The sequence below is a fragment of the Nicotiana tabacum genome, chromosome 21 (assembly GCF_000715075.1).
Source record: "Nicotiana tabacum cultivar K326 chromosome 21, ASM71507v2, whole genome shotgun sequence".
NCBI classification, from domain to species: domain Eukaryota; kingdom Viridiplantae; phylum Streptophyta; class Magnoliopsida; order Solanales; family Solanaceae; genus Nicotiana; species Nicotiana tabacum.
This window is the reverse complement of record NC_134100.1, coordinates 92720193-92792281: the sequence shown is the minus strand read 5'-3', so window position 1 is coordinate 92792281 and position 72089 is coordinate 92720193. Positions and strand designations below refer to the sequence as shown.

The window sequence follows — 72089 nt, the reverse complement described above, 5'->3', positions numbered from 1 at the left end:
TCCAAAATTTCAACTTTCGCCATTTCGAGCCAAATTTAACCACGAACCTCCAAATCACAATCCGGATGCGCTCTTAAGTCCAAAATCACCCAACGGAGCTAACGGAACCATCAAAATTTCAATCCGAGGTCAAATGCTAAAAAGTCAAACTTGGTCAACTCTTTCAAATTTAAAGCTCCCTAGTTGAGAATCATTCTTCCAAATCAGTCCCGAATAACCTGAAAACCAAAACCGACGATTCACACAAATCAAAATACATCATACGGAGTTAGTCACGCCCGTAAACTACCGAGCGAAGTGCAAATGCTCAAAACAACCGGTTGGGTCATTACATTCTCCCCCACTTAAACATACGTTCGTCCTCGAACATGTCCATAGTTGTTCTCAAAGCTGTCAAACCGATGTAGAACTTTGCCATGCACATACACGGGGTGATCCCCACGTCATCCTATCTCATACAGGTCCGATAACACAACATAACTGATATTTCTCAATTCAACCTAGCGCACAAGCCTTAGAATCTAACTTCTAACATCCGGAATTTCTTATAAGATCTGAATCTCGCAACCTACACCCTGTATAAGTCTGAACAAGTTGTACCAAGCCGCAACCATAACCCAAGATACAATCGCATGATATATCACATAACACAGATACTCGAAGCAATGATTTCTAATCACAGTAGCTGCTCAAAATAATCCAATGCCGGTAATAAACCTCATATTAAACAAGACTTCATTCTGAAACCTTCGTACACTACTGATGATGAAAGAAACATGTAGAAACTCATAACCATTCATCAGATAAACCATTCATGGAACTCCCTCTCCTTCGACAAGAACTATAGCAAATTTCTAAGCCTACTTTCGATATTATCCTTCCAACCATGTTATAATCTATTCTGATAGTCTCCATTCTAGGTCCAATGACCTCATCTCATCTAACACGACCACTCTAGTGACATGACACATCAATACAATCTAAAGACATAACCCGTGCAATCCGTGCACCAATAAGCAACATTCCAATTATACTCAATCATGGGGAAAAAATAACTCAGACGAGAGAACTGTCCCGCAAGCTCAACAAGTACCACCACAACGTAATGCTAAGAACCTATCACACACCGTAAAATCAAAACACACGAATCTAACACAAGGGATCATATCTGAACATAGCTCCGCTGCAATGCGTGACCCCATCCAAACACTGGTCCATATGAAATACCTCATCCCCCATGCTCAAAATCAATAACCACGCGCAATCTGACATCAAGTACTCAAAGTGCATTACCATAACCATGAAGAAGCAGATGACACAATGCCACACAAAACCCTAAAGAACATAACCCATACGCCATCAACCATGCAATACCCAATTACTCATCTCGCTCAAACTCCGCTATAAAGCCCAAATAGAACTGCACCAGGTGTGCTTATAACCAACGAATCACAACTCCTCGTAGCATAGAAGAATAACTCATAGATCATTTCATAACACAAATAAGCTCAAGAACAACCAAATGGAACATCCCTCAACAATAGCAGTATGGAACCAACCAATCCGGCTCGGTGTAGAATACACATCCTAATTGGGCCTACCAATGGACTCCCAAATCGACTCTGGTCACCCACAAATAGATAAATAACACTCCAAAAGTCCACAATGACTGAATCATAACACATACTATCATCTGGCTAGCTTCGGCCACAACCTCATAGTCCACAACCATGAAACAATCTGCTCCTGAGAACTCCCAGCCTCCAAATCCATAAAACACACGAATCACCATATCTGATTCTATCTCTACCACCCGAATGTCTAACACATCTCTCATACACGATCATCCTACGAGGAATACCTAGCAAAATTTGAATATCTGTAGTCGATCAACCAGGAGAGTGTTGTAGTACCCGTGAAGTATCCATAAATCAAAACACATTGCCCCTTCTGAGATGTATACTCTCATCAAGCCATACCGATTAGTAATATCAGTTACCTAGTCATCTGAAACCATCCATGCTGCCTACGAATCTATGCCCTTCCCTTCCAAACTGACATGTGGCCTTGCACATGCAAATCTCAATCCCACACAACACCGCATCTACCATGCCATCCTGTGAAGAGTACAAGAATCTCATAATCAACTCTGAGTCCCAAGAAGAATACATACTCGATCAGTCAGAAACCTTCCATTTGATCTCATCCCGGAGAAAATCCCAATACGCAATATATTCCTCATGCCGGTAGGAAATATACTCCTCGAACCGTGGTAAAAACCATTGAGAGCTCTTTGAAATCCATTTGCACATAACCAAGATATCAGAACCGAATCTCTCTAACTCAACCCAGTCATGCAGGTCGCCAAAACCCAAGAGCATTGCCACGAAACACCCGTGGAGACCAGCCACATCATAGGTACCTAAAAACCGATTATATCCATTACTGTGTTGATCCAACCTACTACCACGCTGTCCTATTTCTCCAAGTCCCTTCCAAATTGCCTTCAAATTGATACTTCTCCTTGCTGGAACACCACGATCCTTAACCAAAATTCACCATACAAGAGACCCTAGTATAAAACCACAACGCCCTAAGGCCCATAAGCTGCTGACTTCCCTCTTAAGCACCCCCAAAGCACCACAACCGCGACACCCACTCTAAGGAGACCTTATGTGAACCTAAAACTGTTTCCTTCACCTTCTTAATACTTAAATGCATAATCCCCAATGATATAAAAATGCCATAAGTCTCGACACCGTCCAATGTAACTCTTAGTTTCTAGCCATATACCAATCTTGAAAATTCCAAATCGCTACATTTAAATCTTGAATCCATTAGAACCATTCTCGAGAGTCATCCACTCTTCTCAAATCTCAATTAAACCGACCAAACGGATCGAACGACCTGTGCCCCATTAGCACAACGACACCCAAGGGAGTAACCCACACTCCTAAATAACCGAGCAAATTCCTACTCCATGTACACTACATCCTTCGTGAATAACCACTCGATTATTCCATAATTCCCTTATACCCATAGAGTGTAATACAACCTGTATCCAGAAATTCCCTTACTCGAGTCATCCTCGATCTCTACCTCTGCAAGTCATAACTGATTCACCAGTATACCTCAAACCGAAACCAATACAACACATAATCGTGCAATCAACTCGTCGATAGCAGACTCCCTCACTTGGATCAAAGCCGTAGAACAAAATAATCGATAACATCACGATACCCATACCCTATTACTGCCAAAATCCCGCACTGAAATTCAATTAAATCCTTCGTAAGCTCATGTAACACAAACCATATAATACCTCAAATTGTCTGCAAATCTCACATTCATCCTCGTGATAGTCAGGTCAAATGTTACAACCGATCCAAACTCAAATCGCACAAATATACCCCGCTGGTAGAAAAGAAAGCCTCCACACAACATTATAAAAATCACACATCCGTAGATTACCTCGCATGTTATAACCCACCTGTCTAGCCTCAAACTGACATCTCTTGATACCCTTTCATAGCAACAAAGCAAACATTTAATCTCCCTGAGTCTGATCTCGACAATAAGACATGAAAACCTATTTAGTTCTAGCATTAAGCAACAGAAAGGATCCTTCAATGCACTCATACCCAAGACTGTATATCACAACAAAACGAAAATCAAGCTCCCAATGGCCCCTCCTTTACATTTCAAGGAAATACTTCTCGTCGCATTCAAACAATCTGAACATATCTCGCAGTCACATCATACTAACCACGTAGTCATCCAATCACACATTCCAATAATAGGGACACCAACGGACATATAAGTGTCAAAAGCATGTGCTCAGTCAGTCGAAATCTCTGTGCTCAGGCTACTGTCAAAACCCAGCCTCAAGTCCTCCAGACTGGCCCATCGTCAGCATGCCAAAATCACATCTCCCACCTCAACCATGGAATCACAAGCCGTCGTTGCACAGCTGATACCGAGCGCTCATGTGCGCATACGAATGCGTGGAAGGAATTCAAAGGTTTATGCTTCAAGCTGAATCAATGTCGCACGATAAGGAAAGAAAGATGGAAAGTATATCCTAAATGTCTTGTAGCCTCTCGAAGATAGGTATGAACGTCATCATACCGATCCGCAAGACTCTACTAGACACTTGCTCATGACTTGCAGAACCTATGAACCTAGAGCTCTGATACCAACTTGTCATAACCCCAAATCCAATAGTCGTGATGACACCTAACCCAACCCGCTAGGTAAGCCAACTAGTAACTATCCAATTCTAATGATACTAACAAGACAAATAAACGATAGTAATTTACTAAATTTTATACATTTTCCAAGGACTGGTAGTACAAATCATGAGCTTCTAAGAATAGAGTTTACAAAGCTGAAATGAAATAAATACATCGTCTGTTTGAAAAAGACATTAACAGAGTTTTATAGATCTGAGGCTACCATGAACAAGAGGCAGCTACAACCGGAACGCAGGTACATCTTCAAATCCATCTCCCTTCGAACATAGCAACATCAACAGTCAGTATCTGCACACAAGGTGCAGAAGTATAGTATGAGTACAACTGACCCTATGTACTCAATAAGTACCAAACCTAACCTTAGGTTGAAAGTAGTGACGAGCGAACACAAAGCTCGGGTCCAACATCAATAGTCCACAACAGTTCATAATAGCATTGTACAAGTAACAAAAAAGGAATCTCAAAAATAAAATGCTCAGTTTGTTCACAGTTCCAGAAAAATAGGAATTTCTTTTCAAGTATCTCAGTGAAAACCCAAATCTTTTAGTGAAAGCCAAATACGAGTAAGTTTGAAAACTTTGATTTTTCCCAAAACTTCTTTCAACAATAAGTAAGATGTTTCGTTTTCCTTTCAGATAGCAAGTGTAAGATGTCTCTCTATGCCCATATGTCAAAATGTATGAGAGGTCATAAATAACGTGATACTGTACATCATGAGAAAAAATGCATCTCTATGCTTGTATTTCAAGTGCGCATGCCAAATGCGATGTAAATTAGTGATAAAGATCATATGCATACTCTCATAGTATCAATTCACTCCGTCCTCCCAGTCACTCAGCACTCGGCACTCAGCACTCAGCACTTGGAACTCGCACTCTGTAGGTACCTGCGCTCACTAGGGGTGTGCAGACTCCGGAAGGGCTCCTACAGCCCAAGCGCCATAATCTGCACGAATAACTCATGTGCCATAAGATCAATATCTGGAATCGCACGGACAACTTACGTGATGCACGGACAACTCACGTGCTATAGTAAGCCAATATGATCCGCTGCGGCGTGTAGCCCGATCCCATAATCATCCTCACAATCAGGCCCTCGGCCTCACTCAATCATCAATCTCTCCAGTCTCTCAGGCTCACAATGTCATGATACCAACCCGAAAATAATGATATGATGCATCAATAAATAACAACAGAGACTGAGATAGGATATGCATGTGAATGCGTATGACTGAGTATGTAATGAAATGATACAAGATTACTCAACAACAAAAATGACCTCAGTGAGTCCTAATACGATAATCATGTAGCCTAGACATGGTTTCTAACATAATCACAGCTCGATAACTCTAGTACGTAGAGATTTCATGATTTTAGACAAGTTCAGGTAACTACACAATACCACAGAAATAACAAAAATCACAGTTCACATGGTGCACGCCCACACGCCTGTCACCTAGCATGTGCGTCACCTCAAAATCAAACATATAACACGTATATTTAGGGTTCATATCCTCAACTCCAAGATTAGAAGAGTTACTTAACTCGAATAAGCCAATACCAATGCCGAGCAAGCCAAACGATGCTCCAAAGATGCCATTGCGCGCGTTTCGACCTCTGAACGACCCAAAACTAACCAAAAACAACTCAAGTATATTAAATAATGCTAAAGCAACCGATCCCGATCGAAAAAGATCAAATCTTGAATCAAAAGCCTAAAACTGGCGAAAAGCCCAACCATGGACCGCACCTCGGAACCCGATAAAATTTACAAAATCCAACAACCCATTCAATTACGAGTCCAACCATACTAGTTTCATTCAAATCCGACTCCAATTCGATATTCAAAACTCAAAAATTCACATTATAAAACTTTAGGCCAAAATCCCTAATTTCCACTTTAACATTCATCAACCAAACACTAAAATCGAAGACAGATTCATGAAATATATCCAATACCGAGTAGATAATATTTACCCCAATTCATAAGGTGAAAATTGCTTCAACAATCGCCTCAATCCGAGCTCCATTGCTCCCAAAATGCAAAAATAGTTGAAACCCTAGAATTAGAGTACTTTATAATCACTGAGCGAATCAATGAATCGCGATCGCGGAAATACCCTCGCGATCGTGAAGAAGAAAATGCATTGCCCCTGAAAATACTCTATGCGATCGCGTAATAAGCTATGTGATTGCGAAGCACCAACTGCTCAGTCTCGAAAAGAACCTACGCGAATGCGGCTGCAGGCTCACGAATGCGATGAAGAAGCCATGAAGACCAGCCCAGCTCTGCTCTACAATGCGAACGCGTGCACACCTACGCGAACGCGATGCTCGATCTGCAGTAACCTATGCGAATGCGGACCCATATTCGCGAATGCGATGAAGAAACACTCAGCCTCAATTTTTCCCTTACGCGATCACATCGCTCTGTCCGCGATCGCGAAGAACACTGGGTGCACCAGACATCAGCAGAACCAGTAGTGAAGAATGAAGTAAAAAAAAATAGCCCAAAACCCGACGAATCACACCTCATCTCGAAATCAATAAACTTTGAAACTTCAAACTTCCACAACCGATGCCGAAACCTATCAAATCACGTCCGATTGAATTCAAATTTTGCACACAAGTCACATTCGACGTTACAGATCTGCTCCAACTTTCAAAATCAAAATCCGACCTCGATATCAAAAAATCCACTCCCGGTCAAACTTTCCAAAATTTTAACTTTCGCCATTTCAAGCCAAATTCAACCACAGACCTCCAAATCACAATCCTTACATGCTCCTAATTCTAAAATCACCCAACCGAGCTAATAGAACTATCAAAATTCTAATCTGAAGTCAAATGCTAAAAAGTCAAACTTGATCAATTTTTTCAAATTTAAAGCTCCCTAATTGAGAATCATTCTTCAAAATCAGTCCCGAATAACCTGAAAATCAAAACCGACGATTCACACAAATCAAAATAATCATACGGAGCTACTCACATCCGTAAACTACCGAGCGAAGTGAAAATGCTCAAAACGACCGGTTGGGTCGTTACTGTCTAGAGCTAGAGTAATATCATCATCTCTATCTAGATCACAGAAATGGCAGGTCATTGATCTTTGTATGAAGGTTGAAGACACGATTGGTGGTTTAGGAATAACAAATTGACCATTACGTTGTTGAATCTCAAAAGATCCACTTCTGCAGCTTGATTTCATAATTTTCACTCACAAAAAAGGTAGTAATAGTATTTTCTAGGTAGAAGAAGCTAGCATACAAAGATGTTGCTATGAAATGGTATGTTATAAGATTAATGTATTTTGAGGAAAATTTATTCGTAGCCGGTGGTGAAAATAATTGCCATTCGCTAGCTATAAATTAAGCCATACAATTCATAGCCCCGATCAAATTATAATGGCTAGCCTTAATTGGTTTTTTCCGCATGCCGACAAACATTAGCACTTAAATAATTCAGAATAGCATATGTCCATTTATGTGGCTTAAATTTATCTTCTTTGTACTCCATATCCCATTTAGTATATGGAGTATAAGTAAAAAGAGACGGAAGAAGTAATATCTATTGCAAAGGTTACATGCTAAAGAGCGAAGTTTTTAAGTATAAATAGAAGAAAATAAAAATTATGAGTCTTTAGGAGTTTCGTACTTTTATAACAGATTAACAATATATAATTATGTGTTTTTAAAAAATATTTATATTGGTTAACAAAAAGAAGCACGTGAAACGCACGTGATCATGAGTAACCGTAGTGTTAATTGATATAAGATGCACATGTAGCAACTAGGAAACTAGTTATTTAATGGGAAGGGTAAAATTTAAAAATAATAATTAATTCTCTGCCGACTTGTTAAAATGGACAAGTAAACAAAAAAAATTCTTTTTTTCGTATATGAATTACGAATAAAAAGAAACGGAAAGAGTAATATCTATTACAAAGATTTACATGCTAAAAAGAGAAGTTTTCAACTATAAATAGAAGAAAATATAAATTATGAGTCTTTATGAGTTTCCTACTATTATAAAGGAATAAGAATATAGATTTATGTATTTTTTTTAAAAACGAATTGACACAAGATGCATGTAAAATTCACACGATTAGGCTAAGCATTGCCTTCCATTTGAATGAGACTAAGAATTGTCTCAAATCTTGCATGAGGCTAAGCCCTGCCTTTTCAACTGCATAAGGCTAAGCATTGCCTTCCCCTTGTATGAGACCAAGCATTGTCTCCATCTTACATGAGGCTAAGCCCTGCCTCCTCAACTGCACAAGGCTAAGCATTGCCTTCTCATTGCATGAGATTAAGCATTGTCTCTCCTTGCATAACCACAAATGTTGCTCTGCTCCAAACCTTGCATTATTCTCTTCTCTCGGGGCCAAGCTCTGCTCCCGACTCTACACAGGACTTAACTCTGTCTTGTTTCATCTCAAGCATCATATCTCTGCATCTCATGGGCTGATACATAGCCAATTTGTCCGAAGGCGTCATAGTCCGAAGGCATCATCCTCATAGTCGGGAGACACCATGCCATGCACTAGGGATCTGTTAATCTTGCACATCATTATTCAAAGGCATCATGGTTCAGAGGCACCATCTTCATAGCCCAAGAACATTATTTCATAGCCTGCGAATCCTTTACCGCACAATTCATGGTCCGGGACATCATGGTCTAAGGACATCATCCTCACCGTCCAAGGACGATCTCCATGGTCCAAAGGAAATTTTCATCATGTTTAAATTTATGCGCTAATCTACATGCATGCATTTTATTCTGAGTTTGCAGGTAATCCGGGAAGTAACTGTTCCCATAACGGGAGCAATCTTCGCTCCAATTTCCATTCAACGTTCATATCCTTCAATTATTTCAAACGCAAACGACCACCGTCCGTTACTTAATCTCACCTGATGCCCACTCAATTATCCGTAACCATTCTCAACCTGTCATATCCAGAATATTCAGTCCGTTCTTACAACAATTCCATCGGTTTATTCCACCGTCGGATCCAGAACTACACATGGCCTGATTCCTGTATAACCAGGGATATGTAGGAAGCTCAGAGACAAGGGTGTGGCCTATATTTTTCAAAATACTCCATTCGGTCAAAATTGGTCATCATTTCTTTACCTGACAACTCTTTCATCATTCCCGGGTAAAGAGGGGCAGCTGTTGATACCCAATATTTCCCTCATATTTTTCATATATATATATATATATATATATATATATATATATATATATATATATACACACATACTTTCAAAATAGTGCATATACATCATCATTTGATTTACAAGCATATAAAAGTATTTTCATAATTTTCCATAATTTTTAAAGGGCTTTAAATCAATTTATTTCCGCATTTTTATTATATAAATAACCATTAATTACCTTACAAATAATTTTTATGATGCTTTTATAATCTAAAATCATCATTTACACCCATATTAGGTTTTAAATATTTTTAGTACATTTGTTATAATTACATTTGCATTTTAAAGGCTAAAATTATATATTTTTGCAATAATAGCCTATATATACTTATAATTACTTTATATATGCAAATATAACCTTTTTATATTTTTATAATGTTGAAAATTTTTTTCAATCATTTTCATGCATAAATGATATTTTTATTATTTATCTATTATTTTTACAAATTATTTTATTGGTTAGATTTGGGTATTTAAAATCTGGCCCCATTTTTTAAATTAGTTTCAGACCTAAGACTACCCAAAACTACCCAAACCAGCCCAAGCCCAATACTCCTAACCCAAATATCCTTACCCATTCATTAAAATCCGACCCCAATCCGTTTAAATCTCGGTCGTTGATCAAAGATGATCAACTGCCCACAAATAACCACCCCCTTTCCTTATATCTCCTTCCTCTCCACCCTAACCTTCATTTCCCTAAACCCGCCGCCCTTATTTACCCTCTACTGGTGAACCCTAATTTCGCCGCCTCACCCAAATTCCCCCAAATCCCGTTCCTAATGGGATTCTTTCCTTATTCCCTTGCCATTTCGGTATTTTTCTCTTATTTGGTGCTATGTTACAGAGTGACTTAGGTACTTGCCTAAACATGGCAAGTATCCTGCTTTGATTCTGTCCAAATCTATGTTTGTCTCTTGAATCTGGATAACCTTGAGTGCAAGCACGTTATTTTGTAATGATTCTCTCATATCTCGTTGATTCGCACTAAACCCTAAAGGTTAGGTTTCCAGATTTTTCTTTGAATCAAACCTAAACTGGTTCAAACTCTGATTTCTAGCATTTTTCCGTCTATATTCATTCTATTAGTTGTGAATCTGCTTATTTTTGTCGATTCCCTTCACTTACCTAATTTAGGGTTTCAGACCCTTTTACTTGAACCAAATCTGGTTAGATTCTAGGTTTCCTTTTGAATAATTTCTTACCTATGTTTATTTTTATGTTAATATGTGATTCTTGCCTTTATTTTCTGCCAATTTTGTGATTTATCTAACTTAGGGTTTCAGACCCTTTTACTTGAACCAAATCTGGTTCGATTCAGTATTCCTTTTTTTTTTAATAATAATCTCTTGTCTGTTCATTAGATGCCTATGTGATTCTTTACCTTATTTCCTACTGATTTTGTATCTTTACCTAGAATTTGGGGTTTCAATCCCACTGAGTTGAGCACTTGCCTTTTAATATTTTAATTAGCTATTTCTATGCTCTAGTCTCAGCACTATTTAATCCCCTCCCTACTCCCCTTTGAAAAAAAAGAGAAGATTCAGAGTTCAAAAAATATTTTCACTACTATATACCAAAAGCTGTGTACTCTTGCTCTCTCTTGTACAATAATATTCTGTGTTTTGATTCTTGGTCGGTTGAAAGCCAAGGCCAGAAATTTTTTTGCTTCCGTTTGGTGCTATTTGCTATACTGTTGGATTCCTTTTCCCTTTTCATCTTAACTGGTGAGTTATTAAATCTTCTGCCCCTTTTATTATGATTATTTGCTCAATGTGTTACTGCCATTACGCCATGTTACCCTAAATGCTATTACTTGTAGTTAAGACATGTCAAACTTAGTTTGAATTGATTAATAAAATCTGCCTAATTCTGTGTTATTGAGGACTATCTTTTAGAGTTAAACATGCTTTCATACCTCTTTGGCCATGTATAGATGTGTGCCTTAACAGATTTATAATGTTTGTTTGTTGAACTTGTTAGGGCCTGTTTAGTTCTGTTCTCACTATGTTATGATACATCTACTAGATTTTCTTAATCAGTTCCTACTGCTAATCAATGTGTTTTCTTTCTATGACTTAGCCTGATCTGAAGTCTTTGGTATCACTGTGAACATGTTTATGAACTAGCCTTATTAGCATGTGACTTTGTTAATTCTTAAAAACTTGATTAAGTATGCTTAGGTTCAAATATGTTTGCTATTTGTTTGTACATGCTCTGTATGTGATTTTGTCCTTAAGTGTATCCCCTAATCCCATCTTACTCTCCCGAATCCTCATTTTGTGCTGGCTGAAAGCCAAAGCTATTTAGGTTCTGTCCTCTGGCCTCCCTAGTGTGAGCACTACTTAGGGTTCATGTGAGACCCTTGGGAACTCTGACATACTAGAGATTTGGGTTCTGTATGCTTATCCTTGAAATATGGGTGGATCATTCACTATTGGTTATTGCGTATCTATGAACATGGGATTTTAGAACTACTGTGAGTTGAAGGCCTGGCCTGTCCCGATATATTTGGGCCTGCTGTAGGTTCCCTATAGTTTTACTTACCTTGTAGTTCATTTATTAAATTCTGGTCTGTAATAATTATTTGTAATAACAATTCTGGGGTATTAGTAAAATGGGAAAGGGTTCTTATTTTATACTTGCTATAAAGTGGGGGTAGAAATCCTGCCTATAGGGTTAATGCTGTGATGTTGGATGTTATATGTTAGAAATCATGCTTCTAAGTGCCTTATTGTGTTCAGTCATTATGTGTTAGCAACCATGTCCATAGGCTCAATGTTTGGCTCAATTATGTTCCGTTACAAACCATGCCTATAGAAATGGTATGGTCCGATGTGTGTGTGAATTCCTGCTTGCATACTGTTTCATTCAGATTATAGAAATCATGTCTATAGGATTCAAAAAACTATTCAGATTGTAGAAATCATGTCTATAGGATTCAAAACTGTTCAGATTATAGAAATCATGCCTGTAGGATTCAAACTGGATCAAGTTATAGAATGCACGCCTGAATCTATTTAATTATTATTTATGCATGTTTACTGTGCTGCTATCCTTACTAGAAAACATGTCTTTATGATTAAAACGAATAATTTTAGGTTTGTTTCTGTGACTAGCTACTATTTACTATCGCAAAAACACCTAGATACCATGCTGGCAGGCTTAATCGTATCATGCTAAAATCAGTAGGCAAACTTTGTAGATCCTAATAATCGCATTAAGAAATTGACTTTGTATACGACTGTCTGCTCGTTCGTCAATATCACATAGATATCCTGCCTATAAGATTTTGTAATTAATAAAACTTGCTAATCAGTTTGCATGCATTTGCTGTTTAAATGCGGAGGCTAATTTGAGCCCATACTTGTTCCTATTTGAAAGTCCTAACTGTTTTGTATGTCGCCTAGTTTTCTCTTTTTGAGCAACCTAAGTTAAATTCTAGAACTACCCTGAAATAGAGGTCCAAATGCCTCCTAGACCATAGGCATGGGACGGGTAGTGCACGCATAGGGTACAACTTAGAATCAAATAGAGCGCTTCAGGTAAACTACTTAAAGATAGTAATTGGGTAGCAGGAGATGATAGTCTGTGCCCGCTGAATAATATGAGTAACACACCATCTTGAGGGAGTTACTAAGTATTATTTATGTTGCACGGGGTGATCCTTTAGGCTAGAAAACTTAGGACCCCCCATTTCTGTTTTAAAATAAATCGTTTATTTCATTTGTCAATTGTTTCTTTTCTCTTAGACTAATTCACATGATTTGAGTTCAGCCGGGACCCATCGTTGTTGAACTCGAGGAGTGCCTAACACCTTCTCCTCAAGGTAATCTGAGCTCTTACCCGATCTTCGGTGAAGCAAACTAGTTAAAATAGAGTTATTTACAAATAGGTGCCCTAACGCACCTTAAAAATCGTTAGGTGGCGACTCTCTCTTTTAACACCCTTCCTTAAAAGAGTTATCACGTGTCGAAACCCGATTTCGAGAGAAAGGGGCGCGACAAATAGTATTTTCTAGGTAGATGAAGCTAGCGGACAAAGATATTGCTATGAAATGGAATGTTATAAGATCAATGTATTTTGAGGAAAACTCATTTGTAGTCGGTCGATGAAAATAATTGCCATTCTCTAGCTATAAATTAAGCCATACAATTCATAGCCCCGATTAAATTATAATGGCTAGCCTAAATTGGTTTTCTGTAATGATCCGACTTGTCGTTTAAGAATTAGTGTCTCGTTCATCAGCTTAAGACCTCGAGCAACTTTGTAATATGTATTATGACTTACGCGCGCGGTTGAGTTCGATTTTTGGATGATTCGAAATTTAATTGAAAGAACAATATATTCTTGTTTTGGAAGCTTAAATGAAAAGAGTGGACCGGAGTTTGACTTTTGTGCAAACGATCCCAAAATGGAACTTTGATGGTTCCAATAGTTTCGTATGGTGATTTCGGACTTAGGCGTATGTCCGAAATTGGAGTTGGAAGTACGTAAAACAATTCAGCGCATTTTGGCGAAATTAGAAAGTTGATGTATGCTAATTATATTATTTTGAGTGCAGACGAGGACTATTAATATGATGGATATCAATTGAATATGATAATAAGTGTACGAGGCATATTATAAGTGATGTGGGGTTTAAGAAGAGGCCTAAGCCTAAGTCAAGTTGGAAATTTCATGATAAACTAAAGTTCTAAATGAGTACGCACAAGACCAAACTTTGGAATATATATATATATATATATATATATATATATATATATATATATATATATATATATATATATATATATATATATATATATATATATATATATATATATATATATATATATATATAAGAAGTTATGTTATGGAAAACCTATCAAATGAAATATCTTCGAGTCTAGTTTCTAACGCTTCAAACCGTTCATCATTTGGACACTCCTACAAGAAGTTATGACCAAATTACCAAAAGCTGATCGAATTTAACACTGTCGTACTGCCTCACGCGGCGCCCCATGCGCCGCGCCTGTGGAAAGTTCCAGAATGTTTTGAAATGTCATTTCCAGACACTTTTTGCACAGCCTCCCCGCGCCCCGCGACGCCCCATGCATCGCGGCTGTACAAATTGGGGTTTTCTTTTATAATTATATTATTTTGAGTGCAGACGAGGACTATTAATATGATGGATATCAATTGGATATGATAATAAGTGTACGAGACATATTATAAGTGATGTGGGGTCTAAGGAGAGGCCTAAGCCTAAGTCAAGTTGGAAATTTCATGATAAACTAAAGTTCTAAATGAGTACGCACAAGACCAAACTTTGAAAGAGAATATATATATATATATATATATATATATATATACGAGCATATATATATTTATATAAGGTATTATATGATGCAAAACCTATCAAATAAAATATCTTCGAGTCTAGTTTCTAACGCTTCAAACCGTTTATCATTTGGACACTCCTACCAGAAGTTATGACCAAATTACCAAAAGCTCGCAGAATTTTAGACGAGCATATATATATATATATATATATATATATATATATATAAGGAGTTATGTGATGAAAAACCTATCAAATGAAATATCCTCGAGTCTAGTTTCTAACGCTTCAAATTATTCATCATTTGGACACTCCTACAAGAAGTAATGACAAAACTACCAAAAGCTAGCAGAATTTTACACTACCGTGCCGCCCCATGCGGCGCCCCATGCGCCGCGCCTGTGAAAAATTTCAGAATGTTTTGAAATGTCATTTCCAGACACTTTTTGCACAGCCTCCCCGCGCTCCGCGGCGCCCCATGCGTCGCGGCTGTACAAATTCGGGTTTTTTTTTATAACCCAACCCTATTTTGATATAAGACCTTCGAGGGTTAGTTTCCCCACTTCATTTGGATGGATTTTGGAGCTCTTCTCCACTCTCTCAAGACCACCAACTCCTCTTTTCTTCAAGGTAATAAATCCTCATTATCTTGGTGTGAAATTCAATTATTTCTACACTAGTATTGATGAAATCTACACATAAAATACTTAAATTTTCAAGAAATTTCTTCAAGAACTCAAATGAGGGTTTTGCAAGATTTCTTCCGAAAAAGTAATCCTACACCCTTAGACTTACATGTACGGATTTATTATGGGAATATGAGTATGAATTAAGTATTGTAACTCATGGTATGGTGATTGGAAGCCATAAATTCTCAAGTTAAATAAATACCCATTGTAGAGATTGTAAAATGAATTAATTGATAAGATTTGTGGGTTGGGAGTGAATTGTTGGGCATGAATGTGCTAAAGGAAGTTGTGGATGGACTAGAGACGATTGTGAGGTGAATCATTTGTGTGGAAGGTGGTTGTTAGGTGAAGAAATTCCATTGAAGGAGGTTGTAGAGATTTATGCACTCTAGGTATTTGATAAAATGCCTAAATGGCCTAAACTATGGAAATCTTGCTAATATTGGTGCAATTGTGTTGCATTATTGTAGATTGAAGCTACTTAGTGTAGTGGATCGTTATAGTATCATTAAGGGGCGGATTTTGGATTTGAGTCGTCCGAAGGTCGTTTCGCGCAAGAATGCTATTTTGGAATATCGGCCTCACTCCGTTAAGGTAAGTATCTTGCCTAACCTTGAGTGGGGGAATTACCCCTTAGGCATTGAATCTTATATGTAAATTGTGTAATTGACAACCATGTACGCGAGGTGACGAGTACATACTTGATTTATATATGCAAATTATATCGGTTGAAATTCACAGACGCCCTTAAGTATTAAATTGGAAAATTGTTGGAACTTAGTAAATCCTTAAATTTGTCATGCCTCATTCCTTGTTTGTCGATTTTGTACTTTATATGATAATTTGGTATAATTGCCACTTGGACTTTATTATGAATTCTGTGGGTTTGTTGATTTTATATTTTCTTGGAATTAAATTCATTATGGATTTCTTATATGTAAGGAATCATTAAATAAGTCTAAAAGGAGGCATTAACATAATTATCAAAATTTTGGATTAAAGAAGGCGTTGTCCTATGCTGAGTTACTTTTCCATCTTGGTTGTTGTGTTGAAGTTTATATTCGTTGTGTAGAGCCTTCGGGTATTTGTTGAGAAATTTATTGATTTTGTTATATCTTTGGAATTGGTTGTGGCCTATGGGAAAATCGTGATATGAATTATTGTATTGTGTTGTCATGATAATATTATGTGTAAATTGTTGTGTGATTGGAGTTATTATTCTGAGAAAATAAGGGTGGCATTCCACTGATGACATTATATGGGTATAAGGGTGGCATTTCACTGTGCTTATGTGCCTTGGGATACTGTCTGGGCGGAGTGATAAGAGTGGCAATATGAGCGATAAGGGTGTCTATAGGAGCGATAAGGGTGCCTATAGTAGCGATAAGGGTGCCTATAGTAGCGATAAGGGTGGCTATATGAGCGATAAGGGTGGATATTAATATTGTCAGGGTGGAGGGATAAGAGTGGCTATTATTATGGAGTGATACGGGCGGCTATAGGAGAGATAAGGGTGGCTAGTGTCAGGGAAGATATGTGATGATGGGTGATTTTTATGTGATGTTGTAATTTTTCTTGTGTTTATCCTTATATCTTGTGCAACTTGTCTTGTTGTTTCGGTAAACTTGATAATAGCATGATCTATGTTGATATTGTGATCCTGTGGCTACTGCCGGGCAGATAATATTATATGGGATCGGGTTGCACGCCGCAACATAGTGAAATGTGGGCACGAGGTACCGGAAAAAATATGATGGTTTTTATTATTGGCACGTGAACTGTCCGTGCAGATGTGATATGAAATGTGGGTACGAGGTGCCGGAAAAAATATGATGATTTAATTATAGGCATGAAGTGCCGTGGAAATATGAAAGTGGGCTGAGACCCGTGTTACAAAAAATATGAAAGTGGGCTAAGACCCGTATTTTATGATTATGAAATGAGGTATCACAGGGTGACTTTTATTTGATAGAATTATATTTAAAATATTTATTAGGAAGGATTTTATTCAAAATATTATTTGAAAGAATTGTATTCGAAAGATATTGATTTGAAAGAATTATATTTGAAGGATATTTGTTTGAAAGAAGTATATTTGAAATATATTTATTGGAAAGGATGTTCTAGAGATTTCTATTGAAAAACTTATAGATGAAAGATGTATATTTTGAAGGACTTGATTATTGGTTGTACTTGGGTTCATTATTGTGATGACTCAAAATGTCATCTTTAAATTTTATAAATAATTCTGTATTCTAAGACCTCGAAAAGCACCATTTATTATTCCTCGACTTGTGTGCTGCAGTCTGTACAATTTTTCGGAAAGTTTTTATGAGAAAAATGAATTAAAATGTGAAATATAGCTTTAAAACTCAACTATGTTGACTTTGGTCAACATTTTAAATAAACAGACCCGGATCAGTGTTTTGACAATTTCGGTAGGTCTGTATCGTGATTTGGGACGTGGGCGTATGCCCGGAATCGAATTTTGAGGTCCCTAGCCCGAGATATAGAATTTTGATGAAAAATTAAAAGCTTGAAAGCTTAATGATTTCTAAGAAATTACTGATGTTGGATTTATTGGCCTCGGGTCAGTATTTTGGTTCCGGAGCCCGGTATAGATCCACTATAATATTTATGACTTGTCTGCCGAATTTGATGAGAATCGGAGTTGATTTGACGTGATTCGGACAACTGGTTGTAAAAATATAAGTTTTAAAGTTTTCTTGAAAACTTCCTTTGATTTGGTGTCCGATTCGTAGTTCTAAGTGTTATTTTGGCGATTCGATCGCGCGAGCAAGTTCGTATGATGTTTTAGAACCTGTGTGCATGTTTGGTTTGGAGCCCCGAGGGCTCGGGTGAGTTTCGGATAGGTTACAGGATGTTTTGGACTTTAAAAATCTGGTATTTTGCTGCAGCAGGTGTTCTGGCATGTTCTTCTTCGCGTTCGCGAAGGTACTGGAGTTTTCTTCTTCGCGAACGTGAAGGCTTGGTCGTGAACGCGAAGCAATGGGGGCATTACCCTTCGCAAACGCGACCATCTCCTCGCGAACGCGTAGTGTTAGGCACACCTGGGGGAGGGTTGATATTTACTTCATCGCGAACGCGAGCAATGCCTCGCAAACACGAAGGCCAGGGGGAAAAACCTTCGCGAACGCGAAGGAGGACTCGCGAACGCGAAAGCCACGGGCTGCTACTCATCGCGAACGTGATAGGCGCTTCGCGAACGTGAAGAAGGCCTAACCCCTGTGACTTAAAACAGAACCAAAACGGGATTTTTCCCCTTTTTCCACAAACACTCAATTATAACTCGGCTTAGGGGCGATTTCAAAGGAGTTTTTCACGATTTCGAACTGGGTAAGTGTTCTTTATCATATAGTGATTGTATTTCATAAATATAAGCCTATATTCATTATTTATTAGCGGGTTGCACGCTACAACAGAATTGAATGTGAATATATTGTGAGAGCGGGTTGCACGCTGCAACAGAATTGGTTGAAATAATAATGGATTATGACTGCTGAGTTGGCTTCAATTATTATAAATAAGTTACCTGATTTATTTCTATTATTTGTTGTTGTTATCAATATTGCGTACATGTTAATGTAAGTGAACCGCCTTAGCCTCGTCACTACTTCGTCGAGGTTAGGCTCAGCACTTATCAGTACATGGGGTCGGTTGTACTGATACTACACTCTGCACTTCTTGTGCAAATTTTGGAGTTGGTCCCAGCGGCGTACCATAGACTTGCTCGGATTTCAGCTACCAGAGGAGACTTGAGGTATAACTGCATGGCGTCCGCAGTTCTGAAGTCCCAGTTTATTTTACTTTAGCTGTGTGTTTATTTTCAGACAACTTTATTTTATTCAGACCTTTATTTATATTTATTCTAGAAGCTCGTGCATTTGTGACACTAATTCTGGGATGGTATTTAGACACCGTTATTTTTATGGATTATTTCACTATATTTCAAACTTTGCTTCCGCTTTTGTTTCCTTGATTATTAATAATTTAAAGATTGTTTAAAAATTGGTTAATATTATTCTAACATTGGCTTGCCTAGCAAGTGAAATGTTAGACGCCATCACGGTCCGAAGGTGGGAATTTCGGGTCGTGACAATTATCTGTTTGAGCAATATTTATGGAATTCTTGTTGCCTGGCTGTTTACATCACTAGTTGATTATTGTTGCTATCACTGCTATTTGTTTTCTATTATTTTTGTATACTATATTACGCAGGTTATTAGACTAGTGAGTATCTTGACTGTACCTCGTCACTACTCCACCGAGGTTAGTCTTGATGCTTACTGGGTACCGACTGTGGTGTACTCATACTACACTTTTGCACATTTTTGTGCAAAGCCAGGTATTAGAGATATCGGACCCGGACAGAGTTAGAGTGTGATCGCAAGGATTCAAGGTAGAGCTGATCGGTCGTCGCATTCTCGTGGAGTCTTTTCATTTTATTGTATTGTTAATTATTATTCAAACAGTATTGAGTATTCGACCCTTGAGATCATTTCATGTATTCAGTTAGAGTTCGTGACTCAGTATTACGGGAGGTTGTTTGAATATTTCTATTGTTGGTTTCGACACGTGTATTCGACTATCTATTTTTAAAAAAATGACTTGAATTGTTATTATAATCGGCTTACCTAGTCTTAGAGACTAAGTAACATCACGACGCCTGTGATGGAATTTTGGGTCGTGACATTTTCTCCGCATGCCGACAAACATTAGCACTTCTAATACATATAAAACCAATTTACACCTTGTTCTTTTAACACAACAAAGACCAGCAGACATCATTTGTCTGTCTAGCACTTTATAACCAGCTAAGAGGAAATGTGAACAGGAAAGGATCAAAGATTTTCGTTAAACAACATTAAGAAGTACAATTAAGAAACTCACCAAGTACTCCAGGACCGCCATGATCACTATACAAGATGAAGATATGATCATTTGGACCACTACGAGCAGTTTTGTTCCCAAGGAGAGCAGCAAAAAAATTATGAACAGTAACATCATGCCTAGTGTAATCTTGCCTCAAGAGACAGCATCTCAGAAACTGATGTGCGTTGATATGCGTGACATATATCAACCTGACTCAAGGATGGCAGGGCATATTAAAAATTCAAGTTTTATATACACGGTGTAACAAATATTTAGGCAAACTATTTATTAGGTGATTATAGGTAAACCTCTTAAATTAATATTAATTGGTAACTATAAAAATTGTAACTAATCTACTGTCACAAGTTAAAAAGTAACTGATAGTCTAAATAACTCTTTACAATGTCGGCAGTATGCAGAAAACCATGTAGATGAAGATACATTACATTCTTATAATGATCAATAGAAAGTAACTGATAGTGTAAATCCCCTACAATGACACATTTTATGAACTTTGAAACGTTCATCTCACGGCTTCTCTATATTTTAGATGATAGAAGAATACATATTTCACTCCCTTGGTGTTTCCCAAAGAAAACATTAAATAAACTAGTAAGGAAGAAAGATTAAGAGAGGTGTAGAGAGGAGTCAAAGGGTGTCTGTCACTTGGCTTTTAAAGCATCTAAATAAATATAAAAAAAGTTTAGATGATAGAATATTACTATTGGTTGAAGATAGGACCATGTTACTAACGGCTACTAACGACTTTTGTGGCGAGTTTGACGACTAACAAGGTGGATTCTATTTGGATAATTAATTCTCTTTTAATTTTTTAAAGTGGACAAATAAAAAAGAAAATATATAAAAAACAGAGAAATAGTATCTATTGTAAAGGTTACAGAGAGAATTTTTCAACTTATAATTAAAAAAAATGATTTATAAGTTTTGAGGTATAATTCAATAGGCCAATTATTTGAATGAGTTGTCCAAATATAGGTTGCAATGCAAAGAGAATTAATGAATTGCTTGTGCTAGTTACTGAAAACGAAGAAGGTAATTCCAATAAAAGAGCATAGACAAACTAGTTATCCAATGTATATGATTTTTAAATAATTTGTATTGATTGACACAAGATGCACATGTAAAGCACGTAATTAGGAAAATGGTTACTTAATGAGAAGGGTAAAATTTTAAAAATAAAGATTAATTCTCAACCGACTTGAAAAAAAAATAGTATATGGAGTACAAGTAAAACGAAACGGAAGGGATAATATTTATTGCAAAGATTACATATTAAAGAGAGAAGTTTTCAACTATAAATAGAAAAAAATACAGGATTGTATATGGAGTACAAGTAAAAAGAAACGGAAAGGGTAATATTTATTGCAGCGGATGAAGATATGCACAGAAGTGAAAGAATTACAAAAAGCAAAACCATTATTGATAGAGAAGGGGTGTCTCTGTCACTAAGCGTCAGGATTAAAGAATAAACGAGTCATACTTGAAGAAATTACGAAGCGATTATTAATCTCATCGAGTGGTCGGAGTAAGGAATAACCATAGTCTTGATCCGGATAGAAACTGTCACGACCCAATTTTTCTTCTGTTGGGTATCGTGATGACACCTAGTTTTAGGGATTAAGTAAGTCTAACATTTACTGAATAATAACAATAATTAAATAACACCTAACAATTTTTGAAATAGAAATCTCTATAAAATTTACAATTCCCAAAACCGGTAGTACAAGTCATAAGCTCTACAGAGTTTGTTACAATTTTCTAAATACAACTGTTTGAAATAAAGTAAATAGTGTGAATACAAATCAGAAGGTGACTCTGAAGCCTGCGAACGCAGCAGCAGGTTTATCTTGAATCTCCACAGCAATAATCCGCACAGCTAGCTAATGATCAACTGACTTCGAAAATACCTGGATCTGTACAAAAATATGCAGAAGTGCAGTATGAGTATATCACGACGATACCCAGCAAGTATCAAGACTAACCTCAGTGGAGTAGTGACGAGGTACAGTCAAGACACCACTGGACTAAATAACCTGAACAAGTATAAGTATAGGAACAACAGAGCATAATATCTACGTAAGGACTACGCAATATGGTAAATAATACGGTAATTTCAATAAGAAAGAAAAACAACAACTATCAGCAGAATACCATAATAATGACACAGTAGATGTACGAAAATGCGGTCTAAATCCGGTGATCATAAATAAACAAAAGGCAAATAATAACTCAACAAAACGATCGCTTTCACACTGGATTTTAGCCAATAACCTCCACGAGGTACCGAACCTCAGAATATTCACAACTCACGGGTCCCACTTCCTGAACCCTAACACTTAACATCCTGTGCTCTCATTATAATTTATAACCGCACTGACGACTCACGTGCCAAATAGAGTTATTCTCACATAGAGGCAAGTAAACAAGGGTGTACATCTATACTCAACAATATCACGAAAACCTCTTAACTGATAAGAGTGCTTAACTACGTGTATGCTTGTGCAAGTATCCTAACATAGTCCATGCCAGCTAGTAAGTATAGGAAAAGAAATAGACATCACGTAGAATATTTTTCCACAACTTTTCACAAGATAAAGCTCACACAGGTAAGTGTACCATTACACAAATATCAACAACAAGAATGCCCACAGTCCATCACAAGTTATCACAAATCAATCCCTGACACAGCCCACCTTGTCTCGCCAAGTGTGCAATAGTAAAGTGAATGCCCGCCTTGTCTCGCCACACGTGCATAATAATATTCCCACCTTGTCTCGCCACATGCGCAACCCATACACACACACACACACATATATATATATATATATATATATATATATATATATATATATATATATATATATATATATATATATACCGCATGTGCAAATATCAATATTAACAACAACACGGCAGAAACCTCGTGCAGCCCAATAACACTCGCACGGCAGAAACCTCGTGTATCACAACAACAAGTACAACAGCAAAAATGACAATAATACAAGGGTACGACAAATAAGTCAACTCAGAGATTCCAAAACTTAAATAAATGTAGGAACTAATTCACAAGAAGTAGCCACAATCGGGAATGCTAGTCATAATAAGAACATCTCAACAAGAAAGGAAATACTATGTAACAACGGTCCACAATATACAGTTCGACAACGTGGGAGCTAACACAAGTCGAATAATTCCAAATAAGACAAGTCAACTAAAATATAGGATATCTAACTTCTTTTAAGGTTGGGCAATTAGGAAAGAGACACAACAAATTCAACTAAGAAGAAATAGCGAAAAGATAACCATAACCTCAATTAAGGCTAAACAATTACAGAAGAGATAGTAATAATTTCAATTAAAGATAAGCTGTTAGGGAAAGGATAACATGGCAATAGAAAGGTAACAATTTCAGTTAAGGCGCATATGAATCAATTAAACAATAAGAGTGAATCATGAAGTAATTAATTATAATTAAGCAGGTAGAGGTGAAACTAGTAATTAAGAAGCGTAATCATAACAAGAACAACTGCATATTCAGTGATTACAAGGGCCTAAGAACCCTAAAAGACCAATTTTTCACAAATAAGTCCAAGCACGTGCTCGTCACTTTGCATACCCGGACTACAATTAGCATAGAAGACTCAAATCCTAAGGGGTAGTTCCCCCACACGAAGTTAGGTAAGATACTTACCTCAAAGAAGATAGACCAATACTCAAAAATGAACTTCTCGGGTGAAATAGCCTCCAGACGGCTCAAATCTAACCAAAATAACTTCAATGCACAAATAAAACTCATAAGAAACTATTCCGGATCATAAAGTCTCAATCTTTATCAAAATCTAAAAATCGACCCAAAAGTCGACCCCCGGGCCCGCACCTCGGAACCCGACAAATCTCACAAAACACGAGCACCCATTCCGATACGAGTTCAACCATACTAAAATTATCAAATTCTGATACCAATTCGTCCCTCAAATCATGATTTTTCATTTTGAAAATTTTCTTCAAAAACCTCCATTTTCCTCAACTCAAAACACAAATTAAATGATAAAAATAAAGATAAAATCATGGAATATAATAAATTCTAGGTGAAGAACACTTACCCAATCGATTTGCTTGAAAACCCACAAAGAATCGCTCAAAACCGAGCTCTAGAACCCCAAAAAATGGTGAAAATGGCAAACCCACAGAATAGAGTACTATTTATTCTGCCCATGTCAAAGCATAGCGAACGCGGAAGGGTGATCACGTTCGCGAAGAAGAAAAGTGAATGCTGTCAGAAGACCTTTCGCGAACACGAGCAAAGGTACGTGAAGAACAAGGGATAGGAACCTACGCGAACGCGTAAGGGGACACGCGAACGCGAAGTGTAAATGATCGCCAGTGCCCAGGGCATGGTTTCTACTACGCGAACGCGAGAAGGCAGCGTCGAACGCGAATAAAGGAAAAGCGAAACTTCGCAAATGCGAGAGGATGAATGCGAACACAAAGAAGAAATATTTTATCCTCTAAAATAACACTACGCGAACGCAAGGACACGGACGCGAACGCGATGAAGGAAACCAGATGACAGAAAACAGCGGTCCAAAAATAGAAGGAAATGGCCTGTAGCCCATCCGAAACTCACCCGAAGCCCCCAGGACCCTTGTCTAAACATACCAACAAGTTCCATAACCTAACACGGACTCGCTCGAGGTCTCAAATCACATCAAACAACGTCGAAACTACGAATCGCACCAAGAATCGAACGTATGAACTTTCAAATCTTTCAACATCTAAAACTCGTGCCGAAACCTATCAAATCAATCCGGAATGACGTCAAATTTTGCAGACAAGTCCCAAATGATATAACGGAGTTTTTCCAACTCTCAGAATCTCATTCCAAATACGATATCACCAAATTCAACTATTGGTCGAACCTATCCACCTTCCAAGCTTCACCTTTTCCAACTTTTGCCGAAATGCTTCAAATCACCCTACGGACCTCCAAATCCAAATCCGAACGCACGCTTATGTCCAAAATTACCATACGAAGCTGTTGAAATCATCCAAAACCCCATTCCAGAGCTGTTTACAAAAAAGTCAAATTCCGGTCAACTCTTACCGCTTAAGCTTCCAAAACTAGAATCCTTCTTCCGATTTGATTCTGAATTATTCGGTAACTGAACTCGAATACGCACGCAATTCAATACACATAATACGAAGCTTCTTATGCTGTCGAACGAGACTTAAATTCTCAAAATGACCGGCCAGATCATTACAGGAACCCAAGACCATCATAAACAATTCACTGCGAGCCAAATGATACTCACAGACTTACTTCACTTTGGCAGAGTGTCAAAGCAAGACTATTTCCAATAAAATATAGAGCAACTTTTTCTCTTGCGTATGGAAAAACCGTCGTTGCTAGGAAGATTTACCATTAGGGATTTATTGAAATCATTAATAACATCTGCTAGTGTAACGACCCGACCGGTCATTTTGAGCTCTAGCACGTCATTCGGTAGTTTGAGGCCATGAGTAGCTTCACTTAGGGTATTATGACTTGTATCTGTGGTCGGTATTGAAATTCAGAGTTGATTTGGAGAGAAAATTCTAATTTCAGAAGCTTTAAGTTGGAGGAGTAGGCTAAGGGTTGATTTTTGAGTAAACGACATTGGACTCGGGATTTGAAGGTTCCAACAGGTTCGTATGATAATTTTTGGACTTAGGCGTATGTCTAGATCGGGTTTTGGATAACCCGGGAGCGTTTCGGCGCCTATTGTGGAAAGTTGGCATTGGAGGAATTTCATAAATTTAGGTTGAAGTGCATTTCAATATTATCGATGTCCGTTTGGGATTCCGAGTCTGGAATAGCTCCGTATGATGATTCTGGCCTTAGGAGCGCGTCCGGAAGTGGATTTGGAGGTCCGTAGGTCATTTTGGGGTCATTTGGCGAAAGTTGGGAATTTAAAGATTATTGGGAAAGTTTGACCGGGGGTGGACTTTTTGATATCGGTGTCGGATTCCGATTCCAGAAGTTGGAGTAGGTCCGTAATGTCAATTATGACTTGTGTGCAAAATTTGAGGTCAATTAGACGTGATTTGATAGGTTTCGGCTTCGATTGTAGAAGTTTGAAGTTTTAAAATTCATTAAGTTTGAATTGGAGGGCGATTCGTTTTTAAGCATTGTTTGATGTGATTTAAAGGCTCGAGCAATTTCGTATGATTTTTTAGGACTTGTTGGTATGTTTGGTTGGGGTCCCAAGGGGCCTCGGGTGAGTTTCGGATACTTAACGAATCGATTTTTGAACTAAGGGAATGCTGAAATTTTCGGGTTGTTGGTGTAATCGCACCTGTAGAAAAAGGGCCGCAGGTGCGACGCCGCAAAAGAGGCAAGGCAAGCGCAGAAGCGGAGGCTGGCCAAAAGGCCTGGGGCCGTAGAAGCTGGCACAAACGCGCAGGTATGCGAGCGTAGATGCGCTTGAGGATCGCGGAAGCGCAGATGCGCTGCATGGGGCGCAGATGCAGGGACAGTTGGGCCGAGCTTAAACCGCACCTGCGATGGAATTTCCGCAGGAGCGGCTATTAGACCGCAGAAGTGGAAATCGTGGCTGAGCAGTGAGGTTTTTAATAAAACGGGGTTCGGTTATTTTCATTTCATTTCCTCCATGAGAGCCGACCTAAGAGCGATTTTGGAGAACCATTTTCATTGTCAATAATGAGGTAAGTGATTTCTACCACTTGTGAGTTAAATATACGAATTTAGGCTTGTAAATTCATGAAAATTTATATAAATTTGAGATTTTAAAGAAAACCCTAGAAATTAGTATTTTTAGATTTTTACTACGAAATTGGACATACAAATTGGAATAAATAATATAATCGAGTTCGTGGTGTTATGGGTAAAGATTATCTTCGAAAATATTCTGAATCCGGGCACATGGGCTCGAGGGTTGCTTTATCGATTCTTCAAGCGGAGTTGAAAATTGTTGTAAATTGAATTATAAAGAGTATTAGAGTATATGTTTATGGATTTGCACATTTATTGACTAGTTTGGGAGCGATGGGCATCAGTTTGAGTTGTTCGAAAGGCTTTGGAGCCGGTTATGGAATTTCGGAGCGAGGTAAGTCTCTTTTCTAACCTTGTAAGAGGGAAATTAACCCCATAGGTGAATTGAATTTATGTGTGCTCTTATTTACGGGGGCTACATACGCACGAGGTGACGAGAGTCCATGTGTAGCTACTAATTATGCATATTTTCAGGTAGTTTTAGGTTTACACCATACCTTGCCTTGTTGATACCATTATTTGATTATGTTTATTGTTTGCCTTGAAAAGAGTTAAAATTGAGGATTTTGATATTTGAAAGTTTTTATTTGAATTTCGTATCTTGAAAAGAATTGAGGAATATTATAATAACTTGAGAAATCTATGTTCAACCGCATCGCAACTATATTCCGCGAGCGGGTAAATTTCCACTACTCTCATGGGAGCGGGCCGTTTGCCTCGGTAGGTTAATAGATACATCTATAGTTCGCGTTGTTCAACCCTCGGCAGTGCACATTTTAAATATTGATGTTGGATCGGGTCGTACGACCTCGACATGACTTGCGCATGATAACTCTTTGGAACTAATAATACTTGACATTGCTTCATTGGCTTGAGATATAAATTATTAAATGATGAGAATAAAATTCGGGAATTTCTATTAGTAAGAGGATTGTTTATTATTTCCGGTTATTGCATTTTCAGCTATATTATGAAAATCCATGCTTAATTATAACATCGGCATTTTATTGTTAGCCCATAGTAAGTGTCGGAGTCAACCCCTCGTCACTATTTCTTCGAGGTTAGACTGGATACTTACTGGATATGCGTTGATTTATGTACTCATACTACACTTGTTGTACATTTTTGTACAGGTACATATATATCTAGTGGCCTTGTGGGTGCAGAGGCACGACTATTGCGAGGACTTAGGTGAGTTGCATCCCATGTTACGATTCGCAACCAGCAGAGTCTTCTTCAGAGTTACTTATATATTTTTCCTGTCTAATTTATATTCCAGACAGATATTGTATTTTATTTTACTTCCTAGTTGATGCTCATGCACTTGTGACACCGGGTTTTGGGGATACTTATGGGTTGTTCAGTATTGTAGTTGTGAAAATATTTCCATTTACTCTGTAAATCTTATCTCTTATTATTTAATTGAAGGAAATTATGATTTCAACAATACTAAAATGAGTAATTAAGTTAATCAATTATTGTTGGCTTGCCTGACTGCGGTGTTAGGGGCCATCACAACCTTTAATGAGTTTTGGGGCGTAACAACTTGGTACCAGAGCACTAAGTTCACTTAGGTCTCACGAGTCATGAGTGAGTCTAGTAGAGTCTTGAGGATCGGTATGGAGACGTCTGTACTTATCTTCGAGAGACTACAAGACTGTTAGGAGCACTTCCCTTTTTGATTCATCATCGTGCGATTTGATTCCTTTGAGGCTTATGCCTTCATTCCCTTCTTATTCATTCTTATGCGACGTGACACGCTTGTTATAAATTGGGAATCAAGGAATTCTAATGGCACTACAGATGTAGTGCAGGATGTTTCTCCCTGCATATTCGATTGATCTAATGTCGTCGCCTTGCAGAAGGATGACTTGTCATCTCAGCTCAATAGCTGTATTTCTGATGGTTTTGGGGCTATGCACCAATTGCTATGATGTAATGGCAGGATACTTGTCTATGTGTCGGGGCAGTGAATGATTTGAAAGGAGGTTTTTCTCAATGCATGATTCAGAGGTTCAGTGTTTTATTTCCAGCGGAGGAAAGGCAATCAGATTAAGAATGTTCAAGTTTGGGTTGATGGAGTAACGCGTTTTGGTATTATCGAGCGTGGTGGAATCTTTATCCGTGATGTGGTTTCGTCGTCCTTGATTGAATGTGTTAAGTTTGCCGGTGTTATGGCCTTCTTCAAAATCGCCTTTGGGGCAGAGTATTGTGAATGGTGCCGGGGAAGCGGCTGTCAGACGTCGCAGTGTGTTGTGGTTCAGAATCGAATCGGTGATCCTAATGTTGATGGCACAAGGAAGATGATCTTCGGGGAGGTTTAGAGTTGGCGACGATCTGTTGGCTCGGGTGCTACAAAGATGGATTTTTATTTAAGACAATAACTGGGCAGTGAAGGATGAGGAAGGACATGTGGGAGGTGTCGTGCGGTGGTTAAACTTCTAGAAGGCCAAGTGTAAGAAAACAGAAGTCGAGTAGTTGCTTAAAAGAGAGAGTTTGACCAAAGTGGGAGAGTGGCCGGGTAGCATATGGGTTCTACGGTAGGATAGCTACACGCGTTGAGGAAAGTTTAGAGTGATTTCGAACTCATGGTGGACAGTGACTAAGTCTACAAACTTAATTTGGAATATTGGCTTCTATACAGAGAAAGGTTGGATACGACGGAAAGGAGTTGCTTGATATGAAGAAGGATACAACATGACTTTGGATTGGAATGTATTATCGCACCTTTAGTTAATGTCCATGAGGAGTAAACAGACTTGTACAGCTGGTGAATGAGCATAGGCTCAGGATGGTTTATTGGTTTCGTGGTAATTGTACTCGGTGCAACGTTGTTGGAAGATGTCGGCATGGAATTTCCACAGGTGGGTTATCTCCGGTGAGTAGGTTAACGGTTGCATGGTGTTGACGAAGCTTCTGCGAAGAATTCTACTGGCTACCCGGTAAGAGGTCGAACATGTGAATGTGGCTAGTGATTCAGAGCGTTCATGAAATGGTTAACATAAAGATTTCGAGAAATTTAGCGAATCGATTGTGCAAGGTCATGTCAGTGAGGAAGAAGGAATCTTGGTAGGTTCCAGGGTTATGTAATGGTAGCTTCAAGTTAAGTGGGAGAGCCCACCATTTATGATTGGATTGCGTGGTTGTCTACTTGTGCGGCTGGTTATCGTTGTATTTGTGGGTTATTACGACTAAGGAAAGAAAACATCAGTGGTAATTTGAGCAAAGGATTTGAGGAATGTGTGCTATAATTGGCCTTATCGATTCATGTTCAGGCTTTGGGAAGTCTCAGAGTTTACGCTTTGTGTAGATGTGATGTACAAGGAAAGTGAGTCAGCCAGATGCTTCTTTGAGAAAGTATTCATGTGCTAGCAGGGCCTTGGAGTTTGATCATATTTGGGAACAAGTCAGATTGGGTGACTCTCAACAACAGTCCTAATGAATTCAAAAATTTGAAGTGCGGTGCCTAAGGATTTCGAGTCCGTAGTATGGTTAAGTATCGAGCATTGCAGCGGATTACGAAAAGGGGCTTGGAGTGATCTATGTTATCTTCAATCTGCAGTGTAGCATTGGAGGAAAGGGAGAAACTAACATCGGATTCATAGAGGAATTATCAGAATGGGTGTACTAGTTGAAGATGCAAATGTGCGCACAATGAGGGTATGCGATGGTCCGTGGGTTTTGAGACAATGTGGTCTCGTGAAATGGGGTCATTCGGGATGACTGCGGATTGAGTTCGATATATTTTGAATGGAACTATTGTTATTTCTAAGGAAAGTCTAAAGTAAATTAGAAGAAGTCAAGTCGATTAGCAATGGTTGAATTGGCATGATGGTGGTAATGGTCAGTTCTTTCAGCGTGTTAGTTGTACATGTTATTGTGGCGGTACGTGCGAGGCTTGACGGCCTCCGTAATTTGATTGAATTGGAGGTATTCGATTATTATGGTTATGTGTAGATGGATCCCGGAAGAGTTATGGTGATTTCCACCACTGCTTGGGGTTGTATTTTCTGCGGTTATGAGAATTTGGTCGCGTGTTGCAATGGTTCTCCTGAAATGAGCTAAGTAAAAGGTTTATATATGATGAAGTGTTTATCCTATTAGTGGTTCAGAAGTTATAGTGAAATTCTTGTACTCTCGCGTATTGGCATGTTAGGGGCAGTGAGCGGCATAGGAAATTGGAAGCTAAGGATCAAGGTTGCGGTTCGGTGTTGACAAGAATCTCAGGAGCTCGGATGAGCAAGAAAGGATTCAGATGTTTAGAGTATGCTGGTATAGTCTTTAGTGTCACCTGAGATCGGTGCCCTGTGTGAGAGGCTTTATGTATTGATTTGCGGATTTTTGAATTGCTCTACATCATTAGTATGGCTGATAGTATGGATGTGCAGACTGGTTACCTGGTGCGGAAGGTCGGGGGAGCGTATTCCGCGGGAAGATCGTATAAGTGTGTCATGTAGTCACTTGATTGATTAAAAATTGAAACCAAGTATGGAGATTATGGTACTATCGCTTATGGGGGGATTTGTTTCTGAAGCACGCTCGGTTCATTTGGTTGTGGACTGTGGAAGGTTGTTCCAAATTCGACGGTTGTTCTTGTGTGTCATGGGAAAGTGGGTTATTGTGGATCTTTGAAAGGTTATTAGCCCAGTGCGGTACGATCAGAATTGGCTTGAGATCTGTGGATGGATCTAAATGTGAACGTGGGCTCTATATCAGGCCGGATGTGTTCATCTCAGCATAGCGTTGTTTACGGAGGAGTCTTTGGGCCTTGGATGTTGTTTCCATTGTCAGCTATTCCGTGTAATCTCTACTGCGCCGTGTGGGTTGTGAGGCGGTTTGATTATTCGCACTCGTATTGACATTTCCGTGTAGTTTGGGGTGTTATATGAGCAGAATGGCTCTCGAGATGCATATCATATATCACACCTTAGTCGTGCTCAACTTTTGTAGCATATAGCGCTATCTGTCTCCCCAGAGATGGTATTATGCACTTGGCGTTCTTGTGGTCGATATTCGGTTATTTTAAAGTTATGAGCATTTTTGCTCGGTAAGTATTTCCTTATAGGTTTTTATGTGTGGATCGGATGGCATGCCGCCACGGGTATCATGGTTGGATCGGGTTGCACGCCGCAACGGTATCATGTGTGGATCGGGTTGCACGCCGCAACAGTGTGATGTTGAGTACAGTTCCTGATGTGTGGCTATAATTCCATAGTTTCGTACATTATTTGCCTTGCATTTTACATGTTTTAATGATAAATTACACTTTATTTACGCGTAATGGAGTCTATTTTATGTGTAGGTGAATTGGAGATGAAAGTAGAGCAAAAGGGATACTTAAACATTGAAAGTGTGCTCGAGAACAGTGAAAAGGAGAAAGCTAGCGACGCCAGGCTTGTATGCAGGTGTTAGACCTGGCGAGGCCAGGAAAAGGCCAGCTTAACCAGGCATTAAACCTAGCGAGGCCAAGCAAAGGCCAGCTTAACCAGGCGTTAGCCCGGCGACGCCAGACCTAGAGCGAGGTCCAGTCCAAGTTTCGAAGATTTATTTCGTCTCATGGTTTGACTGGGACTTGATCTACACGTTTAGGTCTTTTCCTACACATATAAATAGACCTAAAAATGCCACTTTGAGGGAGGAAATAGGAGTTTTTGCGACCGGAGGCAAGAACATCACGTGGAACCACTTTTGGAGGAGAAAATCATAGAGTTCTTCATCCCTTTATCTTTTCTATGTAATTTGTTTATGCAAAATACTTGGAAAATTATTACTACGAACATGAGTGGCTAAACACTCTACGTTCTAGGGTTGTGGTTGACATGATTGTTAACGTTTATTAATTATATCTTCGTTAATTCGGATTATCATCTTGTGGTTGTTTCTTTAATTCTAGTTTTCACTTGTGAATTGTTGTAGCTACCAATTCACCCTACTATATATGCTATGCTTGGGAAAGCCGTGTATAGATTAGAATAGAATTAGAGAGAACTTGTTTCTGAACCCGTGGCTCGAGGGAAGATTTCACGGTTAGGATAGGAATATACCTAACCGTCTTGCTTAATTAAATACCGTATTATATTCGTTCATGATAGACTCAATACCATAGGAATATAGGATTGATATATTTAGAGCAGGCAAGTAGTATTGTGGGAACATGCTATTCATATAAACGATTCGGTTAATTAGCAATCATAGATAATCAGGATTAACGAGTGTGATTACTGAACTTAATAGGATTGATAAACCAACCGCAACCCTGGAATTTCTATCTCCTCTGAAGTAAAATCTTGTCATACAAAATTGCATTCTTGATAATTTAGTTGTTATTTGTTTAATTTCTACAATAGTAGATTAATAGAAAAATACCACTCTTAAATATCTTGGACAATTAATTAATTTTAGTTTGCTTAGTTAACGATCAATCTAAGTCTCTGTGGGTTCGACATCCGACTTTCGAGTCACTTTATTACTTGACGACCATGTATATTTGCGTGTGTGTTTGGTCCCAACAGTTCCCTATATCTATTCTTGTGTGTTTTGTTTCTCATTTCTGAGGAAGGTTCACAACATCGTTTCGGTTGTTTAATTAGCTACGTGGGTTGAGTAGTTCTTTCCAGAGTTTGCTTTCCTTATGTATCACATTCGATTTTGTAGCTTGTGGGCACATTGTGGCATCATATGAGATTTTTGGCAGTATCTGAGGTGGCTTATCGCCTGAGCAGCTTATACTGGGTGAGACAATATTATTGCACCAGGGATCAATGCGATCAGATTTATATGAAGCATATTAAAGAGCAAATATCATTATTTGGTTCAGAATGAGGTAATGGCTATTGTCAAGAGGAGAAACTCAATGATTTGTTGACTCGGCAGTTGGTTATGAATTTCTACACATCTCTTCCATCGTGGCATCATTGCAAGAGTTGGAACAAGACTTATATGTGTCATGAGGTGTGTTATGGGCATCAGATTCGTGGAATTTCAGCTATTGTTATCGGAGGATGTTATTATGGTCATGTGAGTTATGCAGTGCATAGTGTGAATTCAGCAAAGGTATGCAATCATGTATAGGTGCATCGTGTAGTGATTGATACGGCATTCGTATGTTGGAAACAGGCCTGGAAGAAGATTCCGGATGTTGGAATTTGGCTCTAAGACTTATTTGACTAAATAAAGGGGGGATCTTCTAACTGGATCAAGCTAATGTACTCAACTGGGTTGTGGTAGCACGGGTATGTGCACGAGGTGTTAAACAGTGATTTCGGACAACTCCAGAGCAGTTCTTAGCACATTTGATGACGAACGTATATTTAAGTAGGAGAGAATGTAATGACCCGACCAGCCGTTTTAAACTCTAGCACGTTATTCGGAGGTTTGAGGCCATGAGTAACTTCACTTCGGGTATTATGACTTGTACGTGTGGTCGGAATTGAAATTCGGGAAATTCGAAATTGATTTGGAGAGAAAATTCTAATTTCAGAAGCTTTAAGTTGGAGGAGTTGGATAAGGGTTGATTTTTAATTAAACGACCTCGAAATTGGGATTTGAAGGTTCCAACAGGTTCGTATGATAATTTTTGGACTTGGGCGTATGTTCGGATCGGGTTTTGGATGACCCGAGAGCGTTTCGGCGCCTATTGTGAAAAGTTGGCATTTGAAAGAATTTTATAAATTTGGGTTGAAGTGAATTTCAATGTTATCGATGTCCGTTTGGGATTGCGAGTCTGGGAATAGCTTTGTATGATAATTCTGGCCTTCGAAGCGCGTCCGGAAGTGTATTTGAAGGTCCATACGTCATTTTGGAGTCATTTGGCGAAAGTTGGGAAATTAAAGATTTTTGGGAAAGTTTGACCGGGAGTGGACTTTTTGATATCGGGGTCGGATTCCAATTCCGGAAGTTGGAATAGGTCTGTAATGTCAATTAAGACTTGTGTGCAAAATTTGAGGTCAATCAGACGTGATTTGATAGGTTTCGGCATCGATTGTAGAAGTTTGAAGTTTCAAAGTTCATTAAGTTTGAATTGGAGGGTGATTCACGTTTTAGCGTTGTTTGATGTGATATAAAGGCTCGAGTAGTTCGTATGATGTTTTAGGACTTGTTGGTATGTTTGGTTGGGGTCCCGAGGGCCTCGGATGAGTTTCGGATGCTTAACTGATTGATTTTTGAACTAAGGGAATGCTGGGATTTTCTGGTTGCTAGTTAAATCGCACCTGCGGAAAAAGGGTCGCAGGTGCGAAGCCGCAAAAGCGGCAAGGCAAGCGCAGAAGCGGAGGTTGGCCAAAAGGCCTGGGGCCGCAGAAGAGGACACAAACGTGCAGAAGAGCTTGAGGATCGCGGAAGCGAAAGCGCAGATGCAGGGACAGTTGGGCCGAGCTTAAACCGCACCTGCGATGGAATTTCCGCAGGAGCGGCTATTAGACCGCAGAAGTGGAAATCGTGGCTGGGCAGTGAGGTTTTTAATAAAACGGGGTTCGACCATTCTCATTTCATTTCCTCCATGAGAGCCGACCTTGGAGTGATTTTGGAGTACCATTTTCACTGTCAATAATGAGGTAAGTGATTTCTACCACTTATGAGTTAAATATAAGGATTTAGGCTTGTAAATTCATGAAAATTTGAAAAACATTGGGATTTTGAAGAAAACCCTAGAAATTAGTATTTTTGAATTTTTACTACGAAATTGGACATACAATTTGGAATAAATAATATAATCGAGTTCATGGTATTATGGGTAAAGATTATCTTCCAAAATTTTCGTAATCTGGGCACGTGGGCCCGGGGGTTGCTTTATCGATTCTTCGAGCGGAGTTGGAAATTGTTGTAAATTGAATTATAATGAGTATTAAAGTATATGTTTATGGATTTGCACATTTATTGACTAGTTTTGGAGCGATGGGCATCGGTTTGAGTTGTTGGAAAGGCTTTGGAGCCGGTTATGGAATTTCGCAGTGAGGTAAGTCTCTTTTCTAACATTGTAAGAGGGAAATTAACCCCATAGGTGAATTGAATTTATGTGTGCTCTTATTTACGGGGGCTACGTACGCACGAGGTGACGAGAGTCCATGTGTAGCTACTAATTATGCATATTTTCAGGTAGTTTTAGGTTTACACCATACCTTGCCTTGTTGATACCATTATTTGATTATGTTTATTGTTTGCCTTGAAAAGAGTTAAAATTGAGGATTTTGATATTTGAAAATTTTTATTTGAATTTCGTATCTTGAAAAGAATTGAGAAATATTATAATAACTTGAGAAATCTATGTTCAACCGCGTAGCAACTGTATTCCGCGAGCGGGGTAAATTTTCACTACTTTCATGGGAGCGGGTCGTTTGCCTCGGCAGGTTAATAGATGCATCTATGGTTCGCGTCGTTCGACCCTCGGCAGTGCACAGTTTAAATATTGATGTTGGATCGGGCTGTACGAACTCGGCATGACTTGCGCATGATAATTCTTTGGAACTATTAATACTTGACATTGCTTCATTGGCTTGAGATATAAATTATTAAATGATGAGAATAAAATTCGGGAATTTCTATTAGTAAGAGTATTGTTTATTATTTCCGGTTATTGAGTTTTCAGCTATATTATGAAAATCCATGCTTAATTATAACATCAGCATTTTACTGTTAGCCCACAGTAAGTGTCGGAATCGACCTCTCGTCACTACTTTTTCGAGGTTAGATTGGATACTTACTAGGTATGTGTTGATTTACGTACTCATACTATACTTGCTGCATATTTTTGTGCAGATACATATATGTCTAGTGGTCTTATGGGCGCAGAGGTACGGTTATTGCAGGAAATTAGGTGAGCTGCATCCCATGTTACGATCTGCAGCCAGTAGAGTCTTTTTCAGAGTTACTTATATATATTTCCTGTCTAATTTGTACTCCGCACAGATGCTGCATTTTATTTTACTTCCTATTGATACTCATGCACTTGTGACACCGGGTTTTGGGGACTTATGGGTTGTTCAGTATTGTAGTTGTGAAAATATTTCCATTTACTCTGTAAATCTTATCTCTTATTATTTAATTGAAGGAAATTATGATTTCAACAATACTAAAATGAGTAATTAAGTTAATCAATTATTGTTGACTTGCCTGACTGTGGTGTTAGGCGCCATCACGACCTTTAATGAGTTTTGGAGCGTGACGGCTAGCATCGTGTGATTTTTTCCCACACAAAATTAAAGGAGGATTCTTTAGTAATCAACCCGAAAAAATAATTATTTTTTTCGACTTATTAAAGTGGATAAATAAATATAAGTTTTTTAGTATATGGAGTATAAGTAAAAAGAGATGGAAAAAGTAATATCTATTGCAAAGTTCACATGCTAAAGAGAGAAGTTTTCAAGTATAAATAGAAGAAAATACAAATTATGAGTTTTTAAGAGTTTCGTACTTTAATAACAGATTAACAATATAGAATTATGTGTTTTTAAAAAAAGTTTATATTGGTTAACAAAAAGATGCACGTGAAACGCACGTGATCATGAGTAATGATAGTGTTAATTGATATAAGATGCACATGTAAAGCACGCAAGTAGAAAAATAGTTATTTAATGAGAAGGGTAAAACTAAAAAAAAAAAAAAAATTCTCTCCGACTTGTTAAGATGGACAAGTAAACAAAAAAAGTTCTTTTTACGGAAGGAGTAATATCTATTGCAAAGATTTACATGCTAAAAAGAGAAGTTTTTAACTATAAATAGAAGAAAATATAAATTATGAGTCTTTAGAAGTTTTCTACTTTTATAACAGATTAAGAATATAGATTTATGTATTTTTTTTTTAAAAGTTTGTATTGGTTGACACAAGATGCACGTAAAGCGCACATTATTAGAAAATTCAAAAACTCAAGAATCTTATACAGGACCATCCTAGACAATTAACTGTGAGGCAGAAAACCACCCTCAGAAAAGGTTCACTCCGACAGAGTGTCAAAGCAAGAACGTTTCCAATGAAAAAGAGAGTTGCTTTCTCTTTTGCGTAGGGGAAAACTCTAGTAGTAGCAAGAATCAACTCGGTGATATTCACAATGAAACACAGCATGAACAAGCGCTTGTAAACAGTAAACAAGCCTTGATCAAGACGAATGACTGACAATCTTGATGATGGCTTTGTTTTATGCTTCATTTCATTAGTAACTTTTTCACGTTTGCTCAACTGAGGATCCAAAAGTGGCAATGGTGAAAACCCCACTTGAAGTGGAGATGGCAGTGATAATATCATCATCCCCATCTAGATCACAAAAATGGCAGCTCATTGATCTTTGCGTGAAGGTTGAAGACGAGGTGTTTAGGAACAATAAATTAACCATGACATTGTTAAATCTCAAAAGATACACTTCTACAGCTTGATAACCTCTCCAATTTTTTCACCTCAATTTCCATAATTTTCACTCACAAAAAAGAATTATTAGTTGTATTTTCTAGGTAGAAGAAGCTAGCGAACAAAGATGCTGCTATGAAATGAAATATTATAAGATCAATGTATTTTAATGAAAATTTATTTGTAGTCGGCCGGTGAAAACAATTGTCATTTGCTAGCCATAAATTAAGTCATACAATTCATAGTCCCAAACAAATTATAATGGTTAGCCTAAATTGGTCTTCTTCGCGCCGACAAACATTAGCACTTGCATAATTCAGAATAGCATGTGTCCATTTATGTGGCTTGAATTCATCTTCTTTGTACTACTATATCCTTTTTTTTTTTATTTTTTTATTTGAGTTGTTCTTTTATTTCTTGTTCCAAGACACATCAATAACGTGTTTCACACCTTTTTCTCTTATTTGAAAGTATATATCCTCGTAGAAAATAATTAACTTGGCCATGATTAATTCTTTGTCCTAACCTCATCATGTTTATTAATTTCTGTGCGTGGATGCCAAGAAGCGAAGAACCATCCAGAATTAATTCTTGTTGTCTAACTCATGACACCGTTTGTTGTGTATCAGTCCTTTCTAACTTTGTTCTCTTTTTCTTTTAAGTTTCTATAATAATATAATTACGCTTTCACAAAAATATTAGGATTACATGTTTGCTTCTATTTCACCCACAAAATTAAATATAATAGATAATAAGGAAAGCAGTATAACTATTTGTCTAAATTTAATCCCTTTTGTATCTTTGACAAAGAACTTGAAATTTTTATTGATTGAATTTTGAAAAATATATATGATATTGCATAAGCAAAATATTCATGATATAAAAAGAAAAAGACAGTGATGTATACATTGTATAAGCAGTACACATATTATATAGTATAGTATAATATATATATATATATATATATATATATATATATATATATATACACACACTTATAATATATTATAATAATTAGTTTTTATATATTGTAGAACAGTCTATACACTTTGGATACACAAAAGCGCTTGGGATACATTAATGATATATTATGGATACATTGCAAGACTTTATATTCAATTTTTATGCAATGTATATAGTATATGTACAATTTTGATACATCGTAGAGTAATATATACATTTTTATACAATTTAGAATAGGTTGTACACTTTTGGATATATAAAAGCGCTTGGGATACATTAATGATACATTAGGGATACATTGTAAAATGTACGATACACTTTATATATAAATTTTGTAAAATGTATAATCGTGTATATACAATTTTTATACATTATATAACATTCCATATATAATATTTATATATATTATTATTTAAAATGCAATGTATATACATATAACAATGTATATATAACTTTTATACAATGTATATATAATCCTTTTTATATGAAATCTCTCTTGCATCTTATAACTACGATTAAAAGAGTAGATAATGACAGGACACTGAGGGGTCGTTTGGTTGCCGGTTAGAGTTATACAGGTATTAGTTATACATGTATTAGTTATGCATGTATTAGTTATGTATGTATTAGTTATGCATGAATAAGTAATGCATGGATTAGTTATGCAGGGATAAATTATGCAAGATTGAGTTATGTTGGGATTAGTTATGCATGGATAAGTTATGCGGGGATTAATTATGCGGTAGCTATATAAGGATTAGTAATATAAATGTAATGTGAGTGTTATTTATTATTAGCTTACTTTATTTTATTAAAATTGTTAGTATAGTTTAAATATATATTTTTAAATAAAAAAAATACAAGTTTGAATAAAGAGTATTCTCGTTAGTTTGTGTTTTAATACAAGTATTACTAATACATGTATAAGTTATTCCACCTTCTACCCTGTATAAATAATACATAGATTCCCTCATAACTTATATATGTATTAGTTATGCGGAAAAGAAAAATATGAACCAAACATTATATTAGCAATGCTACATTTTATGTGAAAAAGAGGAAAAAACAATCAAACATTGTACAACTTATACTAGCTTCTATGTGGAGATTATTTTTCTCCCCTTTTTAACCAAACAATGTATAAAGTTATCTTAATTTTAATACATGGATAACTTCTCTCTAACCGGCGACCAAACGACCCTGAGGGTTTGAGTATGAGACTAATGAATGTCTGCGACTGTGTATAGGTTAGCTTTTTTTTTTTTATCGTACAAATAGATAAAACTTCAGCAAGAGTCATGCATTCTGTTATTCTTCTTCAAATAGATAAAGATGATTTGCCAACATAGAAACGTAAATCTAATCGGCGGTTGGTGGCCCAAGAGGAAGAAAATCTGTGCATTAAGAACAACTACTATAACTTGTCAATAAATTGGGCCTAAAGGCCATTTTGGGTAAAGAAAAATAATATGGGCTAATAAAATTTTTGGGAGCTTTTTTTTATATATATACTATAACAAAAACTTATTTACCTATTTTCTTTAAGTTTTGTAGTTTTCAATAAGTATCTAGATTTTTTTTATAAATTTTATATATACCCCTTTAAAAGGCTTTCACCTAGGGCTGTGCATTATTTGGGTCAACCCGAATATCCGAACCGATCTTTGTTATTTGGATTGGTTTGAATCAGATTTTAGCTTTTTGGATCAGATTTCAAATCTTTAATTTAATTATTTTGGATATCGGATTGGATATGATTTGGCTCAATTTACATCTGAACCGGTTTGAAACCCGAAATTTATATTTTACATATAAAAGATAAATATGCCCTTTCAGAAATTTTAAGGTTTCTTTGTTATCTCTCTCATTGTGTTTGCCTTTTCTTTCTTTTCAATATTAAATGTGAAAGATATGAAAATCAATGAGTTTTGCTATTGAAAATGACAGGAGATAGCATCTTATAATTATTTATTTTAGCATCTTAATAAGGCGTATAATCCGAACTGAAATTCAAAATATTTATCCGATCCAAACATCAAAATCCGATTCGATCCAAATTTAATTTGGTTCGGATTTGGATTGCAATTTACAAAATTTGAATTCCAAAATTATAATCCGAAAGGTGCCAAATCCGATCCGATCCATGAATATGCCTACTCCCACCTCATTATTAGTGTCTTCATTTAAGGGATTCAATTAAATCCTTTCCTTTTCTCCCTCTCCTCTTCTCTCTCCTTCTTTTTTTCCCTTTCCCTAATTTCTTCAGTTTGTTTGCCTAACACACTCATCCACAAATTCGTCCATTCGAAGACCATAAATACATATAATTCTCGAGCATACATACATACATATAATTTCGGGTTTTAAGATTTTATGATTTCTTTGGATGGGATGTTCTTGCTACAGTTGCTAGTGATTGAGAATATCCTTTGGTTAAGTATAGAGTTGGTTTTAGGTGAAAATTTATATTGGAACTTGAAGAAGAAGAAGTTGCAGGAATTGTATGATAATTGTATAATAATTGTATCTGATACATCAATATCTAAAACATACTTGTATCACAATTGTATCTAGCTTGTATTTGATATATTAATACGTAAAACAATGTCTGATACAATACTAACAGAGAGTTTAGAATGAGTGTGATTTTATTATATATTTATTTTAATATTTTAATATTTTTGCAATATTATAGAGTCTATGCAGACTTAGCGAAAGATAAGACATAATGGAAGAAAATGATCTATAGTATATGTTTTAGTCATATTAGTACTTTAATTTTTTTAGTTCCTATGCTTTCTAGGAGTCTTTTAGCATTGTTAGAGATTTATATGTTAGTAAAAATATAGAGAACTTATTTGTAAAATTTTGGCCTAGGATAAGTTTAAGTGGAGAAATACGGCCACTGATAAAATTAATTTTTTATTTCTAATTAAAAACTGAGTTACATTTAATTAAGCCCGACCCTTTTACGAGCTCATGAGTACTATTTAAAGGGTATTATCACTTTTAGCTAACGGCAGAAATTATTTATATTCGGTAGCCGAAAAAGTATATAAATTTTGTATATAGCACACATAATGTATATATATACAAAAAATATATTTTTTATTATTATTTTGAGAGTGACTATATTGTATCATTTTCCCATTAAAAGTTGTCTTTAATTTGCTAATGAGGAATACAATTCTTATAATTTGGAGATATTATTCAAATTATTTCAAACAACTCAAACTCAAATATAAAGACAAACAAGCAAAGAACGGAAAAGAAACTATTTTAATTCCAGCAAAAAGTAGAGTTTTTCATACACAAATGCAGTCTCGGAAGTTGACTGCAATTGAAGATGGCCTAAATTGGAAAAATAAAAAAACTTAGCAAACTAATTAAAAACTAAAGTTAATTACCAACTAATTATAACGAGCCGCACAACTAAAACCAGAACAACTGCAAGATATTTGAAGAGATGAAAGGATGTCCTCAGCACCAGAAACAGTGAATTCTCCACCAGATTCAACATTAGCAACTTTCACGTGGAGATCATCGATCAACAATGCATATCTACGAGACCGAATGCCAAGCCCCTTTTCAACAAGATCAAGCTCAAGACCAAGAGCATGTGTATATTTTGCAGATCCATCAGCTAGGAATTTTACGTGTTTGTTCTATGGGAAAGTTCTTGCCCATGCCTTCATTACGAAGGGGTCATTCACTGCAATCATGCACGTATATATAATTAAGCACCCACAAACATAAATATACTAAATGACAATATAATTGCAACCGGTAGCAAAGCCAGGATTTTTCACTAAGGGGTGTTAAAAATTTTAAAACTAAGCACAGACAAGGGATTCAATACATAATATATAATGTAATTGTAAAAATTTACAGTGTAATTTTTCGACGAATGAGTATCGACATGTGCCTCCTCTACATATTGCAACTAGCTACTAGCAACAAAATAATTAATTACAGAAACTATTAACTAATTAAGTGACATACCACTGATGCACAAGATTTCGTCAACGCCCTTTGACTTCAACTCCTCAGCTTTCCCAATAAACCCCGGTATATGCTTCATGCTTCATTGTATTATTTCATGTGACGTAAAATATGTCAGTCAAAATCAGATTTACAAAAAAAAAAAAATAATAATAATAATTAAGAAGTGAAAAATTATACCTGCAAATAGGAGTAAAGGCGCCGGGAATAGCAAAAAGAATGACCTTTTTGCCCTTGGCTAGTGAGTGTATAGAAACACTCTGAAGCTGATCTTCCTCATCGAAATAAGCAAGACTTCCCTCCGGGATGACGTCACCGACGGCGATAGGAGCCATTGTATATTGGATCTTTCTTCTAAAATTAATTAAAAGAATTAGTGTACACACTATTGTACAATAATATTGCTGATTTTTATAGTTATTTTTCGTCCTTAATTATGGCAATTTCCCTCGTTTTGTAGGTTAGTAGTATTTCCTTAGTTACTTGGTTCGTTCTCACATTATGCCGTTTTCCTCTTAATTAATGCACATTACTTTTATTTCCATTTTCCTATTATATATGAAGATTTTCCTCTTACTTTAGCTTACTAGATTTCCTTAATTACTTGGTTCGTTCTCATATTATGTAGTTTTCCTCTTAATTAATGCACATTTATTTTATTTCCATTTTCCTATTATATATGCAGATATTCCTCTTACTTTAGGTTACTAGTATTTCCTTAATTACTTGGTCCGTTCGATCTCATATTATGCAGATTTCATCTTAATGTACATTAATTTTATTCCCATTTTCCTAGTATATATGTAGATTTCCCTCTTACTATAGGCAGGGGCGAAGCTAGAAGCCCGAGTACGGGTTCAGCCTAACTCAGTAGTTTTTGTTTAAACTTGTGTAGTTGTGTTAAAAGGTTCATTAAATATATACAAATATTAAATTTAAAACTCAGTTATTAATCTTTGAACTTATAAAGTTAAAATCCTGACTCCGTCTCTAACGGTAGGTTACTAGCTAGTATTTCCTTAATTACTTGGTCCGTTCTCATATTGCGCAGATTTCTATCTTAGGTTTTAATTATGTAGGTTAAAAGTATTTCCATACTTGGTCCGTTTTCATATTATATAGATTTCTCCCTTAATATACATTACTAGTATTTCCTTACTTGTGTATATTTTCTTTTTTCTGATTCTTTTATTTCCATTTCCGTCAATGCTCTCTCTTTCATGTATAAATCGCATCAATTGTACCAGGGGCGGCTAAATTCCAAAACTTAATATGCGGCCTTAAATAATGATATATTTATGAATTTGAAAATAATATGACTTTTTCTTTTCTTCTATATTTTATCTTTAATAAAAAAAATATAATTATAAAAATGTTATGATCCGTTTAAAACTACAAAATTCAAGAATATAATAGCTATATAACTATCATAAATTTTTCTTTATTTCTTAAATTTCATGCCGATTAAAAAAATAGAAAGGTGATACTACAATTATAATTTTTATCACATTCTCAACTATGCATATACTTACATAGGTCGGCCGCTTCCTTACAAGAGTAATATTTGTATGGCTTTTCTTGTCTTTTAATGAGAAAAGTTAAAATAATTATTTCTTATTTTAAATCAACGGGAACTACGAATGACTTTGTTCTAACAATTAAATACCACACTGTCATTTAATTATTCGTTTGACTGAATCAGGTCCATATAAGTCGAGGGGACAGGTTAGCGTTCTTACACTAAAAATTAATATATACATAACATATGTTTGTATATTATAAACTTAAAGTCGTTTGTTACGTTGCTTGTTGCAGATGTGAAGCACAAGAATGTAATAAGAATAATCTAGAAAAATAACTAAAAGTTTTCTCTGCTTTTCTAATCTTATCAAAAAATGGGAAAATGGCAAACCACATTCTATATTATTCATACATAATTTGCACTTAGGTCACGATTTATACAACTCATTTATGAAGAGCGATTTATAAATCGCATTCGCAACTGTGATTTATGTATCAAATTACTGAATCATACCATGAAAGTTTGCGAGAGAGTGATAGAAGTGAGGGTGAGGAGGACGGTATCTATTTCAGACAACCAGTTCGGGTTTATGCCGGGGTGTTCTACCATGGAAGCTATCCACCTTATTAGGAGTTTGGTGGAACAGTTCAGGGATAGGAAGAAGTATTTGCACGTGGTGTTTATTGATCTGGCGAAAGCGTGTGACAAGGTTCCTAGAGAGGTTCTATGGAGGTGCCTGGAGGCAAAAGGTGTGTCAGTTGCTTATATTAGGGTGATTAAGGACATGTATGATGGAACTAAGACTCAGGTTAGGACAGTGGGAGGCGACTCAGAGCATTCCCCGGTTGTTATGGGGTTACACCAAGGGTCTGCGCTCAACCTATTCTTTTTTGCCCTAGTAATGGATGCACTGACACACCATATTCAAGGGGAGGTAACCATGGTGTATATTATTTGCTGATGACATAGTGCTGATTGATGAGACACGAGGCAGCGTCAACGAGAGGCTGGAGGTTTGGAGACAGACCCTTGAGTCTAAGGGTTTCAAGTTGAGTAGGACTAAGACAGAGTACCTAAAGAGCAAGTTCAGCGTTGAGCCGATGGAAAAAGGGGTTGGACGTAAGGTGTCACGACCCTAAATTCACCCTCCGTAGGATGCCGTGATGGCACCTTGTCACGACCCAAAATCTCACCCGTCGTGATGGCGCATATCTCAATATTAGGCAAGCCGACAATCTCAATAAACCACCATATCTTTTAAATTTAAAAATATAATAATTAAATTAAGCGGAAAAAATCTCACAAATATAAATATAACACTCCCAAAATACGTAGTCACTCAGTATATGAGCATCTAAATGAATACAAAGTCTGACTGATAAAATCACTGTCTGAAATATAGAACAGTACAATAACTAAACAGGAGGGGAATCAAGTCTACGGACGTCAAGCGGCTACCTTGATAGTCTCCAACAGAAATAGCTTCGAAATCTAGCAGTCGTCGTATCCGAGAGTACCTGGATCTGCACACGAGGTGCAGAGTGTAGTATGAGTACAATCAACTCAATAAGTAACAAGGTGCACAATGTAGTTCAGTATAAATAGTGGCACAAAAATGTAGGAATGCTTTCAAGTTCAACAGTTAAACTTCGTATAAGTGAAATAGATCAATACTGCATGATATGAGGAATATGACTTCTTAGTAGAAAGACCTCATGTAAATACTGGTCATAAATTATTTGGTCACTCGGTACTGTTTATAGCCAATTCAGCCCAGGGATATTCTATCCTGTATATATATACACATCGAATGGCAGTCAGTCACTCAATACCGTATAAGGCCAATCGAGCCCGGGGTAATTTATCCCCACATGTAAATGATACGGACAAGATCCATGTCCATTTAAATACTTCTTTTAGGTTTAATCTTGATATTTTGTTATTATTTCAATGTTAAGTATATTTTATTAGATAAATTAAAAACCACTAAAGATATTCACATTCTTAGGTACTACCTCCGTTCCAGTTTATGTGAACCTATTTTCTTTTTGGTCCGTTCCAAAAAGAATGACCCCTTTCTAAATTTGGAAATAATTTTGCTTAAACTTACAATTCTATCCTTAATGAGAAGCTTTTATAACTACACAAATACTCTAGGCCCCTTTTTGACTTGTTTAGGACCACAAATTTCAAAAGTCTTCATTTATTCTTAAACTCCGTGCTCAGTCAAACAGGTTCACATAAATTGGAACTGGGGGAGTATATATATATAATCATTTACGCTCACTGGGGGTGTGTACAGACTCCGGAGAGGCTCCTTGAACCCAAGCGTGATACAAAGCCAGTATGGCCTACTATAGGCGGGTAGTCCCGATCCGTATAATAATAAAGCCTATAAGGCCTGCTGCAGGTGGGCAACCCCGATCCATATGATAGTAAAGCCTATAAGGCCTGCTGCAGGCGCGCAACCCCGATCCATATAATAATAATGTATAAAGCTAGTATGGCCTGTTGCAGGTGGGCAGCCCCGTTCCATATAGTAATCATATATATAAAGCCAATATGGCCTGCTGTGGCACGCAGCTCGATCCCATAAATATCCTCATAATGAATGAATATGATTGAGTGAAATGTATATTTTTGAAACAATTAATTCAACAGCAGCACGACCCCATGGGTCCCAAAATATTGGCACGTAGTCTAAACATGATATTTAATAAGAGCCTCAGCTCAATTTCTCTAACACGTGAAACATGTTCAGATAATAACATGATTCATTAATTTTACAAGTGCACAGGATTTATTCAAGACACAATTTCTATGGTGCACGTCCACATGCTCGTCACCTATCGTGTGTGTCACCTCCAAACAATTTATATCATACCAAATTCAGGGATTTATACCCTCAGAACCAAGTTTAAAAGTGTTACTTACCTAAATCCGAGCAATTCTTTATTCCAATAAGCCTTTTTCTCACGATTCGGCCTCCGAACACCTCGAATCTTAGTCAAAATAATTCGATACAATCAACACAAGGTATAGGAATCAATCCATGTGAAAATGCTAAATTTCATAATAAAATTCGAAATTAACTCAAAATCAATAGTGGGGCCCACATCTCGGAACCAGACAAAAGTTACAAAATATGAACGTTCATTCAACCATTAGTCCAACCATACAAAAATTACTAAATTCTGACTCCGATTAGGCCTTCAAACCCTCAAATCAATTTTTGGAAAATTTCTATTCTAAATCCCCCAAATCATGAAATAACTTATACCATACATCCTGGTGCCTTGGGACGAGAGCTTGAAATAATGTTAGATTCATGAATAATGGACCAAATCAAGTTTAAATCACTTACCCCAGTCCAATTTGTGAAGTTTGCCTCTGCAAATTGCCCAAACCGAGCTCCCCAACTATGTTTATGTCAAAAATGGCCAAAAATCCCGTTTATAGAGTCTCTGGTGTTTTCGAGCACCAAAGGTAGCATGGGGTGCTGCCTGTGGTGCAGTTTCCAGAACCCCAACAATTTCCAGCGCCAGGTCTAGCGCCCCATGCTACCCTGGGCGCTGGCGGCGACAGAAAATCTTTTCCGACACGGAAATGGGCATAACTCTCTCATACAATGTCCAATTTTGACGATTCTTATTGTTATTGCTCTGAAATTTCATTATGGATCTAATTCTTCAATAAAAACTGAATTTGTAGCTCATTTACTTAATCTGATACCACTTATTCTCGAAAAAATGACGTTCGAATATTCTACATTCAATACCGAAACCTATCAAATCAAGTCTGATTGATTTCATATTTTGCACATAAGTCATAAATGACATAACAAACATATTCTAATTTTTAGAATCGGATTTTGTAATGACCCGGCCGATCGTTTTGAGTATTATAACGCCATTTTCCTAATTACTGCTCAATTTATGCTTTACACTTATTTTATGACTTGCTGGGATAGTTGGTTCAGGTCCGGAAGGAATTCGAAGTGAAATGAGATATTTAGTCTCATAATTGAAAATTTTAAGTTAGAAAATTGACAGGGTGTGGACTTATGTGTAAACGACCTCGGATTTAAAATTTGATAATTTCAATAACTCTGTATGGTGATTTTGGACTTAGGAGCGTGTTCGAAAAATTATTTGGAGGTATGTGCTGGAATTACACTTAAAATGCCGAAAGTTAAAATTTTGAGAAGTTTGACCGGGGGTTGACTTTTTGATATCGGGGTCGAAATCCAATTCTAAAAATTGAAATGCCTCTGTTATGTTATTTATGACTTGTGTGCAAAATTTGAGGTCAATCGGACGTGATTTGATAGGTTTCAGAGTCATTTTTAGAAAATTGAAATTCAAAGTTCATTAGGTTTGAATTGGGTGTAATTCATGATTTTAGCGTTATTTGAGGTGATTTGAGGGTTTGACTAGGTTCGTATGGTATTTTAGGACTTGATGGTATGTTTGGTTGAGGTCTCGGGGGGTTCGGGTGAGTTTCGGGAGGTTAACGAATCATTTTTGGCCTTGGTGACATTGTTGATATCTGCTGCTGCATTTTTTTTTATTTTCTCTTTCGGGTTCGCGAGTGGGCCCTCGCATTCGTGAAGAGTGTTTTCTGAGTGTGAGGTTTTGTTCTTCGTGTTCGTGAAGGGGAGGACGCGAATGCAAAGGTATGGTCTGTGTGTGCATCGCGAACACGTGAGTGGTATCGCGTTCGCGAAGAGGTATGAGGCTATTGGGGACCCTAGGTCCTTGTTCTACATGTTCGCGAGGTAGTGGTCGCGTTCGCGAAGGGTAAGATTTGTAAAGCTTCGCATTCGCGAAGGGTTAAATTTGTGGGCAGTCGAGTGGTGCTTCGTGAACGCAAGGGACCTCCCTCGCGTTCGCCAAAAACAGAGGTCTGGACAGAAAGTTTAAGTTCAGAAAATGAGACTTTATCCCATTTTCCATTTTTAACGATTTGGAGCTTGGATTGAGGCGATTATTGGGAGATTTTCAGAGAAAATAACGAGGTAAGTGTTCTTAACTCAATATTGGTCAAATTACCCGAATCTGTGGTTGTTTTAACATTTAATTGGTGAATTAAGTTAAAAATTTGTAAAAACCCTCTCGGTTTAATTTGGAGATTTGAGGGTCGAGTTGATGTCGGATTTGAGTAAAATTTATATGGTTGGACTTGTGGTTGAATGGACGTTCATATTTTATAAATTTTATCGAGTTCTGAGACGTGGGCCCCAAGGGCAATGTTTGAGTTAAATTTTGGATTTTTATGGAAAATTATTATTTGCTTATGGAATTAATTCCAATAAATTTTATTGACTGAAATGAATTATTTGTGATTAGATTCTAGGCTTTCGGAGACCAATTCTCATGGCAAGGTCATAGCGGAATAAAGAATTACGCGGTTTGAGGTAAGTAACAGTTTTAAATCTGGTCCTGAGGGTATGAAACCTAGGATTTTTGTATCATGTGATTACTTTGGAGGTGAGGCACATGCTAGGTGACGGGCGTGTGGGCGTGCACCGAGGGGATTGTGACTTGGTCCGTCCCGTAAAACTGTAAAGTTGAATAATTTGTTGTTAGCTATACGCTCTCTATGTGTTGTGGAAATTTGACTGTAAGACATGTTAGAAACCATGTTTAGGCTATATGTTGGTACTGCTGGGACCCACAAAGGTCGTGTACATGTTGAATTATCTACTAAATTGTTGTTTGGTACTCAGTCACAGTTTACTTGTTTATTTTATCTCAGTCTCTATTATTCATTATTGATGCATCATATCATTGTTGTTTGGGCTGATTTCATGATTATTGAGAGCCAAGAGACTGGAGAGATTTATGACTAAGTGAGGCCGAGGGCCTGATTGTGAGATATTGATACTATAGCTCGTGAGTTGTCCGTGCAGCATGTGAGTTAGCCATGCGGATCCAGATATTGATGCTATAGCATGTGAGTTGTCCAAGCACCTGAGTTGGCCATGCAGATCCAGATATTGATACTATAGCACGTGAGTTGGTCGTGCGGATCCAGATATTGATTCTATGGCACGTGAGTTATCCGTATAGCACGTGAGTTGGTCGTGCATATTATAGCGCTTGGACTGTAGGAGCCCCTCCGGAGTCTGTACACCCCTAGTGAGTGCGGGTAACCATTGTTATGTGAGTGCTGAGAGCTGAGAGCCGAGCGGTTGAGCTATTGTGACGAGTGGAGTATCTGTTTCCTGAGAGGCTATACTTACTTTTCATTTGTTGTTGCACTTTGTTGCTATCTGTCATTGTTGTGATATTCTCTGAATGATTTTATATCCGGATTACATGAACTTGAATTGTATAAAATTGATTTGACTTAAACTGACGGATTTGAAAGCATGTCTATTCTTTGCTGGAATTACTGGAAATGAACTGTAATTGTGTAGCTCGTCATTATCTTCAGTTCCTTATTTATTATTGTTACTTGTTGAGTTGGTTGTACTCATACTACACCCTGCACTTCGTGTGCAGGTCCATGTGTTCCCGGACATAGCGAGTGTTGATTCTCTCGCACAGTTAATTTTCCAGAGATTCAGAGGTAGCTGCCATATTTCGCAGACCTTGTCTCTCTTTTCCTATCTCTTTGTTACTGTATTTGGCCTCAAATTATCATAGACCATATTTTCCAGACTTGTATTCATATTAGATACTCATGTACTCAGTGACACCAGGTTTTGGGAAATGTTCGTATCAGTATTTGTGGGATTTTGTACTGTATTTAAATATTGCATTTTCAAACATAAAGAGAAATTGTAGTTTATGGAGATTATCGGCTTGCCTAGTATTGAGATAGGCGCCATCACGACAGGTTGGGATTTTGGGTCGTGAGAAGTTGGTATGAGAGCCCTAGGTTACATAGGTCTCACGAGTCATGAGCAAGTTTAGTAGAGTCTTGCGGATCGGTACGGAGACGTCTGTACTTATCTTCGAGAGGCTGCAAAACCCTTAGGAAAATTTTCCTTTCTTGTATTATGTCATGCAAAATTGTTTATTCCGTAAACTAGATTTGTGTTATTTTATTCTCTCACAGATGGTGAGAACACGTACAACCGGATCGGACGGTCAGCCACCAGTTAGGGCCGCAAGAGGTCGGGGTCGTGGTAGAGGCCGGGGCCGAGGTAGAGGCCGTGGTGTAGCTCGTAACACAGTTGGACTAGCACCTGTAATACTACCGGTTGCTCCAGCTCAGGAGCAGATTCCAGATATAGCTGAGCCGACAGGATCAGCTCAGGCACCAGCTGTACCTATTGAGATTCTAGGCCTTCAGGAGACTTTGGCCCAGATATTGACAGTTTGCACTGGTCTTGCTCGGGTGGTTTTGGCTCAGGCCGCACCTTCCACTTCTCAGGCCGGGGGAGGTACTCATACCCCTGTTGCCCGTACTGCAGACCAGGTAGTACAGGGACTTCAGATATCGGGGGCACTACCAGCCCAGCCGGTTGCAGCTGCTCAGACCCCGGTAGTTCCTGTTATGGCAGATGATGAGCAGAGGAGACGTGAGAGATTTGAAAGGCTTCGACCTCCACCATTTAGCTGCACTGAGCCAGAGGATGCTCAACGTTTTCTGGATAGGTGTCAGCGAATGCTTTGGACAACGGGTATTCTGGAGACCAGTGGGGTCTCGTTCACTACTTTTCAATTTTTTGGGGCTGCCTTCAGATGGTGGAAGGCTTATGAGAGGCACATACCAGTTGGTGCAGTACCACTTACATGGAAGGAATTCTCCATTCTCTTTTTTGGAGAAGTTCGTACCGCAGTCTCGCAGAGAGGAGCTGCACAGATAGTTTGAGCAGTTACGTCAGGATGGCATGTCTAAGATGCAGTACGAGATGAGATTTTCTGAGTTAGCTCGCCACGCAGTCTGGATGGTTCCCACTGATATGGAGAGGATTAGGAGGTTCATTGATGGCCTCACATATCATCTGTGGTTACTTATGACTAGGGAGGGTGTCTGGTGCTACTTTTGATGAGGTAGTTGACATTGCTCGGCAGATAGAGATTGTTCGCAGTTAGGAACGTGGAGAGAGAGAGACTAAGAGGCCTCGTGGTCCAGGTGATTACAGTGGTGTTCCTTCATGGGGTCAGTTTTACCGTGGTAGGGGTCGTTCTTATAGACACGCTCAGACGCGTCATCCAGCTCATCGTGGTGCATCATCTAGCCATAGTTCTTACAGTGCTCACACAAGCCAGTCTTCATTCAGTGCACTACCAGCGCAGAGTTCTCATCATGCCTCGTCCACTCAGGCTTCTGCAGGTAATTCCTCGGGTTATCAGGAGCAGCAGTTCAGTCAAAGAAGGGGTTGTTTCGAGTGCGGAGAATTTTGGTCATTTCAAGAGAGAGTATCCTAGGTTGTTGAGTGGGGCTCCACAGCAGAGTCCTCGACTGACGGCACCAGCATCAGCAGTTTCACCACCCGCCCAGCCAGCACGGGGTAGGGGTCAGGAAGCTAGGGGTCGCCCAAGAGGGGAAGGCCGATCAGGTGGCGGGCAGGTTCGATTCTATGCTTTTCCTACCAGGACAGATGTTGTTGCCTCTTATGCAGTGATCACAGGTATTGTTTCAGTATGCCACAAGGAGGCTTCTATATTATTTGACCCTGGTTCCACTTATTCATATGTATCATCGTATTTTCCTCATTATCTAGATATGCCATGTGATTCCTTAGTTTCACATGTTTGTATATCTACACCGGTGGGTGATATTATTACTGTGGATCGTGTGTGATAACTATTGGGGAACTGGAGACTAGAGTTAATCTCTTATTACTCGGTATGTTTGATTTCGATGTAATCCTGGGTATGGATTGGTTGTCTCCATGTCATGCTATTTTGGACTGTCACGCAAAAATAGTGACGTTGACAATGTCGGGGTTGCTAAAGGTTGAATGGAGGGGTTCTCTAGATCCTGTTCCTAGCAGGGTAATTTCTTATTTAAAGGCCCAACGTATGGTTGGAAAGGGATGCTTGTCATATTTGGCCTTTGTGAGAGATGTTGATGCAGATACTCTTATTATTGATTCATTAACGGTCGTGCGAGACTTTCCGGATGTATTTCCTGCAGACCTGTCGGGTATGCCACCCGACAGGGATATTGATTTCGGTATTGACTTGGTGCAGGGCATACAGCCTATTTCTACTCCTCTGTATCATATGACACCAGCTGAGTTAAAAGTATTGATAAAGCAACTTCAGGACCTCCTTAAAAAAGGGTTTATTAGGCCTAGTGTGTCACCTTGGGGTGCACCAGTTCTGTTTGTGAAGAAGAAAGATGGTACTATGCGGATGTGCATTGATTACAAGTAGTTGAACAAGGTTACAAACAAGAATAAATATCCTTTACCGCATATTGATGACTTATTTGACCAGCTTCAGGGAGCGAGGGTGTTCTCCAAAACTGATTTGAGATCGGGGTATCACCAGTTAAAAATTCAGGATTCGGATATTCTAAAGACGACATTCAGAACTCTGTATGACCACTATGAATTTCTTGTGATGTCATTTGGGCTAACCAATGCCTCAGCAGTATTTATGCATTTGATGAATAGTGTATTCCAATAATATCTTGATTTATTTGTTGTAGTAATTATTGATGATATTTTGGTGTACTCACGTAGTCAGGAGGAGCATGCACAACACTTGGGTATCGTATTACAGAGGCTGAGAGAAGAGAGACTTTAAGCCAAAATCTCTAAGTGTGAGTTCTGGCTTAATTCAGTGGCATTCTTGGGACATATAGTGTCCAGTGAAGGAATTAAGGTGGATCTGAAGAAAGTAGAGGCAGTTCAGAGTTGGCCCAGGCCATCTTCAGTTACTGAGATTCGGAGTTTTCTCGGCTTGGCCAGTTATTGTCGTCGCTTCGTGGTGGGTTTCTCATCTATTGCATTGCCTATGATTAAGTTGACCCAGAAAGGTGCTCCGTTCAGGTGGTTGGATGAGTGTGAAAAGATCTTTCAGAAACTCAAAACAGCTTTGACTACAACTCCAGTATTGGTGTTACCTACAGGTTCAGAGTCTTATAATGTGTATTGTGACGCGTCGCGTATTTGTCTCGGCGCAGTGCTGATGCAAGACGATAGGGTGATTGCCTATGTGTCCAGACAATTAAAGGTACATGGGAAGAATTATCCAGTGCACGATCTTGAGTTAGCCGCTATTATTCATGCCCTAAAAATTTGGCGGCATTACTTGTACGGTGTCAAATGTAAGGTATATACCGACCATCGGAGTCTAAAGCATTTGTTTAAACAGAAGGATCTTAATTTGCGGCAGCGGAGGTGGTTAGAGTTGCTTAAGGATTATGACATTACCATTCTCTATCATCCCAGAAAGGTCAATGTGGTGGACGATTCCTTGAGTCGTAAGGCGGAGAGTTTGGGCAGCTTAGCATACTTACCAGTCGCAGAGAGGCCTTTAGCCTTAGATGTTCAGGCCTTGGCCAACCAGTTTGTTAGATTGGATGTTTCTGAGCCGAATTGAGTTTTGGCTTGTGTAGTTTATCGGTCTTCTTTATATGATTGCATCATAGAATGCCGGTATGATGATCCACATCTGCTTTGTCCTTAAGGACACGGTTCAGCACAGTGATGCCAAGGAAGTCACTATTGGAGATGACGGTGTATTACGGATGCAGGGTAGGCTATGTGTGCCTAATGTAGATGGTTTGCGTGAGTTGATTCTCCAGGAAGCTCATAGTTTGCGGTACTTCATTCATCCAAGTGCCGCGAAGATGTATCAGGATTTGAGGAAACACTATTGGTGGAGGCGAATGAAGAAAGATATAATTGGGTTTGTAGCTCGGTGTCTAAATTGTCAATAGGTAAAGTACGAGCATCAGAGACCGGGCGGATTACTACAGAGACTTGAAATTCCGAAGTGGAAATGGGAGCGTATTACCGTGGACTTCGTAGTTGGGCTTCCACGGACATTGAGGAAGTTTGATGCAGTTTGGGTGATTGTAGATCGGTTGACCAAATCCGCGCATTTTATTCCAGTTGGTACTAATTATTCTTCAGAGCGGTTGGCTGAGATTTATATCCGCGAGATTGTTCGCCTACATGGTGTGCCAGTGTCCATCACTTCAGATCGGGGCACGCAGTTTACATCATAGTTTTGGAGAGCAGTGCAGCGAGAATTGGGCACACAAGTTCAGTTGAGTATAACATTTCACCCTCAGACAGACGAGCACTCCGAGCGCACTATTCAGATATTGAAAGATATGTTACGCGCTTGTTTCATTGACTTTGGGGGTTCTTGGGATCAATTTATGCCACTCGCGGAGTTTGCTTACAATAATAGCTACCAGTCAAGCATTCAGATGGCTCTGTATGAAGCTTTATATGGGAGACGGTGTCGATTCCCGGTTGGTTGGTTTGAGCTGGGTGAGGCTAGGCTATTGGGTACTGACTTGGTTCAGGATGCTTTAGAGAAGGTCAAAGTGATTCAGGAATGGCTTCGCACATCACAGTCTAGACAGAAGATTTATGCCGACAGGAAGGTTCGTGATGTTGTTCACACGGTTGGGGAGAAGGGTCTGCTCAAGATTTCACCCATGAAGGGTGTGTTAAGGTTCGGGAGGAAGGGCAAGTTGAGCCCTCGGTATATTGGGCATTTTGAAATACTTAAGAAGATTGGAGAGGTGGCTTATGAACTTGCTTTGCCGCCTAGTCTATCAGGTGTTCTTCCAGTGTTCCACGTATCCATTCTACGAAAATATGTTAGGGATCCGTCTAATATTCTGGATTTCAGTACAGTGCATCCGGACGGTAATTTGACATATTATATGGAGCAGGTTACTATTTTAGACCAGCAGGTTCGAAAACTGAAGTCAAAGAACATAGCATCAGTGAAGGTGAAGTGGAGAGGCCAGCCAATCGGAGAAGCTACTTGGGAGATTGAGCAGGAGATGCGGAGCAAATATCCACACTTATTTGAGACTCCAGGTATTATTCTAACCCCGTTCGAGGACGAACGTTTGTTTAAGAGAGGGAGAATGTAACGACCCGGCCAGTTGTTTTGAGTATTATAACCTCGTTTCCCTAATTACTGCTCAATTTATGCTTTACAGTTATTTTATGACTTTTCGGGGTAGTTGGTTCAAGTCCGGAAGGAATTCGGAGTGAAATGAGACACTTAGTCTCATAATTAAACATTTTAAGTTAGAAAAGTGACCGGGTGTGGACTTATATGTAAACGACCTCGTATTTGAATATTGATGATTCCAATAGCTCCGTATGGTAACTTTGGACTTAGGAGCGTGTCCAAAAAATCATTTGGAGGTTTGTGGTGGAATTAGGCTTGAAATGCTGAAAGTTGAAATTTTGGCAAGTTTGACCGGGGGTTGACTTTTTGATATCGGGGTCGGAATATGATTCTGAAAATTGGAATACCTCCGTTATGTCACTTATGTCTTGTGTGCAAAATTTGAGGTCAATCGGACGTGATTTGATAGGTTTCGGAGTCGTTTGTAGAAACTTAAAATTTCAAAGTTCATTAGGTTTTAATTGGGGTGTAATTCATGGTTTTAGCGTTGTTTGATGTGATTTAAGGGTTCGACTAGGTTCGTATGGTGTTTTAGGACTTGTCGGTATATTTGGTTGAGGTACCGAGGGGCTCGGGTGAGTTCCGAGGGGTTAACGGATCATTTTTGGCCTTGGTGAGATTGTTGATATCTGATGCTGCATTTTTCTGATTTTCTCTATCGCGTTCGCGAGTGGGACCTCGCGTTCGCGAAGAGTGTTTTCTAAGTGTGAGGTATTGTTCTTCGCATTCGCGAATGGAGGACGCGAACGCGAAGGTATGGTCTGTGTGTGCATCGCGAACGCGTGAGTGCTGTCGTGTTCGCGAAGAGCAGTAAGGCTATTGGGGACCCCAAGTCCTTGTTCTACGCATTCGCGAAGGTCTAAGCTGGTAAAGCTTCGCGTTCGCGAAGCCGTGGTTGTGTTTGCTAAGGGTAAGATGTGTAAAGCTTCGCGTTCGCGAAGGGTTAAATTTGTGGGCAGTCGAGTGGTGCTTCTCGAACATGAGGGACCTGTCGCATTCGCGAAGAAGAAAGGTCTGGACAGAAAGTTTAAGTTCAGAAAATGGGACTTCGTCCCATTTTCCATTTTTAATGATTTGGAGCTCGGATTGAGGCGATGTTTGGCAGAATTTTAGAGAAAACAACGGGGTAAGTGTTTTTAACTCAATATTGGTCAAATTACTCGAATCCATTGTTGTTTTTAATTTTTAATTGGTGAATTAAGTTCAAATATTGTGAAAACCCTCTTGGTTTAATTTGGAGATTTGAGGGTTGAGTTGATGTCGTATTTGAGTAAAATTTGTATGGTTGTACTCGTGGCTGAATGGGCGTTCATATTTTGTAACATTTGTCGGGTTCTGAGATATGGGCCCCATGGGCGATGTTTGAGCTAAATTTCTGATTTTTTTGGAAAATTAGTATTTTCTTAAAGAATTAATTCCAATAAATTTTATTGACTGAAATGAATTATTTGTGACTAGATTCGAGGCTTTTGGAGACCAATTCACGTGGCATGGGCATAGCAGAATAAAGAATTACTCGGTTTGAGGTAAGTAATAGTTTTACATCTGGTCCTGAGGGTATGAAACCCCGAATTTTTGTATCATGTGATTACTTTGGAGGTGACGCACATGCTAGGTGACGGGCATGTGGGCGTGCACTGAGGGGATTGTGACTTGGTCCGTCCCGTGGAACTGTAAAGTTGAATAATTTGTTGTTAGCTATACGCTCTCTATGTGTTGTGGAAATTTGACTGTAAGACATGTTAGAAACCATGTTTAGGCTATATGTTGGTACTGGTGGGACCCACAAAGGTCGTGTACATGTTGAGTTATCTGCTAAATTATTGTTTGGTACTCAGTCACAGTTTACTTGTTTATTTTATCTCAATCTCTATTGTTCTTTATTGATGCATCATATCATTGTTGTTTGGGCTGGTTTCATGATTATTAAGAGCTCGGGAGACTGAAGAGATTTATGATTGAGTGAGGCCAAGGACCTGAATGTGAGATATTGATACTATAGCACATGAGTTGTCCATGCAACACGTAAGTTGGCCGTGCTAATCTTGATATTGATACTATAGCACGTGAGTTGTCCGTGCAGCACGTGAGTTGGCCATGCGGATCCAGATATTGATACTATAGCACATGAGTTGTCCGTGCAGCACGTGAGTTGGTCGTGCGGATCCAGATATTGATGTTATGGCACGTGAGTCGTCCGTGCAGCACATGAATTGGCTGTGCAGATTATAGCGCTTGGGCTGTAAGAGCCCCTCCGGAGTCTGTATACCCCCAGTGAGCGCAAGTAACCATTAAGTGTAAGTGCTGAGGGATGAGAGCCGAGTGGTTGAGCTGTTGTGACGAGTGGAGTATTTGTTGCCTGAGATGCTGTACTTGCTTTTTATTTGTTGTTGCACTTAGTTGTTATCTGTCATTGTTGTGAAATGCTCTGAAAGATTTTATATATGGATTACATGAACTTGAACTGTATAAAATTGATTTGACTTAAACCGTCGGATTTGAAAGCATGTCTATTCTTTGCTGGAATTACTGGAAATGAACTGTAACTATGTAGCTCGTCATTATCTTCAGTTCCTTATTTATTATTGTTACTTGTTGAGTTGGTTGTACTCATAATACACCTTGCACTTCGTGTGCAGATCCAAGGATTCCCAGACATAGCGGGTGTTGATTCTCTCGCACAGTTGATTTTTCAGAGATTCAGAGATAGTTGTCGTGTTTCGCAGACCTTGTCTCTCTTTCCCTATCTCCTTGTTACTGTATTTGGCCTCAGATTATCATAGACCATATTTTCCAGACTTGCATTCATATTAGATGCTCATGTACTCAGTGACACCAGATTTTGGGAAGTGTTCGTATCAATATTTGTGAAATTTTGTACTGTATTTAAATATTGCATTTTCAAACTTAAAGAGAAATTGTGGTGTATGGAGATTAATGGCTTGCCTAGTATTGAGATAGGCGTCATCACGACAGGTTAGGATTTTGGGTCGTGACAGATTTAGACCCCGATATCAAAAAGTCAACTCTCCGGTTAAAGTTCCAACTTAAATTTCTATTTTAGCCATTTCAAGCCTAATTTAACTACGGACTTTCAAATAATTTTCCGGACATGCTCCTAAGTTCAAAATCACCATACGGAGCTATTGAAATCATCAAAACTTTATTCCGGGGTTGTTTACACATAAGTCGGCATCCGACCACTATTTTAACTTAAGCATTAAACCTTGAAACTAAGTGTTCCAATTCATTCCAAAACCTCACCGGACCCGAACCAATCAGCCTGGCGAGTCACATAACAACTGTAAAGCATAAATTGAGCAGTAAATTTGGAAGCATGGTTGTAATACCTAAAACGACCGGTCGGGTCGTTACATTCTCCCCCGCTTAAATATACGTTTGTCCTTGAACGTGCCAAAAGTTATTTCCAAGCCATCTCATCACCATTCCATCTTACCACGCACATACCTGGGGGTGGTCCCACGCCACCCTATTCCATATAGGCCTGACAATACCATGTAATTGAAGATCATTATTTCCACCTTAGCCCATAACCCTTGGAATTCAATTTCCAACATTCAGAATTTATTTTCAAGACTCGAATCTCACATCTATACAATGTATAAGTTTGAACAAACTGTATCAAGCTATAGCCATAACTCTAGATATAATCGCATAACATACCACACAACTCACATACTCGCGGAACCATTCTCGATCAAAGTAGCTACTCGAAACAAACCCGGTATTGGTATTAAACCACATATCAAACAAAACCCCGTTCTAAAACCTTCGTACACTGCTGATAATGAAAGAAACACGTGAAATCTCATAACACCTTATCATATTGACAAGTCATGGAGCTCTCCCGCCCCAACCAGAACCATAATCACTTTCTAAGCCGACTTTCAATATTAACCTCCCAATATACCGTAATCAAACCTGATAGTACTCATTCTAGGTACAATGACCTTATATTATTAAACACAGTTATCCCATTGACATGCCACACTAATACAACTCAAGCCACAAATGCGCAACCTTGTACCCAAAATGGAAGATGTCTCAAAGTAGAGAACCGTATTGCAAGTTCAACAAGCTCTACTACAACCGAAATGCTATAAGCTCATTATATACAGTAGAACCAAGACACACGAATTTAATAACAGTAACCAGCTCTCCTAGAGCTTACATTAACATCACTTGCACGGATAACTCACGTGCTATAGTATCAATATCTGGAGCCGCACGGACAACTCACGTGCCAATAATATCAGTATATGGATCCGCACGGACAACTCACGTGACAATAACATAATCTGACTGGCATGGTCACAGGCCTCCAGTACAAGCATGTCATACAGGAGCAATCAAATAAGTACACATGTATATGATAAATGAGGTAAAATTCACATGCTTATGGACTGGTTTAATTAACACGCCATAGAGTAGGCATGTGCAAAGTGGGCTATCACAACTCAAATCAGCAGTTAACGCAGAAATAGTAACTACCTAGTTTATTCAGGGAATTAGCCTCTTAGTAACCTCAAGTATAACCCAGACAGTTCTCAACAAAGGTACGAATAAGAGAAATGTCATAACTTTACGCTTAACCGTCAACTCTAGGCATATCATAGCCTAAACATTTTTCCCGAATCTGAATACTTGCCCCGATGCCCGCACATGGTCTCAAACCCCACGTATATATATATATATATATACGCACTCATAGCGCGTACTCATCACAAACAATTAATACAACTAGTGCCTCCAATGAGTTTAAATAAAATACTCATCCCAAAGAGGTCGCAACCCTGAAGCAATATGCTTCTTAGAACTTCCAGTCTCCAATTTCATAGAACACATGAATCACCGTAACTGGTCCCAACTCCAACACTCGAATGACTATCATATCCTTCAGGCAGAATCTTCCCACTAGGAATACTTTCAAAATTCTTCCGTGCCACATAGAAATAATTTGAATATCAGCAGTTTATCAACCTGGTGAGTACCGCAATACCAATGAACATCCGTAAATCAAAACACAATACCCTTTTGAACTGCGCACCCTTCTCAGGGATTACCGAGCAATTATAACATTTATCTAAACATATAACACTGACCATTCTGTCCAGAATTTGTGACCTTCCCTTCAAGAATGAACTTCCACCTTGTACATGTAAATATTAATTCCGCACAACACACCACATCTATCATGCCATCATGTGATAAGCACAAGAATCTCATTATAAACTTTGAGTCACCAGCAAATTACATACCCGGTTGCCCTATTTTCTCCGATTATCTTCTGAATTACCCTCAAGTTGTCACTTCTCCTTGTCAAAACACTACGATCCTTACCCAAAGCTCACTACAAGACATCCTAACATAAAATCGCATCGCCCTAATCCCCATAAGTTACTGTATTCTTCTTAAGCACTCCCATAAGTACCACAACTGAAACACCCACTCTGAAAATACCCTATGTGAATTTAAAATTGTTCTTTTACTGGAATGTGGAATCCATAGTCATACAGAATTACCGCAAGTCCGACACCATTAACTGTAAATCTCAAATTCTATCCATACATTAATCCAAAAAAAATTTCAATTGCTGTATATAAATTTTGAATCAGTTAGAACCCTTTTGAAATTCATCCACTCTGCTCAAACCTAAATTGCTCCACCCGAACAGTCTGAAAGATACAAGCCCAATTAGCACAATAACCCCCAAAGAAGTAACCCTGCCTTAACATGACCAATCGAATTCATACTTCGTGCGCACTATATCCTTCAAAATAATAATTTAATCACTTCATGATTTTTCATAAAGGGTAATATAACCCGCATTCAAGAAATTTTCTTACTCAAGCCATCCCCGATCTCAACCTCTGCAAGTTATAACTAATCAACAGGTATGCCTCGGACCAAAACCAATACCGCACATAATCGTGCAATCAAATCGTAGATAGCAGACTCCCCCACTTGGCTCAAATCCATATAACAAAATATCTAATAACTCACTATACCCAAGATAACATCAAAATCGACCATACTAAGCAATAAAAGATCAACTCTGGTTTCGTCCCACAATAATTACCATAAATGACTGATACACACAGTCCACAATTATAGTATCGCCCACCGGCGTAGGTACATGAATAAGTGAACCTAAGGACTTACAGGGCATATCCAGATAATGAACAAAAATATGATAAAATATACAAATATATGGAACCAGGGTCAAATAATATAGATGCCTCCATGTGGAACACTGAGACAATACCTATGATCACTGTATCTGAAGCAACAACATCTGGTCTGGCAGGAAAAGCATAACATCGGGCATGGCCGCCACCTGATTGGCCTCCCTCGCTTGGGAGACCCCTAGCTGACTAAGCCCCACCCCGAGCTTGCTGGGCGGGTGGTGGAGCAACAGGTGCAGAAGTAGTAGCCTCACTCCTCTGCTGAACTGGACCTCACATATGGCGGGGACAATATTTCCTCACATGACCCAGTTCTCCACACTCATAGAACTCTCTCTCGAAGAATGGTGGCGAGTTCTAAGGCGGACCTCGGGAACCAGAATAACTACCAGAAGAACTTAGTACAGATGATCCCTGAACTGATGGTGCACTGGGCGTACTCTGGGCTGGAAGTGCACTAGGAGATGACTGACCCTGATGAGAACTGTATGAACCATGGCTGGATAATGCGCCACGATTAACTGGATGACCCATCTGAGCGTGTCTGTAAGGAAGACCTCTGTTGTAGGAATGCCCTCCAGTAGGTAGCCCACCAGAACCGCCCAAACCTCGAGGCTTCTTGACATCCCTCTCACCATGCTCCTGGCTATGGACCACCTCTATCTGCCAGGCAATGTCAACCACCTCATCAAAAGTGGCACCAGATACCCTCTCCCTAGTCATAAGCAACCGCAATTGGTATGTGAGGCCATCAATGAACCTCCTAATCCTTTCTCTATCAGTGGGAACTAACCAAACCGCATGACGAACCAACTCAAAATATCTTACCTCGTACTGTCTCACATACATTCCACGCCCTCAGAAGTCTATCCCGGATGTGTGTGTGTGTGTGTGTGTGTGTGTGTTTATAAATAAATCTGGTAAGTACATGCCCTGGAAAGTCCATCCCGAATATAATCATCTACGCTCACTGTGGAGGGTACAGACTTCGGAGGGGCTCCTTCAGCCCAAACATGATATAAAGCCGATATGGCCTGCTGCAGGCGGGTAGCCCCAATTTATATAATAATAAAACCTATAAGGCCTGCTGCAGGCGGGCAGCCCCGATCCATATAATAATAAAGCCTATAAGGCCTGCTGCAGGCGGGCAGCCCCGATCCATATAATAATAATGTATAAAGCCAATATGGCTTGCTGCGGCACGCAACTCGATCCCATAAATATCCTCGCAATGGATGAATATGACCGATGGCGGCACGCAGCTCGATCCCATAAATATCCTCACAATGGATGAATATGACTGAGTGAAATGTATATTTTTGAAACAATTAATTCAACAGCAGCATGACCCCATGGGTCCCAAAATATTGGCACGTAGCCTAAACATGATATTTAATAAGAGCCTCAACTCAATTTCTCTAACATGTGGAACATGTTTAGATAATAACACGATTCATTAATTTTACAACTGCACAGGATTTATTCAAGACACAATTTCTATGGTGCACGTCCACATGCTCGTCACCTATCAGGTGTGTCACCTCCAAATAATTTACATCATACCAAATTCAGGGATTCATACCCTCAGAACCAAGTTTAGAAGTGTTACTTACCTCAATCCGAGCAATTCATTATTCCAATAAGCCTTTTTCTCGTGATTCGGCCTCTGAACGCCTCGAATCTTAGTCAAAATAATTCGATACAATCAACACGAGGTATAGGAATCAATTCCATATGAAAATGCTAAATTTCACAATAAATTCCGAAATTAACTCAAAAATTAAGAATAGGGCCCATGTCTCGGAACCTAACAAAAGTTACAAAATATGAACGTCCATTCAATCGCGATTCCAACCATACAAAAATTACTAAATTCCGACTGCGATTCGGCCTTCAAACCCTCAAATCAATTTTTGGAAAATTTCTATTCTAATTCCCCAAATCATGAAATAAGTGATTGAAATAATGTTAGATTCATGAATAATGGACCAAATCAAGTTAAGATCACTTACCCCAGTCCAATTTGTGAAGTTTGCCTCTGAAAATCGCCCAAACTGAGCTCCCCAACTATATTTATATCAAAAATGGACAAAACCCCATTTATAGAGCCTCTGGTGTTTTCGAGCGCCACAGGTAGCATGGGGCGCTTCCTGTGGCGCAGTTTTTAGAACCCCAACAATTCCCAGCACCTAGGCTCGCGCCCCACGCTACCCTGGGTGCTGGCGACGACGAAAAATCTCTCCCGACACGGAAATGGGAATAACTCTCTCATACGATGTACGAATTCGACGAGTTTTTTTGCTATGGCTCTGAAATTTCCATACAGATCTAATTATTATATAAAACTGAATTTGGAGCTCATTTTCTTAATGTAATACCTCTTATTCTCGAAGAAACGACGTTCGAACATTCTTCATTCGATACTGAAAGCTAGCAAATCAAGTCCGATTGACCTCATATTTTGCACACAAGTCATAAATGACATAACCGACATATTCTAATTTTCAAAATCGGATTCAGACCCCAATATCAAAAAGTCAACTCCCCGGTCAAACTTCCAACTTAAATTTCTATTTTAGCCATTTCAAGCCTAATTTAACTACGGACTTCCAAATAATTTTCCGGACACGCTCCTAAGTCCAAAATCACTATACGGAACTATTGGAATCATCAAAACTCTATTCCGGGGTCATTTACACATAAGTCGACATCTGGTCACTATTTTAACTTAAGCTTTAAAACTTGGAACTAAGTGTTCCAATTCTTTCCAAAACCTTACCGGACCCGAACCAATCACCTCGTCGAGTCACATAACAATTATAAAGCATAAATTGAGCAGTAAATGTGGAAGCATGATTGTAATACTCAAAACAATCGACCGGGTAGTTACACACCTAGTCTCTAAGACTAGGTAAGCCTAACAATTTTTGCGGAAATACATAAAATAAAACTGAAGCCAAATTCTCAACATATGAAATAAATATAAAAATGCAATCAAATAATTTCAACTCCCAAAACCCTATAGAAATAAGTCACAAGTTTCTAAAAAATTTATTGTGAGTGTCTCAATACATTAGAGTCTAAAAAGAAATCAGGAAGACAACATAATAAGGATAGAGGGGGACTCCGAGGTCTACGAACACTGGCAGATATACCTTGAAGTCTCCGTGTATAGCTAGTTCACCGATACCTGGTCTGATAGGAAGTACCTGGATCTGCACAAAAAGATGTGCAGAAGTGTAGTATGAGTACACCACAGCGGTACCCAGCAAGTGCCAAGCCTAACCTCGGTAGAGTAGTGACAAGGTCAGGTCAGGTCCAACTGGAAATAATAATACATGAGGCATAAATTTATAATAGGGTAATAAAGTGACTGAGAAATAAACAAAATTTACAGAAAGATAACAACACTACAATTAGAGGTTAACAACAGGGGTGCTCCCGAGGCACCGTCTCGTAGTCTCAAAAGTAAATCTGCAGTATAAGGGATCTCCCGAGGAACCGCCTCGCAGTACCAAAAGTAAATATGCAGTACAGGGGGATCTGCCGAGGAACCGCCTTGTAGTCCCAAAAGTAAATATGCAGTACATAGGAATCTCCCGAGGAACCGCCTCGTAGTCCCAAAAGTAAATATGCAGTACAGGGGATCTCTCGAAGAACCGCCTCGTAATCCCAAAAGTAAATATGCATCAGGTAGTCGGAAGAACAACAAATTTTCAACAAGAAATCTTATAGTTAAAGATTTAAATCAAATCAAGGAAGTAGGTAATTCAGCTAAGCATGTTGCACATATTGCACGTAAGAGTTAAGGCACGTAGACATTGATACTAGGATAAACATGATCACTACATATACTAAAGCAACTCAGTTAAAGAATTTAAAAGAAGACTACTCAGCAAGAACCGATATTTCTATATTTAGCCCGTGTACGCACTCGTCACCTCGCGTACACGGCGCTCACATATCAGAAAATGTTACAACAGTATCAAATCCTAAGGGGATTTCCCCCACACATGGTTAGACAAGCCACTTACCTCGAATCTCGCTCAATCAGTCAAGTAGTATGCCTTTTTCTCGATTTTCTGACTCCGATCGGCTCGAATCTAGTCATAATTAATTCGATTCAAGAATACAAATTATAGGAATTAATTTCATATTCAAATACAGATTTTTCAACAAAAATTCAAAATTTATCTCAAAAATCGCATGTGGGTCCCATATCTTGGAATCCGACGAAACTCACAAAATCCGATAATCCATTCAATTACCAGTCCAACCATACTAGTTTCACCAAATTCCAACATCAACTTGACCTCCAAATCTCAAGTTCTTATTTTGAAATCCCTAGGCCCAACTCCGCTAATTTCACCTCAAAATCATGTAATCTAGTTGAAATACTCAATGATAATCCAATATTATTGACTAACAATGATTACAAGTGACTTACCTCAAGTTTTTCCGTAAATTCTCTCTGAAAATCGTCCCAAAACCGTGTTGGAAATGTCCAAAAATGACAAAAAATCGGAATCTCTGTTTATAAAGTAAAAATACTTGACCTCCCATTGTGCTGACAGCACATTTCCAAATTCCGCGGCTGCAGTCCAAATTGTGCGGCTGCACTACCAGGATTTAGTTAATTAACCATAATTTTCTGTACAAATGTCTAAATGATTAATGGTATAACCTTCTAGAAATTGCACCCAAAGGGCTACAACTTTCATTTTTGAATCATCTCCAAATTTCTTGTAAATTAAAAGTTATAAGCTTCTGAAGTCGGACCATCGAACCTGAAAATCTCCTTTCTGCTGCCGCGAGAGAAATTCTGCGGACAACACAATTTCAACTGCAGTCCGCACAACTACCACTACCTCCGCACTTTGGGAGTTTGCGTCCGCACATCCGTACTCCAAAATGTTCCCTCCGTACTTCAACTGTCCCAAAACATCATCAGAGTGCTGAAATGACCATACTCGCTCAAAACTCACCCCGAAACACACCCGGGCCACTTGGGACCCCGTCCGAATGTAGCAACAAATCCTAAAACTTCATACGAACTTAGTCGAAATCTCAAATCACATCAAACAACGCTAAAATCACGAATCATGCTCCAGTTCAAGCTTAATGAAACTTAGAAATTCCAACTTCTACATTCGATGACGATACCTATCAAATCAATTCCGATTGACCGCAAATTTTGCAAATAAGTCATAAATGACATAACGAACCTATGAAAATTTTTAGAACTAGTTTCCGACCCCGGTAGCAAAAATTCAACTCCCTTGTCAAACTTCCAAACTTAAATTTCTATTTTAGCCATTCTAAGCCTAATTTAACTACGTACTTCCAAAAATATTTCTGGACATGCTCCTAAGTCCAACATCACCATGCGTAGCTATTGGAATCATCAAAACTCTATCCCGGGGTCGTTTACACATAAATCAATATCCGATCAATAATTTTCAACTTAAGTTTTCATCCTTGAGACTAAGTGTCTCAATTCATTTCCAAATCTCACTGGACCCAAATTGACTACCCCGAAAAGTTACATAACAACTATAAAGTACAGAATGAGCAGTAAATGGGGGAACGGGTCTACAACTCTCAAAACGACTGGCCGGGTCGTTACATCCTCCCCCTCTTAAATAAATGTTTTTCCTCGAACGGGTTTAGAATTATACCTGGAGTGATGAAAAGATGAGGATAATAGCTACGCATATCATGCTCGGTCTCCCAAGTAGCCTCCTCGACCGGATGACCCCTCCACTGTACTTTTACTGAAACAATTCTCTTCGATCTCAACTTTCTAACTCGTTTGTCCAAAATGGCCACTGGTTCCTTAACGTTAGATATATCCTTGTCCAATTGGACTAAGCTAAAGTCTAACACATGATATGGATCACCGTGACACTTCCGGAGCATGGAAACATGGAACACTAGATGAACTGTAGTGAGTCTAGGTGGTAGTGCAAGTCTGTAAGCCACCTCTACAATCCTTTCAAGAATCTCAAAAGGCCCAATATACCTAGGGCTCAACTTTTCCATCTTCCCGAACCTCATAACACCCTTCATGGGCAAAACCTGGAGCAAGACCCGCTCACCAACCATGAATGCAACATCATGAACCTTCCGATCTGCATAACTCTTCTGTCTAGATTGGGTTGTACGTAGTCGATCCTGTATCAATTTAACCTTTTCCAAAGCATCCTGAACCAGGTCTGTACCCAATAGCCTAGCCTCGCTAGGCTCGAACCAACCTACTGGAGACCGGCACCGCCTCCCATATAAGGCCTCATACGGTTCCATCTCAATGCTTGACTGATAATTATTGTTGTAAGGAAACTCTGCAAGTGGCAAGAACTGATCCCAAGCACCTCCAAAGTCTGTAACACAAACGCGAAGAATATCTTCCAATATCTGAATAGTGTGCTCTGACTGTCCGTCTGTCTGTGGATGAACTAATGTACTCAACTCAACTCGCGTGCCTAACTCACGATGTACAGCCCTCCAAAAGTGTGAGGTGAACTGTGTACCTCGATCAAAAATTATAGACACGGGCACACCGTGAAGGCGAACAATCTTGTGAATGTAAATCTCCGCTAACCGCTTTGAAGAATAGGTAACTGCTACTGGAATGAAATGTGCTGACTTGGTCAATGTATCCACAATCACCCAAACTGCATCGAACTTCCTTTGAGTCCGTGGGAGCCCAACAACAAAATCCATGGTGATCCGTTCCCATTTCCATTCTGGAATCTCTAACTTCTGAAGCAATCCACCCGATCGCTGATGCTCATACTTCACCTACTGGAAATTTAGGCACCGAGCTACATATTCCACTATGTCTTTCTTCATCCACCTCCATCAATAATGTTATCTCAAGTCCTGATACATCTTTGTAGCACCCAGATGAATGGAGTACCGTGAACTGTGAGCCTTCTGAAGAATCAACTCACCCAAACCATCTACATTGGGCACACATAGTCTGCTCTGTATCCGTAATACACTGTCATCTCCAATACTGACTTCCTTGGCATCACCGTGCTAAACTGTGTCCTTACGGGAAAAAAAAAGGGGTCAGCATAATGACATTCTCTGATACGATCATAAAGAGAAGATTGAGAAACCACACAAGCCAAAACTTGGCTCAGCTCAGCTCGAAAATATCCAATCTGACAAACTGGTTGGCCAAGGCTGGAACATCCAAGGCTAAAGGCATATCTGCTATCGGTAAATATGTTAAGCTGCCCAAAATCTCCGCCTTACGACTCAAGGCATCGGCCATTACATTGGCCTTTCCGGGATGATAGAGAATGGTGATATCATAATCCTTAAGTAACTACAACCATCTCCGCTGCCACAAATTAAGATCCTTCTATTTAAACAGATGTTGTAGACTCTGGTGATTGGTATAAACCTCACAATGGACACCGTGCAAATAATGTCGTAAAATCTTCAAGGCATGAACAATAGTTGCTAACTCAAGGTCATGGACTGGATAATTCTTCTCATGTACCTTTAACTGTCTGGACGCATAGGCAATCACCCTACCGTCTTGCATCAACACAGCACCGAGACCAATACGTGATGCATCACAATACATAGTATAAGATCCTGAACTTGTAAGCAACACGCATACTAGGGTTGTAGTCAAAGCGGTCTTGAGCTTTTGAAAGCTCTCCTCACATTCTTCGGTCCACGTGAACGGAGCACCCTTCTGGGTCAATTTAGTCATTAGTGCAGCAATAGAAGAAAAACCCTCTACAAATCGGCGATAATACCTCGCAAGCCAAGAAAACTCCTGATCTCCGTAGTTGAGGATGGTCTGGACCAACTCTATACTTCCTCAATCTTCTTCGGATCTACGTTGATCCCTTGCACGAAACTATATGACCCAAAAATCCCACTGAATCAAGCCAGAATTCACACTTTAAAATTTTTGCATATAACTTCTTTTTTCTCAAAGTCTGAAGCACAGTCCTCAAGTATTGTTCATGATCCTCCCGACTCCGGGAATACATCAGAATGTTATCAATAAACACAATGATGAAGGAGTCAAGATAGGACTAAAATGCACTATTCATCAAATGCATAAATGATGCTGGGGCATTGGTCAGTCTAAATGAAATTACAAGGAACTCCTAATGACCATACCGAGTCCTGAAAGTAGTCTTCGGGATATCTGGCTCCCGAATCTTCAACTGATGATAGCCTGAACGCAAGTCAATTTTAGAGAACATTCTAGCACCCTGAAACTTATCAAATAGGTCATCAATACGTGGCAATGGGTACCTGTTCCTTACTGTAACCTTGTTCAACTGGTGGTAATCAATACACATTCGCATAGAACCATCCTTCTTCTTCACAAATAAGACAGGAGCACCCCAAAGCGATACACTAGGTCGAACAAAACCCTTATCAAGCAGTTCCTGTAACTGCTCTTTTAATTCTTTCAATTCTTCTGGGGTCATACGATATGGTGGAATAGAAATGGGCCGAGTGCTCGGTAAAAAATCAATGCCAAAGTTAATATCCCCGTCGGGTGGCATACCCGGAAGATCCGCTGCAAATACATCGGGAAAATCTCTTACTACCGAAACTGACTCCACGGTAGGAGTACCAACACTAACATATCTAAAATAGGCCAGATATGCATCACACCCCTTCTCAACGATTCGTTGAGCCTTAAGAAATGAAACAACCGTGCTAGGAACATAATGTAAGGTACCTCTCCACTCTAGCCGCGATAGACCTGGCATAGCCAACGTCACCGTCTTGGCGTGACAATCAAGGATAGAATGATAGGGCGACAACCAGTCCA

At 38.6% G+C, this 72089-nt stretch overlaps 1 pseudogene; it reads right to left on the bottom strand.

The window, feature by feature from the left end:
* Nucleotides 1-42877: 42877 nt before the first annotated feature.
* On the bottom strand, nt 42878-43804 carry LOC107803269 (peroxiredoxin-2-like; annotated as a pseudogene).
* Between the last annotated feature and the right edge of the window lie 28285 nt (nt 43805-72089).